The sequence below is a fragment of the Dendrobates tinctorius genome, unplaced genomic scaffold (genome assembly GCF_039654945.1).
Source record: "Dendrobates tinctorius isolate UK_male_01 unplaced genomic scaffold, ASM3965494v1 ptg000081l, whole genome shotgun sequence".
Lineage (NCBI taxonomy): Eukaryota > Metazoa > Chordata > Amphibia > Anura > Dendrobatidae > Dendrobates > Dendrobates tinctorius.
In genome coordinates, this window is record NW_027361749.1 from 17403763 (window position 1) to 17475851 (window position 72089).

The 72089-nt window shown below is 42.2% G+C and overlaps 1 protein-coding gene across 2 annotated transcripts; it reads right to left on the reverse strand.

Annotated features, from left to right (window-relative positions):
- Positions 1-7241: 7241 nt before the first annotated feature.
- On the reverse strand, positions 7242-50427 carry PCMTD1 (protein-L-isoaspartate (D-aspartate) O-methyltransferase domain containing 1). Of its 2 annotated transcripts, none has more exons than XM_073583790.1 (6): positions 50294-50427; positions 37397-37812; positions 29987-30089; positions 25432-25603; positions 14171-14294; positions 7242-11150 (listed from the first exon to the last, which is right to left on the reverse strand). In XM_073583790.1, exons 2-6 carry the CDS (start codon positions 37701-37703, stop codon positions 10783-10785), a joined length of 1074 nt encoding a protein of 357 aa, XP_073439891.1. In that variant the 5' UTR covers positions 37704-37812; positions 50294-50427; the 3' UTR covers positions 7242-10782. The 2 variants fall into 2 exon arrangements, with proteins under 2 accessions (XP_073439891.1, XP_073439890.1); XM_073583789.1 differs by lacking the exon at positions 50294-50427 and adding an exon at positions 49904-50093.
- Between the last annotated feature and the right edge of the window lie 21662 nt (positions 50428-72089).

Consider the following 72089-nt stretch of genomic DNA (forward strand, 5'->3'; position numbering starts at 1 on the left):
CCCATGGCCGGGGTCACCACCTAGCGCACGACACCGTGCGAGTGCCGTTGCCCTGGACAGGTGGGTAGGCCGACTCTTGGGCGCGGGCACTGGCACAGGGTCCCTCATAGTGCAATCAAGTGTCTCTGACTGGGGTGGTGCACACCCACCGTCAGACACACCGCTGCACTATGAGGGGCCCAGTGCCAGTACCGACGCCCACGAGTGGGTCCCCCTTGCTTGGGCAGGGCCCCAGCATTTGCAATCTTTACCTCTCCCTGCTCCTCCGCTGTGTAATCTGGGCCGTCAAATCCATACTGTGCCTGACACCGTCTGAGCCTGCCTCCTGATTTATAGACATATATTTTGAATGTGTACGCTATCCATACATGTTATCTGGGGATACGGTACCCTTTCTAACCTTTGTGCAATCACGTGCAATCCATACTGGGCCTAACACCGTCTGAGCCTGCCTCCTGAGACATTTTTTTTGAATGTGTACGCTATCCATACATGTTATCTGGGGATACGGTACCCTTTCTAACCTTTGTGCAATCACGTGCTATCCATACTGGGCCTAACACCGTCTGAGCCTGCCTCCTGATGTATAGACATATATTTTGAATGTGTACGCTATCCATACATGTTATCCGGGGATACGGTACCCTTTCTAACCTTTGTGCAATCACGTGCAATCCATACTGGGCCTAACACCGTCTGAGCCTGCCTCCTGAGACATATATTTTGAATGTGTACGCTATCCATACATGTTATCCGGGGATACGGTACCCTTTCTCACCTTTGTGCAATCACGTGTAATCCATACTGGGCGTGAGAACGGCTGGCGAGCTGTTAAGCAAGCTACATCACCTGTGGTTTGCACACGTAAGTTTTTCATTTTTTCAGGAATGACGGTTAGGCCTAATTCCGGAACTGCGGTTGACCTGCACTTACTGGGAAATCATTGTTCGCGGGTAATAATTGTAATCAGTGATCCCCATCACTAACGTTGTTCAGCGGGTTATCTGCACCTGTAAGCGACAAACGCTGGTCTTTTCAGTGTAGCGCACATGCAGCCACGGACATGTAAGGGCATGACACACCAGTTATTGGCCAATCTCATGTGCCAGAGCCTCACGTGTCCCTCTAGTGAGCCGGACTCGGACCGCGGGGCATGACGGAGTCTCGTTCGTTAACGGAATTAAGCTTGCAATGTGTGCATCTGTTCTGTAGCTGGCATGGTTGAGGTTTCCCAGGTGGAGTCGAATTTAACCGTAGGCTCCACTCCTGGTGGTGCCCTTCTGGACATTCCTTTAAGGTTCAGCTTTGCAACCATACTGCCCACGTAAAACAAACACTTTGCCTTCATGAACGCTGTTTGGAGGGTCATGACTCGTGGGAATAATGCCGCCCAATCAGTTAACCTGCTAGAGAGATCCTTCGTTGCTCCCAAGCATGACATCACACTCCCTAGGAAGAAGGTAATGCCACTGTGGCGACCGTACTCCTGGGGGCGACACAAGTGCACTGATGCCCAGCCACTGCTCGATGAATCTGTTGGTACATTGACCCAGACCACTACATTCCCCTCGCACGCTACCCGGCCTGAATCTGACCCTGATGAAACTCAGGTTACCCTTCCCATATACAGTTCCATCTTACACGGTGACAAAGAGGAAGCTGCAGATGAAAGTGCAGGTTCGGCCCACCCGCCATCAGACACACCACCGTACTATCAGGGGCCCTGTGCCAGTGCCGTCACCAACGAGTGGGCCGCCCTGCTTGCCCAGGATCACAGCACTTGCAAAGTTGAAATACTGTGCAGTGAGATGGAAGATGGGGACGACGAGGAGTCTAGACTAGTACAGGGATTCCCTAGCGAGGAGACTTATTTGATTGTTTTCAATGTTGGGACAGCAATTTTTGGGGAGCACTATACTCTGGAGAATGATAGATGGGGCCCACCATACACTGGAACATTCCAAAGGTGGACATCAGACACTGGAGCAGCATTTACAGGGCCCATTATACACTTGAGCATTAGAAATGGGGCCCATTATGTTTGGAGCATTATTTGGGCCCATAAGACAGTGGAGCTTCATCCATGGGGACCAACATATACTGTAGCATTATGTGGAGCTCATCATATACTGTTTCAAACATTATATGGGACCAATGATTCTGTATGGAGAAATAGATGGGCCTCGTCATGAGATGTAAAAAGTGAGGTATTTTTCATTGTACTATACCGCTATTTCTCTGCCGTATCGGAGCATGATGAGTTGTGGTATGTGTTAAAGGGGCGCTCTTTCGCCCAGGGCACATGAAAACCTGCAGCCAGCCCTCCCCCCCACAACTTTAGCCAAATAACCCCCATTTTTCAGTGCGTAACTTGTATTATGAAGTTAATTAAGGTTGACAAGCTTAAGTAAGAAGAATTGATGCTTTTGGCATTCAAATGGGCACTGTAGGTGTGTTTCCTGTCATCCTCTCACTGCCGACTTTTATTCCCCATTGACTTACATTGGGTTTCGTGTTTCGGGACGACCCCGACTTTTCCCTATAATCGGACTATCTTGCTCGACCCGACTTTTGGAAAAGTCGGGTTTCACGAAACGAAACGCGACCCTAAAAAACCAAAAGTCGCTCAACTCTACCTCTCACCAAGGCTCTTGTCTCCCACGATTGCTCAGTTTGGTCCCAAACGTCTTCCATTTAAGGATTATGGAGGCCACTGTGCTCTTAAGGGCCTGTCACACTAAGCGATATCGCTAGCAATATCGCTATAACGTCACTGGTTTTGTGACGTTATAGCGATATTGCTAGCGATATTGCTATGTCTGATACTTACCTCCGACTGGCTCCCCCGCTGGCCATTGCTGATCGCGCGAGAATGTTCTGGGTCGTTTCTCGTCATCAGCTTCCTGCTGGGCCGACGAGCAATACGTGGACGTGGGCGCGCGGACGTCAGTATCGCCTCGTCTGACAGGTAAGTAGCGACCCCCGACCCCTGCTATGTCGCTGGTGAGATCTGCCTGTGTGGCAGCTCACTAGCGACCACTTAGCGATGCACCAGCAATCCTGACCGCGTCATATCGCTGGTCGGGATCGCTGGTGCATCACTAAGGCCGGTTTCACATTAGCGCATTTTCAGCGCGCGCACGGCCGGGGGTAGCTCCGCCCCCGAGCCGGCTCTCTGCCCGGCGTGCCCGCCCCTTCCTTGTAGCGCCGCCTCCTAGCGGACAGCAGCGCCTGCGATCGGCGCACCCTATCTTTAGCATAGGGTGCGCCGATCGTGCGCAGGCCGTGCGCTGGTTGCGCTTTGACCTGCGCTGCGCACTTTTGACGGTGCGCCGTGCGCGCAAAAATCGAACTTTTCGGATTTTGGCGCGCACGGCGCACCGTCATAAGTGCGCAGCGCAGGTCAAAGCGCAACTAGCGCACGACCTGCGCACGATCGGCGCACCCTATGCTAAAGATAGGGTGCGCCGATCGCAGGCGCCGCCGTCCGCTAGGAGGCGGCGCTACAGGCAAGGGGCGGGCACGCCGGGCAGAGAGCCGGATCGGGGGCGGAGCTACCCCCGGCCGTGCGTGCGCATAAAATGCGCTAATGTGAAACCGGCCTAAGTGTGACAGTACCTTTAGGAACCTTGAGTACTGCAGGAATTCTTTTGTAACCTTGGCCAGATCTGTGCGTTGTCACAATTCTATCTCTGAGCTCCTTGGCTAGTTCCTTTGACCTCATGATTCTCATTGGTCTGACATGCACTGTGAGCTCTTATATAGACAGGTGTGTGCCTTTACAAATCAAGTTGTATCAGTTTAATTAAACACAGCTGGACTCCAATGAAGGAGTAGAACCATCTCAAGGAGGATCACAAGGTCATGGACAGCATGTGAGTTAAATATGAGTATCTGAGCAAAGGGTCTGAATATTTATGACCATGTGATATTTCCAATTTTTCTTTTTTAATAAATTTGCAAAAATGTCTACATTCCTGTTTTTTCAGTCAAGATGGGGTACAGGAGTGTACATTAATGAGAAAAAAAATGATCTTTTTGGAATTTACCAAATGGCTGCAATGAAACAAAGAGGGAAAAATTTAAAGAGGTCTGAATATTTTCCGTACCCACTGCATAAAATTAGGTGGATTTTTGTTTTTTATGCCTTTTTCAGAGAATATGAATGATAACACCAAAAAAACGTTTTCTCCACTCATGGCTAGTGGTTGGGTGAAGCCATTTATTGTTAAACTACTGTGTTTTCTTTTTAAATCATGACAACCCAAAACATCCAAATGGCCCTGATCAAAAATTTACATACCCCATTTCTTAATACCGTATATTGCCCCCTCTAACATCAATAACATCCTGAAGTCTTTTGTGGTAGTTGTGTATGAGGGTCTTTATTTTCTCAGATGGTAAAGCTGCCCACTCTTCTTGGCAAAAAGCCTCCAGTTACTGCAAATTCCTGGGCTGTCTAACATGAACTGCACACTTACGATCTCCCCAGATTGGCTAAATGATATTGAGGTCAGGAGACAGAGATGGCCACTCCAGAACCTTTACTTTGTTATGCTGTAGCCAGACAGGTCAACTTGGCTTTGTGTTTTGAATCGTTGTCATGTTGGAACATCCAAGTACATCCCATGGGCAGCTTATGGGCTGATTGAAAATTTGCCTCCAGTAGTTGCTGATAATGTGCTGCATTCATCTTTTCATCAACTTTGACCAAGTGTCCTGTGCCTTTGTAGCTCACACATCCCCAAAACATCAGCGATCCACCTCTGTGCTTTACAGTAGGAATGGTGTTCCTTTCATCATAGGCCTTGTTGACCTCTCTCCAAATGTAATGTTTATGGTTGTGTCAAAAAGATTAATTTTGGTCTCATCACTCCAAATGACCTTGTTCCAGAAGTTTTGAGGCTTGTCTCTGTGCTGTTTTGCCCATTGTAGGCAAGATACTTCATGGCATTTGAACAGTAATGGCTTTCTTCTGGCGACTCAACCATGCAGCCCATTTTTATTCCTTATTGTGCATCTTGAAACAGCCACACCGTTTCCCAAGGGTCCAGTAATTAAGCTGTTATTTGTGGGTTTTTCTTTGCATCCCGAACAATTTTCCTGGCAGTTGTGGACCACATTTTTACTGGTCTACCTGACCGGGGTTTTGTTTTTACAGAGCCCCTGATACTCCATTTATTAATCAGAGTTTGAACACTGCTGACTGGCATTATCAATTCCTTGGATCTTTTTGTATCCCTATTCTGTTTTATACAGTTCAGCTACCTTTTCCCATTCATCCATTGACAATTCTTTTGCTTTTCCCATGACTCACAATCCAGAAACGTCAGTGGCTGGATGAAAGATGCAAGTCTGTCTGGATCCCAGAAACTCACTCAGCTTTTATGCACATTGATTACAAGCAAACAGGTCACAGGTGAGGATGTTACCTTTACTAGCCATTCAAACCCACTTGTGTCAACTTCTGTGCATGTTATGTCGCTTTCCTGACTGATCTTTTACTTTCATTTCTTGGGTAAAGTCTGTATTTAATAAATACAGATTTTCCAATTACTGATATAGATGGCAATTGGTGCTTTTAAAATTCTATGGAAAAAGGAGGAGGAGCTAGAGGCCGACACCGACAGTCTTCTGCACGATCTTCTGAAATGACCGTTAGAATTTCATTAGCACCAACTGCCTTCTCCTCCCTCCGTAATGGGCTTATCCATATGCACTGAAAATAGATTTTTCCCGTCAATTAAGAATGAATGATCAGTCCAGAAGAAGAGAAGATTTCACGGATTTATCACAAAGTTTCTTATTTTTAGGTGTACTATTGATTTATGGGGAAAAAAAAAAAAAGTTAAACAGTAAGGCTATGTTCACACGTTGCATTTTTGATGCATTTTTTCCAGCAGGCAAAAGCTGCTCCCTTGGCAGTAAGGAACTTGCTGCAAAAAAGCAAGTTTTGCTCAGTTTTTTTTTTGCCACTTTTCTTTCCGTTTTTGTCATGGTACATTTGTTTCTTGTACATGCCGATAAAGTTTAGTGCATAAAAAAAAAAAAAAATTGCCTTTATCAGGGTTTGGCAGCAAAGACTAATATCTGCGTTTTTTGCATTGCTCATTACTTCTAGTGTGTGAAATATGCTGAAAGAAATGACATGCTCTGTTCTGCAATGCCCAAGGTTTTGCACAAAACACTGATAAAAAAAAAAGCTTTGTTCATGAGATTTCTGACATCTCAGACTTTGCTGATACTGTAAAAAAATGCAGCTGAAAATGTGTCTAAAAAAGAATTAAAAAAGCACTGAAAAAACGCAAAGTGTGAACATAGCCTTAAGCCCCCTTTACATTTAGCAATGCACCAGCGATCCCTACCACGATATGACCCGGTCAGGATCGCTGCTGCATTGCTAAATGGTCGCTAGTGAGCTGCCAAACAGGCAGACCTCACAGCGACATAGCAACGCAGCAGCGGTCGTCACTTACCTTTCAGACGCGGCGATGCTGACGTCCTCCCGCCCGCGTCCACACATCGCTCGTCGGCACCAGCAGGAAGCAGCCGACGAGAAGTGGATGATCTCGCGCGATCAGCGATAGCCAGCGGGGGAGCCGGTCGGAGGTAAGTATCACACATAGCGATATCGCTAGCAATATCGGTGACGCTTTAGCGATATCGCTATGTGTAAAGTCCCCTTAAGTCTTTAAAGAACCTCTCCCATCAAAGTTTTTATCCTCTTAATATATTGAAATCATATTATATAGCACTGTGTACTTACAATTACTCATTTTGCTTTTTTTAGTCCGTAAATTCTTCTCTTTTCCCTAGGTAGAAATAGGAACTCTCTTGTCCCTGCATTTATCATTCCCATCTTCAACGCCTGACCCTGCTGCTTCCTCCTCCTGCCAAGAACTATTGTAGTGACTTCTGACTCATGCAGGGAAGATTGACCTCCTGTTTCTACAAAGAGCTTAGCGTGATTCAGCTAGTCAGTTTTTATTCAAATGATGTCATAGACCTCATGGAAAAGAGAAGCATTATCTGGGTAGAAGGGCAAATAGAGCAATTGTAAGTACACAGTGCTGCAATATATTAAGATGACAATTTTGATGGGAGATGCATTCTGTGCGCAGTCCTTTCTTGATAAGTCTTTGGCAGTAATATGGCCGAATAATTAAACATTAGGTAGCAAGGGATAGATAGGTAGACCTGCTTTAGTTTAACTGTGGTCACGCGATAAAAAAAAGGCACCATTTGTTTTTACTTTACTTTTATTGCAATAATGTCCCAATCAACAGCATATGCAAAATGTTCAAATAACCACTTTTTTTTTACTTTTCTATTTTCAGTTAATGCATTTTTAAAGTGGGTGAAAAGGATGAGACAAGCATTTTTCATGAAAAATACATATATATTAACCAAACATTTAAAAATAGTCATGAAATTAGTGTGTATATATATATCTCTCACACATATATATACATATACACACCGCTTGCAAAGAATACAATCAAATGAAAGTGCAGTCAGTCTTTCTACAAAAGCATTTTACATATACAGTTTAAAAACTACCTCAGCTGTCCATTATCCCTGGAGAACCACGTTAGAGACATCACTATGGTTTGGAAAATGCTTAAGAAAAAAAAAAATTAGAAAATTAAAAAAAAAAAAAAAAAAGACAATTGTCTGGCATTACCTATCAATGTGACAAAATGTATAATGCAGAAATAAAACAACATGGGTTCGGGCAGCTATGTCGACCTCAGCAAGAATACACCACACACTAGAAAAGTCATTTTGAAATAAAGCTACGTTTCAATGTCCATTGTAAGAGGGACTTAAGCTATTTTATCAAAGCTTGAACAAGGTTATTGATCGCAAAGGGTATTTACATTTCTAATAACCTGAAAATACGCTAAATTAGTCTTGATATCATCTACAGTCTTCTCTTTCAAATTAAGGTGATTTTGAGATAATATTCTAAAAATATTCTCTATATTGATTCCGCGCATATATAGATCTATGAGCCAACTTTAGATAGAGAGTGACGTTATTTTAGAAGGAATGTTTTACATTGTGCCCCTCCCCAAAAACAATACACTTCCGGTCTTATGTACAGCCATCAATCCAATGAATGCATATTTATACAGTCCTTTTTTTCATGCTACTGTCAACATACAGTAGTTTGGAAATTATTAAGAAGAATCAGTCTGCCAGCGGATTTCGATATCCAGTCTTTTTATGACAAAACCAAAAAAATTGGCTAATAGCGCAAAGCTAAAGAATTCCGTCAGGCCTGTTCATGGTCAAAGTGCCTTTATATTAAAAAGAGGTCTACTTTTACATCCATTTCTCATTGTTTCGATGCACCTAAAATAAATACTTTACAATAAACTATTTTATTTTGAAAATAATTCTCACTTTTGGATCCACAGCTTCTGTGCACAACCATGTGTCTCCATAGTTATAGACTAACAACCCTTGTGTCGTCTAATCCTACAATCGTACGCCTTTCATTTTTCCTCCACTTACTGCTAACACACTGTATACTATTTATAGTAGATTAACAACAAATTGTGGTCTGATGGAAAAGACTATGGCCCAGATTCATCATTTCCAATTTTTGGGGATTTTGTTTTAATGCGTTCTTTTTTTGTCTTGTGGTATCAGTTGCCATTTTTGGCGTCAAATTTTTAAAAATTAATAGATGTGGAGAAGCGGATCTGCAGGCATCTCAACAGATAGAGATGTGAGAAAACACTTGAGAAAGCAGAATATATAATACAGTTTCATTGATAACCCATTTCGAAGTGCACACACTTCATCAGGAAAACCACAGGTACAGAGAATAACAAAAATGCTGCTTAAAAAGGCGTGTGTCTATATATGACGCACACACCTATGTAAACTGCATTTTTTTTTAATTCTTTGTACCTGTGGTTCTTCTGATGAAGGGAGTGCACTTCGAAACGCGTTAAGAAAACTTATCTATTTAACTATATCAAGTGGTTTCTAACATCTCTATCTGTTGAGACGCCAGAAGCAGCATATCCGTTTCTCCACATCATTCCTTTCGAAAGTTGGATATAACAACTTCTGGAGAAGCAGCATCCTTTATTTGTGAGCCCTTCCAAGTGTTGCGCTTTCTCACAACATCGCCAGGTGAGCAATTTCTGTATATTTAAAAATGCCTGTTGTCTGGATAATGCCCTATTTTGCCTTTCTTTGTCCTTCCAGTATTTATTCAAATCCATCAAAACGGTGCACGTGATTCATGGATTTGACGCAAAGTCTGCTTTTTTTTGATCTTGAACAGTTTGTGCCTCCAAAAGTGTCACACTTTGCAAAATGGTTGAAGAATTGTGTGAAAATACTGCCGTACTCAAAAATACACCAGAAGGCGTATGGGGACTGTAGTGAAGTTATACCAACTTTTGTGACATTTTTAAAAAGTTGCAATTGCTGAATTAGAGGAAAAAACATCTGGAATTGTTAAAACTTTGTCCACGTATCGGAAAACAAACAACAAAAAACAAAAACAGGTGAGCACATGTAAAATAGACTTTAAAAAAAAAAAAAAAAAAAAAGACACAAACAGAATAATGAATCGGATGCAAACTAAAAAAGGCACAATCAATAAAGAAGCGGGGCCCGGGATAAGACTACAGATGATAGGACTGTCATCTGTAACTATGGAGACACAGGTTTTTTTTTATTATTTATTAGTTCCACTAAAAAAAAAAAAAAGGTGTAACGGAAATTTTACTTACAAGATCGTATACTTTCATGATCCCCCACTGAAATACTTAATCTAGGTTTCATGGAGGGAAAAACCTCCTGAAAAATCAGTGAATAAGCCTTACTATATTACACAGAAATTGCAAATGAAGAGGACATTTAAAAGACATTGTATCACAGTGTGAATGTTCCTACATGACTGGTAATAGTAAGGAATCTTTTTCTAGAAGTAGACAACACGGCAGATTGGGGAGCTGGATGGAATAGTTAATAGACATGCTGCAGTACAATTCATTTCGCTCTCCCTAAACATGATCACAACAAAACTTCCATGGACACATTGAACATTGGCTTTTAGGAACCAATCCGTTGGGAATTTGTAATCAAGGTTTGGATGTAGATAGTCAACACAGGATACGCAAGACACATTAGGAATATAGAAAACATCGAGGTTTCATTACTTCTGAAAGAGATGGTAACAAACAATTGTTATTCTCAATGAAATATTATTTCCATATTGGACACTTCTAATTTTTTTTTCCTTAGAAAATCACAAAAAATTGTGGCGTTCACAATAAATTATCTTTCGCTAAACTATTGCACTTGTCACTTTTTTTTTTTTTTACTGGCGTATATAAAATGAAGGACTAATGATATGAAACCATCAGAATGGAATGTTCCATTGTGGCTTGTGAGGTTTATGTGATTGAAATGGCTTTTATGACTAATCAGACCCTTTTCTAATTTGCCTTGTTCTGTATATAGATAACGGCCTCTGAACGCTTTCACCCTAGAACAAGTGATACTACAAAGCAGTAACTTGTTACAGATAAAAATGTGTTTTCAGTTTTTCTTAAAATGTGGTAAAAAATATAAAGCCTGTAAAAACAAAGCTACGGTAACTCAATGAATGGAGATAAGACCGTGTCGGTGTCCACTGGATCTGTTGCTGAAAGACATAAGTGCCAAATTGTTTATTAACAAATGCTACATTTTCAAGAAAAAAAAAAAAATGAAATATCAGCAGGCAATAAAGTTTCATATTCAAGTGCGTCATCATTTCTCTCTGTAATAGGTCAAGTATGCCTTTAAAGATTCAGGGAGAGGCAAGCTCAGAATTCTCTCTCGAAGAAGGTTCTGTGGAGGATCCTCAACTTTCAAAGTTTCAATGTGATCCTTTTCTTCTTCTTTACTGTCCTCATCAATCTTTTCATCATCATCGCTATCTAAGGCTTGAGGAATTAGCTGATTTCCTACAAATACATAGGTGTTTATGCGACGTCTACGGCAACGCCGCCTTTTCCGTTTCGGAGGTGCTTTCGGAGGAATGCCTTTGGCCTGCATCTCATCGTTTATGCAGTTCCTAAGTGTACGACGAATATAGATACGAGCCAAGTCTTGTAGGCTTCTCACTGTACAGGCAGCTAGAAGAAAAAATATATGTATTTAACGGCAGACAATATTAGCTGTAAATACAAAATCTACATCACTAGCCACATAACAGTCATAGCAGTACTCAATATACATGTAGCATGCTCCTCAAGTTAGAGCTAGGAGATTTTGTGAAGATTTACTCTGTTTTTGTTTAGTGGTTTAGGTGATAACTTGTTGATTGGTTGGGGTTCGTCCATTAGGACAGACAGCAATTGGCAGAACGGGGCACTTCTAAATCACCATTAGGATGGATGGGCAGTGTGTATATTAGACCAGGGTTCCCCAACTCCAGTCCTCAAGGCCCACCAACAGATCATGTTTTCAGGATTTCCTTAGTATTGCTCAGGTGATAATTGCTTCACCTGTGCAATACAAAGGAAATCCTGAAAACATGATCTGTTGGTGGGCCTTGAGGACTGGAGTTGGGGAACCCTGTATTAGACCACTGTTCCATTCTCTGCCTACAAGGTTGCTGAGTGTAGCATTCAGCTTTTTGTGGTAGCTCCATAGATAATGAATGGAGCAGTCTGAACTTACGGTAGCTTACCTGGGGGGGGGGGGGGGGGGAGGCGGTGGTGGATCGGAGTCACATGAGGCAGGATTCCTACTGTAGGAAGCTGCCAGCGGTGGTGAAAGTGGAACGATGCTGTGGACTCTGGGAAGGAGGAGGGGGTGTCCTGGCCATGTGAGGCTGCAGATCCTGGGCTGTAAGGAGGAGTGTCAGTGGCGAGGCAGAATGGAGTGCATCGATTTCCCGGCAGTGGACTTCAGGGACATCACTGCTGGAGGCAGGCGCATGTGCAGATTAAGATCCAGAGGCCAAATCAATGCACAGAGCAGTGACTCCGTTCCTGTCTCATCATTGACACCCCTCCTTCCAGCCCAGGGCCCACAGAATTGATCCACTTCTACCACTACCAGCTTCCTGCAGCAGGGAAAGGGCCCTGCTTCACACCTGTAAGCTACATTCAGACTAAAACTTCTGTCATTGTTAAAATACTTCTGGACCCAACTGTGCACATACTCTGCATACAGTAGCATAGCCTACCAAAGAAAAATTCAATGAGGCAGTAATATGAAAAGATTAGGAAGGTCTTGTGGGAACTGCTCAGCTGAGCTTTGTATACCTAAAATTTGTACCGTAAAGAAGTTGTTCTAGAATGAAATTTAGCATTTCTCTGTCTAATCATTGCCATTACAGACTAATTATATTGTTCCCTGGTGTTCTTTGTATACCCCTTAATAATGTCACCCTAAATTGCAAAATACTGGTGACCACACATGCCCAGTAGCTATATTCTACTACGTGAATCTTCTTATACACGGACAGTAGAATATTTTCGACTTAGCGCTCAGCCAGTAAGAATCAGTTATAGAGGCGTCTTTTTTTTACTAGCATTCAATACATTATGGGATGTTCAGAAAGGGAATCAAAAGAACACCAAGAGGACACCAATTATTTATTTATTATGCTTGCTTATATAGCACCATCATATTCTGCAGCACTTTACATACATTATTATCATCATCATCATCATCGTCCACATTGGGGCTCACAATTTAAATTCTCTATCAGTATGTTTTTGGAGTGTGGGAGGAAACTGGAGTACTTGGTGGAATCCCACACGAAAAAGGTGAGGACATACAAACTCATTGCAGATGGGTGGGATCTGAACCCAGGACCCAAGGCTACAGGGCTAGCCACTGAGCCAACAAGTTGGTAACAGCAATATCTATAAAAAAAAGCATTCTTTTACTGTTTTCAATAGAAGACTTTGCGTGATCTAAATTGAGATTAATATTTCACTGTGGGGCCAGCCAGCTTGCTTTTGAGATTTTTCTTAACTTAAGGTACACTTAAAGGGAATCGGTCACCAGGTTTTCAAAATATAAAAGAAAGCCAGCACCTGTAAGCCACGTTTTACAGCATTTTAGTATTCTGTATGTATTTTCTGTATGTATATACAGCATTCTAATATTCTGTATGTATGTCCCTAATCCTGTATGCAAGAAGCAAAATAAAGCTTTTATTATACTCACAGACGGTGTGATCCGGACCAATGGGCATCAAGCGCGGGCGCCCTTCTCTCTGCCCTGCCGAGGGCAGAGCAAAGTACTGTTGTGCGCATGCGTCAGTTTTAACTTTGGATCATCAGAGTTCTTTGATATTTCCTGGTGCATGCTCACTACAGTACTTTGATCTGCCCTCTTCAAGGCACAGAAAAATGGTCCTGCACATGAGAGCGTTGAGGGTCACTGTGTGGTAAACGTAGGATGTGTCAATCATATGAAGCAGGGAAGGAGGAAGGCGGTTATAAGAAGAGAGGAGGCAGGGGATCAAGGCCATAGACACTCATTGGACCAGACTGCTCCATCTGGGAGTATAATAAAAGCCCTTTTTTGTGCCTTGCATAGGGAATTGAGGACAAACATATAGAGCACTAGAATGCTGTAATAGAGGGCTTAAAGGTGCTGGCAGTACTTTATAATGAGAAATCAGTGACTGGTTCCTTTTAAGGTGGATGTGTCATCAGAATATACTACCCTATGTAAAGGCAAGAAAGTACGAGGATAGTCCAACTCAAATATCTAGAAAAATTTTTTTCAAAAAAATGTATTGTGCCATTCGGCTAACAGAGGCAATCATAATATACACCGGACACAGTTTATGAGTCCAGTATATTCATGAGAACAGCCCGCCACCATCTCCCGAGCCACAGTCAGCTGTAATTAATGCTGGCCGCCATGTATCTGCATGCATAGGGCAACATAGAAGTGGCCCCACATCAAAGTGGATTTCCAGTAGTAGAAAAACTTGGATGGTTTCTTCTAATAAACACGTGCCAGTGTATTGTATGTGGCATTGCAGCTAAACGTCATTAAACTGAATACGTGAACTTGTCTGATGATGATCTGCAAAAACGCAGTTATTTTGGCAATCCCTTTAATAATACAAGATGCGTTATTTCTTCTGTCAAAATGAAGATATTATATACAGATGAAAACTTACGCAATTTCACAGTTTCAGATTTGTGATTGTCATTCTTACTCGGTTGCATCAAAGGAGCAAAAGAAACCGCTAAAATGTTCTTACTTTCCCATGTATTCTGTCCTGTTCTCTGGATCTGTGTGAGCTAAGGAATTGAAACCAAGCTTGTTAATATTGTCAGACAATCGTGTGCTACAATGGTGCATTGTGTGATTATTGCAAATAGGTTGTGGAGGAAATCCTGTGTGATCAGGAAGGCGGAGAAAAAGAACAAATGCAATGCGATTTATCCACTTAATATGTACAAATACATTCACAGGTTTAGCAGAATAATGAGGTTTTTAAAGTAGCAATGGTCACCAACCATGAGGGCTCTTTTCCCCCCCTAACAGCTATGCATAGTAAATAAGGGTGGTGTTGTGAATGGAAGGAATAGAAACGCGCCTTTAAAAGCAAATGGTTAAAATCCCACTGAAAGTCATGTTTTGGCAAGACTTCAAAAGGAGATAAGTATTTACTGTATGCAGAATGTCAAATTAACAGTGTTGTAATGCCTTGTAAAAGTGATCATGTGTAAAGGTTTTCTTTTATAAATATTAAAAAAAAAAATCAACTAAAGAAAAAAAAGTTGAAATCTTTTCCTTTTTCCATTCTGAAAAAAAATATAAATAAAACGTCTCAGTCTACAAAAAAGTGATCTCCGTTGTTTAATCCATTTGTTATATAAAGCAATTTTTTTGGTTCTCACCCAAGAAAAAAAAAATTATCCAAGTTATGGGTCTCAAAAAATATTGAGACAAAGCAAATTACAAATTTTTTTTAAACCATTAAATTATATCAAAAACACCTATATAAATTTTGCATTGCCATAAATCATACTGACCTGCGGAATAAAGTAACCAGGTTGTTTTTTTGCACAATAAATGCTGCAAAAACAAAACCCAAAATACAATAGAGGAATTGCTTTTTTCCACCATTTACGTTTCCCCTACTTTAATACTTTTCGATATATTGTATAATTCAAAACCATAAGGCTGTGTGCCCACGTTGTGCTTTTTATGCGTTTCCACAGCGGCAAGGCCGCCGCGGAAACGCTTAAAAAACACTAGTTAAAACGAACCCCATGCAATCCTATGGGATTCCGCATTTGCTGTGCCAATGCTGCGGATTTTTCCACTGCGGATTCGCATTGCTGAAAAATCCGCAGCATGTCCATTAATTTTGCGGAATAGCGGCAATTCCACCGCCACAGGATTGCATTGAAACGCTCACTTTACGCAAGTGACTATGCCCACCATGCGTAAAGTGAGTGCTTCATGTGTGGATGGTACCCAGGGTCTGGAGGAGAGGAGAATCTCCTCCATGCCCTGGGTACCATAATCCTGTAAAAAATAGAATTAAAATAAAAAAAATAGGGATATACTTACCCTCTGTCGGCCCTCGGAGTCCTCAGCGGTGCTTCCCAGGCATGCTTTGCGACAAAATGACATTTGCGACATTGCGTTCGTGACGTCACAAAGGTCATTCTCGCAAAGCACGCCTGGGCACATAACGAACCGGGAGCGCTGCTGAGGACTGGGAGCACCACTGAGGAGATCGGGGACCGACAGAAGGTGAGTATATCCATTTTTTTAAAATTATTTTTAACCTTCTATCTTTTACTATTGATGCTGCATAGGCAGCATCAATAGTAAAAAGTTGGTCACACTTGTCAAGCACTTTGTTTGACAAGTGTGACCAACCTGTCAAATCACTTTTCCAAGCGATGCTTCAAATCGCTTGGAAAAGCGCTTGCATTCCGTTAGCTATAAATGCTTGCATAAGGCTGGTTTCACATTTGTGTTTTTTTTCGCGGTAATTTAGCGCTAAATAGCGCATGCGTTTTTTTTTCCTATACTTTGCATGGGATGCGCTTATGTGCGCATACACATGCGTTTGTACGCGTTTTACCGCGCATGCGTTTTTTTGCGGTATGCGCTCGGGCGCACAAAATGCAACTTGTTGCATTTTTTGTGCGTCCGATTTGCCTCAAAAAAACGCATGCGCGCGCAATGCGTTTTTTTACAGCAAGACACCCATTATAAGTCTATGGTGAGCATATGTGCGCATTGGCATGCTTATGTATGCGTTTTTTTGCACATGCGTTTTTTTTTTTACCATTAGTTTAGACAATGGAATTTAGGGGTTTGGGTAAAGTTAGGGTTAGTTAAGGGGGTTTAGGGTTAGGGTTAGGGTTAAGTATGGTTTGGTTAAGGGTTAGGGTCAGGGTTAGGGTTAAGTATGGTTTGGTTAAGGGTTAGGGTCAGGGTTAGGGTCAGGGTTAGGGTTAAGGTTAGGTATGGTTTGGTTAAGGGTTAGGGTTAAGTATGGTTTGGTTAAGGGTTAGGGTCAGGGTTAGGGTCAGGGTTAGGGTCAGGGTTAGGGTCAGGGTTAAGTATGGTTTGGTTAAGGGTTAGGGTTAGGGTCAGGGTCAGGGTTAGGGTTAGTAAAGTCATGGTTTGGGTTAGTGTGAGTGGCCACCTAATGTTGGAAAAAAACGCAAACGCGGTAAAAACGCACTAAAAACGCATACAAACGCTTAAAAACGCTGCGTTTTTTTCATGCATGCTCATAAAAATGCTTGAAAAAAACGCAGCAGTTGTATGCTTTTGTATGCGTTTTTCAATGCGTTTTTTTGCGGGAAAAACGCGCTGCAAAAAAAAGCAAGTGTGAAACAGGCCTTACGCATGTATTTTGCGGGAAAATGCATGCAAATTCCGCATACGTTTTAACCGCGCCGGGGAATTTCTGCAATGTGGGAACATAGCCTTACTCATCCCGCAAAAAAGGGAAGCCTTCATATGGCTAGATTGACTGAAAAGTTTTTGTTCATATAAAAATGAAAAAAAAAAACCCCGCAAAAAATGGAAACTGAACGCGACAGCAAAGAGTTAAAAAAAAAAAAAAATTACCTGTTTACTACTATCCTGTATTATTTACACGGGACCTGCCATTAAAAAAAAAAAAAAAAAGTACCTGTTGTAAATGAAGCTGGTTTATTTTTTGCTATACATGTTAAATTTTTTTAGCGTGTACTGGAACACCACAAAAACAACCAGAGGAAAAAAAAAAAAAAAAAAAAAGAACATCAATTGGACATCATTTCACTCAAAACCCCCAAAATGAGCAGAACAAAATTGTTGTCACGTTTCCAAAATTGTGGGTAAACAACTTTGTTTCAGACCTGTGATGCTCGTTTAAACTCACCTGTGGCAAGTAACAAGTGTGGGCAATATGAAAATCACACCTAAAACCACACTAAAGCATGTAGAGCAGAAAACAGAAAATTGTCTGAGGACTTGAGAACCAAAATTGTTGAAAAATATCAACAATCTCAAGGTTATATGTCTATCGCCAGAGAGCTTGATGTTCCTTGGTTAACAGTGCGCAACATAAATCAAGAAGTTTACAACCCATGACACCGTAGTTATTCTCCCTGGGGGTGGACAGAAGAGAAAATTTGATCAAAAGATTTAAATGCAGAATAGTCCGGATGGTGGATAAGCAACCCCAATCAAGTTACAAAGAAATTCAAGCTGTCCTGCAGGCTCAGGGTGCATCAGCGTCAGGGTGAATTATCCGTCAACATTTGAATGAAATGAAATTGTTGTGAATTCCCTTGCTCGAAGTTCTGAGCCAAAGCTCCCTCTGCTCCCTCTGGTGGTTACTGAGAATAGTGGAGCTGGCCAAGTGGGTGGAAGTTCTCCACCTGACGACAATAATTGGGAACCTGAGATTACTGGCTGGGAGCATATAATTGAGCTGGCTGCTCTTGGAGGTTGCTGGTGATTTCCTCTGTGTGCATTTGAAGTTCTTTTGTCCCCTGCCTGATCTGCATGGTTCAGCTAAGTGATTCTTTTGCTAATCCTTTGCATCTAACCTGGTTGTGTCTTATTTTTGCTTTCTGTTTTGCTGCTAGGGTTCAGCATGCTCCCTGCTGGGGGCAGCGCTGGGCCCTGCTTCATATGTTGCAGCTTGTTCAGTCCCCTGTTATGTTAGTATCTTTTTGCTTTGCTGCCAGTTAATACCAGAGTGCTGATCTAGTGGGGGTGAGGTCGTGTGACCTCAGGCTTTTTGTATATCAGAAGTGTTGGACTTTTTCAGGGTTTTGTGCGTGATTGCAGACAGTATCTTTTCTGTCCTGTCTAGACAGCTTGGGCCCCACTGTTTGCTCAGTCTGCTCTCTGCCTGTGTTTGTGTCTCATCTTGTCTCACCGACAATATATGTTTGGGGGTTGTCTATTCCTTTGGGGATCTGCTCCGGGGCAGTTTAGATGTCATCTGTCTGTCTTTAGGCTTAGTTAGTCCTCCAGCTGTGACGAAGCATCTAGGGCATCGTAGGAATGCTCCACGGCTACTGCTAGTTTTGTGGATAGGATCAGGGGTCTGCAATCCGCTTAGGTACCAACCTCTGACAGATGAAAAAAAAAAAAAAATTAAACTGCAGTTCGCCAAAATGTACACAAGTCATCCTTATGGAAAAGCGTCTTGGGGATAGATGAGACCAAGACAGAGCTTTTTGGTAAATCACATCATTCTACTGTTTATCAAAAATGGAATGAGGCCTACAAAGAACAGAACAGGGCACCTACAGTCAAATATGGTGGAGGTTCAATGATGTTTTGGGGTTGTTTTACTGCCACTGGCATTGGATGCCTTGACTGTGTGCAAGCCATATTAAAATATGTAGATTACCAAAGGATTTTGGGTCACAATGAAGTGCCCAGTGTCAGAAAGCTGGGTTTGCATCTTAGGTCATGGGTCTTCCAGCAGGACAATGACCACAAACATACTTCAAGAAGCACTTAGAAATGGATAGAAACGAAGCGCTCAAGAGTTCTGAAGTGGTCAGCAATGAGTCCGCATCTAGATCACATTGAACACCTGTGGAGAGATCTTAAAATTGCTGTTGGGAGAAGGCACCCTTCAAATATGAGAGACCTGGAGCAGCTAGCAAAAGAAGAGTGGCCCAAAAATCCAGTTGAGAAGTGTAAGAAGCTTGTTGGTGAGTACAGGAAGCGACTGATTGCAGTTATTTATTCATAAGGGTGTGCAACCAAATATGAAGTTGAGAGTGCCAACAATTTTGTCAGGGCCATTTTGGGGGTTTAGTGTGATATGTCCAATTTGCATTTTTTTCTCTGGTTTTTTTTTTTTTTTTGGTGTTGTTCCAATACACCCAAAAGGAAATAAACATGTGTAACAAAACACACATAATTGCAATAGTTTTCTGGGAGAAATACTTCATTTTTCTGGAACAATTTCAAGATTGACAACACTTTCTCCCATGATTGTATTTATGTCTAAATGTGCAAGACCCTCACGTTTTGCAACTTTTTTTTCCCAGCTTTCATCTTTCTTCAGGAGCTCCCATAGGATGTTCATTGTGTAAAACACGCTGGGACACACGCAGAGAGCTGAACTGAACTTTCATATACTGTATGTCAGAGGCATCAAGCAGGGTTGGCCATGGCCATAGTCTCTTAGTCAGACTGGAATACACTGATTAGCATATGACTTTTTTTTTTTTTTTTTTTTAACAGGATGGCAAACTGGAGTATAGGGTGAAATTCACTGGATGCAACAACACAATACATGTCATGTTATTCTTGTGATGTCTGAAGGGTAAGTTCACCTCAGTGCAGGTCTGTTTCATAACACATGATACAATTGACTTCATTATCTGTGTGCATAGTCAGTTTCAAAATTATGGAGGAGTTTAAACTTAATAGATTTGCCAAAGGAACAATATCTTTCAAAAAACTTAAAGGGTATTTTTCCACCATGTCAATATTTTTTTTACAAAGCACAATATCTGCAAAAACTATTGCTCACATACAGTACAAGACGAAGTTTTGTTCTTGAAACTGTTTTTCTATCTTCTTCTGCCCCTTGGTGCATCTAGCTTTACATAGCTGAATGGGCAGTCCTAATCTTATCTGTTAAAATTATATTTCTCAGCAGCACATTGCTTCTCCTCAGTACTGCAGGACCCTCCCTCTGCTCTCCTCTGTGCTTCCAGATATAGTTAGATCTTAACCCCTTACTGACGGGTCAATTTTTTGAAATCGGACCATTGTCACTTTGTCGTAATAACCCTGGAATGCTTCAACATATTGCAGTGATTCGGAGATTGTTTTTGCACATGTGAGGCAGTGACCGAAGTCATATGTGAGGGTTGCTATGTGTCCCCCAGGATGCGCTCAGAAGCGTATTAGATCCGCTGGAGTGCCTTGTGGTCACAGAAGCGTGCCTGTGAGTCACAAGGCAGAATAGAAGTAAGTTTGAACCTGGTCAAGTTATTTTGACCAAGGAGCTTGTTCAGGAAAACCTGGTATGGGCTTTTATTTTTGAAACGGACTGCAGGAAGGTAGTGGGGTCCGGTCCGTTTCCTCCAGCCCAGACCTTATAAGTGGCCTATGGCTGCAGATTGGAGTGAAGGAAAAAAAAACCCTGCAGGAAGAGTTTGGATATCTAAGTTTTGGTCTTGCAAGCAGACAGAGCAGTTGGTCTGCAGAGAACTGCCTGTATGAGGCAACACAGGGCCTAGCGGAGCCAAAGGGTCTGGCATCCCTGTGTACACAGCAGTGCGGTCGCTCACGGCAATCAGTCCCGGACTGTCTTTTGTTTTGCCGGTGGCGATCCGGAGTATACAGCGTGTTGTGCACTGTGTGAGATTTTGGAAATTAAACACGTTTTGTTTTGAACTTGCTTGGGTCACTGCCTCATCACTGCACAGCGTGGACCCCGCTGCACTACACGCAACAAATCATATTTTATGATAAAAGTAAATTTACTTTGATATTTTTATAAATAAAACGCATCAGAAATTTTGCAAAAAAAAAAAAAATTTAAATTGCAATTTTCAAACTTTGAATGATTATCCCTTTAACCTCTTAACGACCAGGGGTATTTTTGGTTTTGCATTTTCATTTTTCCCTCCCCTTCTTTCCAGAGCCATAACTTTTTATTTTTCCGTCAATACGCCCATGTGAGGGCTTATTTTTGCGGGACGAGTTGTACTTTTGAACGACACCATTTGTTTTACCATGTTGTGTACTACAAAACGGGAAAAAAATTCCAAGTGCGGTGAAATTGCAAAAAAAAGAAGAAGTGCAAACCCACACTTGTTTTTGGCTTGTTTTTTTTTGCTAGGTTCACTAAATGCTAAAAGTGACCTGCCATTATGAGTCTCCAGGTCATTACGAGTTCATAGACACCAAAGGCTTTAATTTTTTTGCAGGCCGAGCTAACGCTTTTAAGGTTACCCCTTTTGTGTAGATACGTTCTTTTGATCGCCCATTGCCTTTTAATGCAATGTCACAGTAATTCTGGTGTTTTGATTTTTCTCGCTACGCCGTTTAGCGATCGGGTTAATCCTTTTTTTATTGATAGATCAGGTGATTCTGAACGTGGCGATACCAAGTATGTGTGATTTTTTTTTTTTTGTTTTATTTTGAATGGGGCGAAAGGGGGGGGCAATTTAAACTTTTAATTTTTTTTAAAAACTTTTTTTTTTAATTTTGCCATGCTTTAATAACCTCCATGGGAGGCTGGAAGCATCCCATACGATCGGCTCTGCTACATTTAGGCGATGAGCAGATCGCCTATATGTAGCTGAATTACTGCATTGCTATGAGCGCCGACTACCGGGTGGCGCTCATAGCAATACGGCATCAACAACCATAGAGGTCTCCAACGCATCGCTAACCCCCGATCACGTGACGGGGTCAGCGATGCGCACATTTTCCGGCGCTTGTTAAATGTCGCTGTCAGCTTTTGACAACGGCGTTTAACTAGTTAATAGGCGCAGGTGGATCGCGATTCGAGTTGAGCGAAACAGGTAGGTCAGATTTAAAAGTCGCCGACTTTCGTCAAAGTTGGGTTTCGCCGAGCGAAGCCCGACCATAGCGTGAGGTCCGCCATGTGGTCGTCGACCCGAGCGCCAAAGTCGGATTTCACAGAATGCTTGCAGTGCACGTGACTTTTTTTTCAGCCAATGGGCAAGGACGGAGAGAGAGGGAGAGAGGGAGAGAGGGAGAGAGGGAGAGAGGGAGAGAGGGAGAGAGGGAGAGAGGGAGAGAGGGAGAGAGGGAGAGAGGGAGAGAGGGAGAGAGGGAGAGAGGGAGAGAGGGAGAGAGGGAGAGAGGGAGAGAGGGAGAGAGGGAGAGAGGGAGAGAGGGAGAGAGGGAGAGAGGGAGAGAGGGAGAGAGGGAGAGAGGGAGAGAGGGAGAGAGGGAGAGAGGGAGAGAGGGAGAGAGGGAGAGAGGGAAGCGGTCCGGCACTCCCTGCCGACTTTGCTTCCCCATTAACTTGCATTGGGTTTCGTGTTTCTGTCGGACCTTCGCCTTTTCCCGATAGTTGGATGATTTCATTCGACTCGACTTTTGAGAAAGTCTGGTTTCATGAAACCCGACTCGACCGTAAAAAAGGCAAAGTCGCTCATCTCTAATCGCGATTCCACTTGCGCCTATTGCGGGCACATATCAGCTGACATGTCCCGGCTTTGATGCGAGCTCACGCCGGAGCAATCATCAAAGCAGGGGAGACGTCCAATGGCGTGCTATGCCAGTCACTGGACATTAAAGGGTTAATCCAGATAGTTATAGGAAAAAAACAATTAATAAATAACATTTTCCGCATATCTATTTTACATCAGAACCATTTGTAAAGTTTGGCTTTATTTTGTTAGCATTTTAGAAGGTTTAAAAATGAAGCAGTCATTTTTAATTTTTACAATGAAATTTACAAAACGTATTTTTTTCAGGGACCTATTCAGTTTTGAAGTGACTTTGGGGGTCCTATATATTGGAAACCCCCAAATGTGATACCATTCTAAACCCGGCCCCTTCAACGCATTCAAAATTGCTTTTAAGTAGTTCATTAACCCTTCAGGTGCTTTTCAGGAATTCATGCAAAGTGGCATGATCGGAATTAAAAAGTTTATTTTTACCATTTAAATTTTGTTAACTTTTGAACAGGTCACTATAGCTGGCAGACTTTAACGCCATTATTTAGCTATGAATTGCCATGGCAAACATCAGGACCACAAGATCAAGATCTCAGGGTGCCAATGGGGTTAAAGAAGCCACCACACTATGTTAACCATCTATATGCAGTAGTCACTATTTACAGCAGCATTTAAGGGGTAAGGCTAGTTTCACACTAGCCTTCGGCAGAGCTGCGTAGTTCCTCCATGAAGCTCCGCCCACTGCCGCACCTCCTCCGGTCAGCTCCACCAATGTCTTAATGCGGCCTGTGTACTTATCTTTAACATTGGGTACGCAGGCCGTGCGGATGTATGCGGATGCGTCCGCATGCGTTGTTTTGAGTATGTGGTGACCCGCGTCGAAAGCAACGTGCTGCAATTTGTTGCGGTCACCGCATCGTCAAAGCGACGCATGCGGACGCATCCGCACGGCCTGCGTATCCAATGTTAAAGATGGTACGCAGGCCGTATGCAAACGTAGGCAGAGCTGACCGTAAGAGGTGCGACAGTGGACGGAACTTCACGGAGTAACTATGCAGCCCTCCGCAGCTCTGCCGAACGCAAGTGTGAAACTAGCCTTAGACGACAATAGTAGATGCCAACACTGATCATAGCTGATGCAGCAAGTTTTCAGCTATAGTATACAGCTGACAGATATAGAATGGTCACCCATCGCGGGATGCTAGTCTCTTATATCTCAGGTCAGTAAAAAGATGTATTGGTTGTTACTAAGGGGTTAACATAACAAATTTTTATTTATGTAGATGAGATGGCCATTGATAGGTTTGAATGTAGCGATTCTGACCCACTATTTGGCCAATATACTATTTACAAACTTCTTAGTTCATTGGTGGTTCATGGGAATCTTTATAGCACGATTAAGCTCATCCGTACATGCAGAGCAAAGGTTAGCTGTGGTACAGCACAGCTGTCAGGGAAATTAGGAAGTTGTAAGCGTCTCAAGGACGTTTTACTTTACAGGGTCATTTGGTGCAAATGTAGCTGGCAGCAGTGAAACCTTCAGCATAGCATAGCTGAACTGTGCTACATCCAGGCTGTCCAATGTTTGATTAGACAGGGCCATTAGATGCATCTGAGCATGCTTGATTAACAGCATTAGAACTACTGGAGGAGGAATCCAATGGCAAAGGAGAATAAAGAAAGACCTGAGGGGGACACCACTAGGGGCAATAGCTGAAAATCAATGCAGATTTCAAAATAGGTTTTATTGGCACAGATTTGGAATGATTTTGGTAATAACCCATTACCAGAGTGTGTGAAAAGGAACGTATTTCCAATACATTTAATTACATTTTCATCTATAATAGTGCTGCAGGCTGTTTTTCTGGGGGCTAAAGTGTAGGCCTACTTTTAGTGTTTGATAGATATGGTCCAGCAGTGATATGACAGTGTAGAGGCAGACAGCATGTGCAATGAGTGGCGAAATGGCGCATGCGCAGTAGGTTTAACAAGTAGAGTGAGTGCATGAGTGAGTGAGAGAGAAGCGAGTCAGTGTAGGAAGACAGTAGATAGCAAGTTAACAGAAGCTGACTGTAATGCATTCCTTGGAAATTCTGTTGCTTTCTGGTCACATGGGACAAGATGGTGACCATAGAAAAAAAAAAAAGTCCATAATTGTAGAAGAACAAGAAAAAGATCAAAATTAAACAGAAAAGTTGCACTTTTTTGCATTGATATGGTTAAAATAATGTGCAATTATGCCAGTGACTTTGACATTAATGACTGTAGCAATCTGTACAATAACTCCTTTAAACTAAACAATCAATTATATCAGTTACTTAAAAAGCAAGGTTACACTAAGGAAACAGGAATGAAAACCTTGTGTAAAGTGGTAAACGTACATATATTACATCTTAATAAAATTGTATAGGAAACCATTCATCGTCTTCTCACGTCATAAAGGTAAAGTCAGGAGGTCGTATATACCGGTAAACGGGACCGAGACGAGAACGTAATGCATGGACTGACCATACGGACCATGTCACTCCTGACCAGAGTGTGACAGCTGCATAAAAATACATGAACTTGTCACACTCAGGTGGGGAGAGCTGTGGCCAGTCCCAACATTGGGTTCCGATCTCGGATGATTTATACAGCAGGCCAACTGCGCCGTACAAGGCGAGAAATGCACATACCATTATTCACACAAAACTAAGGGTGATTAGAATTGTAGAAGCAATAAAAGATAGTAGTACATATTTCTATATGTCAAGAAAAATAAAATAAACCATACCTGGTCTTCAATAGGCATAACTAAAATTCCGCCAAGTTTCAATAAAATTTTCATGTAGTTTTCGTGGTCTTTCTGGACACCAGCACCACAATAAATCCGATCATATTGTGGACTGTCTGATGCGATCTCCAAACAATTTCCAACAACGAAATTAGGCTCACAAAACTCAAATCTGAAAACACATAATGTGATAAATCATTAAGTACAGACTTTATATGGAAATAGTAAATTATCCTGTATGGCTATTACTAGCAAATGCTTAGAAATTTATTAGAAAAACTTGGACTAGAAATCAAGTGTTGTTGGATTAGTGACACAAATATGCAGCATTGTACAAAAAAATCTAATTTATTTAAATAGGATGCAACCTTCTCCTGTAACAAGTCTCAATCCAAGAAAGCTGCATTCTATTCATGCTTTTATAGGATTTTTTTTGTGAAAAGGGAGGCAAAGAATCCACAGCGTCTTACAGGTCTTGCAAGGTGGATATGAGTTTCACAAAGTTCACCCACACTCTATAAAAAAGCAAATACACACTTGGGGAAATAAAAAAAAAAAAAAAAAAAAAAAATTAGTGCAGATTTTGATGTAGATTCAACGCCATTGAATCCCGGCTTGAGCTCCAGATAATGAGCGCTCACTAATCCCATTGGTTACGGGTCAAATAAATACACCTCCCAACATCTTTTGGCACGCCCCCGGAAGAAGCAAGAGGGAGAAACGTGCATCGGGGCGCAGGGTTTCACCACCACGGTCTTACATTTCATTCCTCATTATCTAAGTAAATAACTTTGCTGTGATTTTTTCATATTGATTCTAATGGGGATTTGATATATTTTCCACTATCTGCTGGGCATTATAAGGTGGGAAATAGATTGGATTATGGTTTAGGGACATTATTTATGGGGATGTATGGAGCGTAATGGAGATGCTTTTGGGTACTAACTGAACTATAAAACGGATATTGTTCCCCACATTGAATCTTGGATTCCCTAAGGCTGGTTTCACATTTGCGTTAAAACAACGCTGCGCCCTGCGTCGTTAAGCCCCGCCCAGAGCCGGCTCCCTGCCCGCCCCATCCGGGATCACCGCCTACTTTCGCATTTGCACGCATGCGATCGGCGCACCCTATCTTTAGCATGGGGTGCGCAGATCATGCGCTGCCAGTGTGAAAGTAGCGTGCTGCGTACTTTTGACGGTGCGCCCCGAAATGCAGCATGTTGCATTTCGGCGCGCACGGCGCACCGTCAAAAGTGCGCAGCACGCTACTTTCACACTGGCAGCGCATGATCTGCGCACCCTATGCTAAAGATAGGGTGCGCCGATCGCATGCGTGCAAATGCGAAAGTAGGCGGTGATCCCGGATGGGGCGGGCAGGGAGCCGGCTCGGGGCGGGGCTTAACGACGCAGGGCGCAGCGTTGTTTTAACGCAAATGTGAAACCAGCCTTATTGCGATGATTTAATGATTTTTTCCTAATATATATTTATATGTGCAGCTATATTTTTTGTTCATTTATTAATTAGATTGTACCAGTGGTTGGTGTCCCCTTTATTTTGGGGTATATTTATTGTGATCATGCTGAAGTAGCATTTTATGAATTTTTTAACATTTGAATAAATAAAAATAATTTTTAATAGTATATGGGTCTCTTCTTCTTAGTGATGGTTTATATAGCTGTTCTATGGATGTATTTGTAATTTACTGTATAAGTCAGCGGAAAAAGTCACAAGTTGCCTGGACAGCTTTAGGAGAGTTTTAACAATTTTTGCTTAAAATAAAATGCAAGAGGTTTTTTCATTATTAAATGGAGTGACTAAAGCAATCGGAAAATGTCAGTTAAAAAAAAAGTCGGAAACACCATGGGAAATCCCTTTGAAAAATTACACTGGTAACACCAGGAAGGGGGGGGGGGGGGGGGGAGGTTAATAATTGGAAAAATGATCACAAAATTAGGGGAAAGAAAACACACACAAAAGAAGCTACAGAAAAAAATGCCAGTTTCCTCCAACATTGGTTTCCATTCAAAATGTAAAAGAAATCTCCAAAGCAAAATGAATAGGATCAACAGTCAAAGCTAAATCTGCTTCTTTCACCTGGAGGTGTAGGCATCATCTTTTGACTGTATTATGGTGGTAACTTATGAAACTGTGCCAACATGAAGTGTTGCTTTTCAAAAACCAGTGATCATCAGGAATTTCTTCAGCATAGCTAATCTAGCAATATATTGAGAGGCTAATTTAGATTTCTGATTTACTCATACAGTGAGTAAAATAAGTATTTCATACACCGCCGATTTTGCAAGTTTTCCCACCTACAAAGAATGGATAGGTCTGTAATTTTTATCGTAGGTACACTTCAACCTTCTTAAAATAAAATCCAGAAAATCACAATGCATGACTTTAACATAAATAATTAGCGTTTTATTGCATGACACAAGCATTTCATACAATAGAAAAATAGAACTTAATATTTGGTACAAAAACTTTTGTTTGTAATTACAAAAGTCAGACATTTCCTGTAGTTCTTTAACAAGTTTGCACACACTGCAGCAGGGATTTTGGCCCACTCCTCCATACAGATCTTCTCCAGAGCTTTCATGTATCGGGACTGTCGCTGGGCAACACTGAGATTCACCTTCCTCCAAAGATTTTCTATTGAGTTCTGGTCTGGAGACTGGCTAGGCAACTCTGATCTTTAAATGCTTCTTACGGACACACTCCTTTGATGCCCCTGGCTGTGTGTTTCGGGTCATTGTCATGCTGCAAGACTCAGTCACGACCCATCTTCAATGCTCTTACTAAGCGAAATAGATTGTTGGCCAAAATGTCACTACTTGATCCCATCCTTCCTCCTTTCAATACGGTGCAGTTTTCCTGTCCACTTTGTAGAAAAACACTCCCAAAGTATGATGTTTCACCCACCATGCTTCATAGTTGGGACAATGTTCTTGGGGTTTTCCTCATCCTTCTTTTTCCTCCAAAAACAGCGAGTGGAGTGGATACCAAAAAGTTCTATTTTGGTCTCATCTTACCACATGATCTTGCCCCATGCCTCCTCTGGATCATTCAGATGGTCACTGGTAAACTTCAAACGGGCCTGTACATGTGCTGGTGTAAGCAGGGCATGCTTGCATGCCCTGCAGGGTTTATCGATGATAGTGTAGTGTATTAATAATGATAATGTTTGAGACTGTGGTCCCAGCTCTGCTGCTCATTGACCAGGTCGTCCCATGTAGTTCTGGGTTGATTCCTAACCTTTTGCATAATCATCCTTAATTAATTGTGTCAACGGTTGTCTTCTCACCAAACTGCTTGCCTATTGTCCTGTAGCCCCTCCCAGCCTTTTGCAGGTCTAGAATTTTGTCCCTGGTGTCCTTAGTCACCTCTTTGGTCTTGGTCATTAGTGGACAGGTTGGAGTGTGAGTGATTGTGTGGACAGGTGTCTTTTATACAGGTAATGAGTTCAAACAGGTGTAAATAATACAGGTAATGGGTGCAGAGTAGGAGGGCTTCTTAAAGAAAAACTAACAGGTCTGTGAGAGCCAGAATTCTTGATGGTTGGTAGGTGATCAAATAATTAAATTGCAATTTATTGCATGAAATAAAAAAATATTTGGAAAACCACATTGTATTATTTTTACTTAAGATTCTGTCTCTCACAGTTGAAGTGTACCTACGATTAAAATTACAGACCTCTCTATTCTTTGCAGGTGGGAAAAAGTGCAAAATCGGAAGGTATCAAATACAGATTTTCCCCACTGTATATAGTCATTCTAAATTCCTAGGTGGGAATCTTCTTTAAATTAATGTAATTGTTAAAAGAGGTTGTTCAGTACTTTGGTAGTGATAACCTATCCTATCAGATTTGTGGGGTCCAACACTGCCTAAATAACAACATTGTATGCTCTTTGCTCGGGTTTCCCAGAGCATGCTCGGGTGTTCTCCGAGTATTTGGAAGTGCTCGGAGATTTAGTTTCTATTGCTGCAGCTGCATGAGTTTCGGCTGCTAAACAGCCTGAATACATGTGGGAATTCCCTAATAAACAGGCAATCCCCACATGTATTCAGACTGTAAAGTAACTGCAAATCATGCAGCTGCGGCGACAAATTAAATCTCCGAGCACATCCAAATACTCGGGAGACCACCCGAGCATGCCTGGGTGGTCTCCGAGTATTTTGTAGTGCTCGGAGATTTAATTTTCGTTGCCTCAGCTGCATGATTTGTGGCTGCTGGACAGCCTGAATACATGTGCGGAATGCCTGTTTGTTAGGCAAGCCCCTCATGTATTCAGCCTGTCTAGCAGCCGAAACTCATGCAGCTGCGATGACTAAAACTAAGTCTCCGAGCACGCCAAAATGCCCAGACACCACCAGAGCTTGCTGTGGGAAATACGAGTAGAGAGCATTCTCGCTCCTCACTAATTAGGACATTATCAGAAACACAATATGGTTTATACCCACAGCTTAGCATGCAGTTACATTCTCAATCATTCCAATTGTTACAACATCTCAGGGTAATTACATTTGTAAGGTCAATAAATATAATATACTCACTTGTCAAAACTGTCACTAAACTTAATGAAAGCCTCCAATTTTTCCTTGGCATATTCCACCACATCAGAATGAAGTTCAACTCCATGATTAATGCCAAATGGACCTATGGTATAAAGAAATGCAGGTCAGCACATGTAAAAAACAGAATACATTAAAGTAAAATAAGACTAAAAAATATATATAGAACAGTTAGGTTTCTTAAATGAGTTTTCAATTTTTTTTTTTCGTAGCTCATAGATTCCTACTACTTAAAAAAAATAAAGGGAGCTTTACTCACTCCTTCCTTGCTCCAATGCAGGCTCTTCACTGCTGTCTCCAGTCTTTGTTGACAGGCTGCAGTGGTGATGCTGAGAAAATTGGCGAGACACTCGAGTCCGGAGATTTGTTGTAGCAGACATGTACACTGTAATTGTGGCGTCACTGCTGCAGCTTGTCAACAAAAAAGATAAGAGGTCAATGATGAAGAATTGGCACTGGTGCAAGGGAAGGAGATAATTGCTCCATTTGTTAGTTTTAACCAGTGGGATATTGTAGGGCAAAAATAAACTGAATTTGTGGAAAACTTTTTTCATTGAAAAGTTTCACATTTCAGATAAATGAGTAAGAAAATACTGTACCTGAGGTTTCAGGTGACTTTTCAAAATAAACTGTTTTACATGAAGAATAACATCAATGCTGGACATCATATGACTTATCCTGCATATTTCACCAGTTTCCTCCTCTTGCAGGCTCAATCTCTAATTTTCAGTTCTCTCTGAGTTAGTGGGTGGAGAATCACTACTATAATGTCTACTCTTCACTGCACACACAGAGACATATACATTTCTTGCTCTCCTGTCTCTGTAGCACATGTTCAGAAGTACCAGGATTAGAAGACATTATGCAGAAGTACTGGTTGGTGTCAGTCATGCCAACTCTTCTGGAGTTCTCAGGAGTCACCTGGAAAACTTTCACCTGATCACTTGTGCTGTTCACCAGGTGACTGACGTATGTTAGGGCATCAGACTGTAAAGGGAGTTAGTGGACAATATTCCACGCTGCCGACAGAATTGAGACGTATTTCCCAGTATGGTAGAGTAAGGTGGTGGTTTATTTCAAAGCGTTTCGAAGTATACAACTTCTTCTTCATGAAAAACCACATGTATGTGTTTTGGGGCAGGTAAGCGGTAACAGCTTCAGTAACTAGTGCTGAAAGTGGATATGGGAGCAGAAGAGAAAGTGGTCAGGGATAAAAGAGCAGTGCTGAGCCAACTGCAAACAGCTGGAGGCTTCTGAGCTCCATGTCCTCCGCTCCCGGCTACACATGCTGGATACAGGAGGGAACGGCAGCTCCACCCAGAGCTATTGGGTGAATAAACCACATTTCATATATTATATATGTGCCACTCTGCTGCATGTGTCTCTGGGTGCACACACAGTGTGAGTGAATATAAGTGTAAGAACCTGTGTGTTTATTTATGCTAGGAGGTCATGAGTGGGAAATAGGAGCATGGGATTTATCTTGTGATAAACGTAGGAGTGGTTAATTATCTTGCGGGAACAAGTACAAACTAAAGGTTATGAATTGTAAATCATGTAGATTAATCATTTATGTAAAGATGTTGTAATGTTCCTGTTTTTAATGCAAAAATCTTGCCCAGAAATCCTGGCAGGACCTAATCTGTTGCCCACACACTCATCAGTGATGTGTGCACGTCTGTGGAGATGAGACATTTGGTGTCATTTGGGGAGACTGTCTGACCTCGCACGAGGTCTCCGGGGACGGTTAGTGTGAAGGGTTGACATGTTCTGACATAACCCAATATCAGAGCTGCAATATTGCTATAGTTGATGGGCTATATACTTCCTTACATACTGTATATACCTTACATATCATTAACCCTTAAAGCGGTTTTAAATTTTAAAGTTTTATGCCATTGGCTTGTGATATCGAAAGATTATAAAATCAAAGCTATTCACCCTCCTGAGGTCCACTGACTCTTCTGCACTGCTCTGTGCTTTTCTGATGGACTGCAGTGGTGATAAATAGTGATGAGCGAGTATACTCGTTAGTCGAGATTTCCCGAGCATGCTCGGTTGATCTCCGGATATTTGGATGTGCTTGGAGATTTAGTTTTTGTCGAGGCAGCAGCATGATTTGTGGCTGCTAGACAGCCTGAATACATGTGGGGATTTCCTAACAAACAGGCAATCCCCACATGTATTCAGGCTGGCTAGCAGCCGCAAATCATGCAGCTACGGCGTCAGAAACTAAATTTCCGAGCACGCCAAAATACTCGGAGATCACCCGAGCATGCTCAGGAAATCTCGAGTAACGAGTATACTCGCTCATCACTAGTGATAACATGACAACCATGCACGTGAATACTGCAGCCAAGAAATGGGCTCAGAGGGGGGGGGGGGATGTCAATGCCGGCCTACAGGCATAAATTTTTTTTTTTATTATTTTAAATTGGAAAATCCTTTTACCAAAATCTGTAATTTAGATGAATTGTTGGAAGTTGTATAGCAGATTTGCCACACACACACACCTTGAAGGGGTAAATAATATCTTTAATAAAACACGTTTCTTACAAAGAAAGCAGTAGAGATTTTTTTTTAGACGTATTATCCTTTCAAAACAAACAAAAACAAATAAAAATTAAAGCCCAACATGTCAGGAGACAGTTTTAGGGAAAGGATGAATGCATATATTTTTAAGAATGAACAGGGAACTTGGAGATGTTAAGGTTAGCCATTTCAAATAAATCATGTATTTCACCACATTCTTTTAATAAAATAAAAAGGTTACACAACTTTTGTTGAAAAATTGAATTTGCCAGCTTTGTCAAATTTTTCCCCAAAAGTTGATCTACAAATAAAAGATGCTGGGGACACAGCTTATCTGGCCAATACAACAATTTAGACTCCCTTTCAGAAGCCCAAATTGCAAACTACGCAGGTGCAAAGTGCAATATTTCTGAGCAGGTGTGAGATGTCGCACGGCACAAGAGGCGTTAAACATAAAGCAGGACGGCGAGCAACAGAGGATGGGAATGATGTAGAGGCCCAAAACCACGCCCATCAGACCGGACTGAGAAGATTACTATACAGTGCGGGAGACATTAAAAAGTTTTTTGTGAGTATACAAGGGGAATCAGGGGGTTCTATAACAATGTAGGGAATGCATAGCAGATGCTGAATAAAGGCAATATTTTTAGCTGCTAGATCACAAAACTGGTGACAGGTTCCCTTTAACACTTTTCTTTTGTCTACAACTTGTTGCCTAGGAGACAGACCACCACTGTTTTCTAGATGGTAAGCAAGGAGTTTAAACTGGCCAGGAATAGGAGCTAATGGCCTTGTCATTAGCTGCTGAGCACACATGAATTGGCTAATGTTATAAGTATCTTTGTTTTTTCCTATTTTGTAGAGCAGTAATTCAATTCCAATTTCAGGTTTGCATGCTATAGTGTTACAGAGTGCAAGTTCATTTGTTAAGTTATATATGGAAGTGGCTACTCTTACTATGCAATGGTTCACACCTGTTCCCTGTTTGGAAGTGATGGTCAGTCTTTGATATTTGTATTAGGAGCTAATGGCGAGCTCCAGTGATGATGGTCTGCTTCAAAACAGTGCTTACAATCTTAATTAAAAAAATAGCTTGTAAGTGTAAGGGGGTGTGGACTTTAAGATGTGGTTCATCAAGTTCCACAGCACTTGTGACCAAATAATGCCATCTACTGAGTTAGGTGGAACCAGAAGATGGAGGAAGCATTTTGGGCTGGCAGTTATCAAATATAAAAGGCCAGAATGACAAGGCGGGAAGTCAGTTGGCGCCAACAATAGAAAAAAGGAGGGTGAGCGGTGGGACAAAAAGTGAGGTTGGTGACAGACAGGCAGGACATCGTGGGTCAGGCATTGAAGTCCAAACTACGCCAGTTAAGACCTGGGAGCCATACTCAGTTGGTCAAGACCTGAGATTCAGTTCTCACCAGTTGAAACCAGATAGATGGATGCCATAGGTCAAGCATGGATCATCATAAGGGATCGGACGTCTGCCGTAGTGACAAGGATATGCGATCAGGCCGCTATTTTCCAACGTAGACGTACCGTACAGAGTATGGGCCAGGAGTGTGCAGCAGCAAGGATGGCCAGAGTGAAAAAACCTCATAGGGTACTAATTAACTTGCTACTAAGAACTTGAAAATTGCAGGAAATACAGGTGCCCCCATTAGTGCAAGTATAATAATCAAAAATGCTCAAAAAGACATATTTCAGTGACAGGCCTATCGTTGTGAGTGCCGCCAGTGAAAGTTATAGCACAAGGACATGAAAGATTGAGAGATAGTTTGATAGAACCACACAATCCGGTATGTATATTTGATGGTGTGACGGAGTAGTAGGAGTATAATAAGCAGCAGATGGTAAGAACACCAACCTAGCACAAGTATTACTCACAGATACCGCATAGCTAACAAAAAGAAGAGCACTAGGATAAAGAGGAGGTCAGCTACAGTATTGATCATATTGCTAGCCAGTTTACTTAGCACGCATGAGCAGGTGATGCAGTTTCATGGGGTGATGGAGAACATTATTTCCTAGTAGATTTATGCTGGGACACTTTCTTCTTGCAGTGTGCAGGCGCTGTAGAAGATCTGTTGGCCGTCAACGTGGAAAAGAATTCCCACGCTGGAGATGACCACATATGAGACTTGCCATCCCCACAGCTTTCAAGCGCTGTTGAGCCTCCTCCACCACTATCACTTATAGCACCAGCTGCTCCCGAGTTGACTGCCGAAGAAGCAGATCTGCTCCATTAAGATCTTTTGGTGGGACATCAGCTTCTCACTTTATGTAATGGACTGAAATGAAAGTCTGCAATTAAAAAAAAAAAAAAAAACAAAAAAAAAAAAACACAACAACAACAACTTATGGCAGCAGAGCATGAAAATGTTCAGAACACAAAGTGATGTTAGATTGCAGTAACATCACCTGGCTGTGACTGAGATGAGTGATGTGCCATAGAAGTCCATATTGTCCGCCATTGTCTCCCCACTAATATGCTTTGAAGAAGAAAAATTGTGACGTAGGTTTGGCAGTACTACTGCCTGGAAGACTGGTGCCAGTGGTGGCGTGCCTGCTTGTAGCTCCCACATTCTTATTGACAGATGAAAAAACAACCTATGCCATGTTATTTACATTACCACATCCGTTGCCACTTTTTCTTTTACCATAGATTTTTTTTTTTGCTACACTAGAATTAAACTTTTGTCACCACTTTGTAACCACAATTCCCCTCTTTCCTAAGAAGGCCCAAACGAGAAATGTAAGGTACACGACGTGCCCCAAACAAGCCACAGTTTGAAGGTGTTGTGTACCCGTCTCAGGTATGCCAAGTACCAAAACTTATGACACACAATTTGTGAAGAAGTCAAAGAGTTATATGGTTTGTTTTTTTCAGCAATATTGATGGCTAGCTTCTGCTTGAATGCCAAAATCACTGCCACCTCTCTTATCCCTCTCACCCCAGGTATTGAATCTCTGTATCATTCTTTTTCTCCACACACTAATCTTTTGCACTGCTGTACAATAACCAACACAGACACGATCTATCCAAGTTGTTCCAATCTTTTTGGCTTTCACCAGATATCTCTATGCTAACCTTTGATGTCTTTTCACTATCCAGTGACCACGTAATGACGGTTGCATTCCATGCATCTATACAGGCTTTGATAGTCTGTTCTTACTGGCTGTGCTATACCATATAATGCAATAGATGCAAAGCATTAGGGAAAGGCTGCCCGGCCGAGTTCAAGGCGAGTCTTTATTTGCTGATGCAATTTTCCTCAATAAGTTAAAATGGTGGCGACGATTTTAGGTGTGTCGCTCTTAGTGAATAGTAAATTGTTGAAATTTGATGGATTCAGTGAATTTCTAAAGAAAAACTGACACAAACTAGTTTTCGCATTAATCAATGCACTCATCCCGAACATTTACTCATTTATTAGATATATATTGTGATGGAAGAAGGAAAAAGAGGAAGTGTAAAAGTCTGACAAGGGCCAAAAAGTGATGGCTAGAAAACTGGGTTGGAGTGGCTTCTGGTCTTGTGGAGAGTTCCTCAAATGCCCTGATTAGTAACTACCAAAAGTTTTCCAAAGTTAGGACAACAAAGGTTTGGGGTGCCCTAGTCTCAGTCATTAGAAACAGCTAGGCACTCTGTTCTGATCCCACTGAAAACCTATTGGAGGAAAAATTGAATGCCTTCAATGGTAGGAAAGCAGATTACGTTGCTTGTATAGGAGCAAACTGTGAAAACAAGTACAAGCATCAAAACTGGATCATGGAGCAATGGAATAAGGTGGTCCTGTCTCAAGTATCATTATTACTTTTGCATCATGTGGACGGCCAGATGCCTGTATGTCACTTACATTGAGAAGAGATGGCACCAGAATGTCACTACATGAAGGCGGCAAGCCTAAAGCGGTGTGATGATCTGAGCAATGTTCTGATGGGAAATTTTAAATCCTAGTATTCACATGGAGGTTATTTTGACACATACCACACATTGCACTTATACATTGTTGAAGTCCTAGTACATGAGAGCATCACTGCCTAATATTACACTCAATCACATTTCAATAATTGCTCAGAAATTATTGAAATGATGATTGGACCTCCAAATTCCCCAAATCTTAATCCAACTGATTTTTGAATCCCCTCACAATACTCGCAGGACTTAAGGCATCTGTTACTAACCTTCTACAAATCACATAAGCTCCACAAGAATTCTGAAGGTGTCAAGTTTGCCATGCTCTAAGTATTCTGCTGGCTTGAGGAATACCTATACACACACACACACACACACACACACACACACACGCAAATGTACATTATGTATACTATGCAAACATGGTATGAATAAAGGATTAACGGGGTTGGCCATTTCTCGCTTATGCTGCTTTCCTTACACTTACAAGCACTCCTCTATATAATGGCTGCTGGTCTATCAGCAGTGACCAGACGTGTCCTCCAGCCTCCTCCAATAGAAAAGCAGCTTTCCCCTGTGAGGTGTCTTATAATTGGAGGAAGATGATGGTCTAGTCATATGTTCCTCCATCAGCAGCCATAGTTAAATTATATTTGTGGCTTGTAGTAGACACGTTACAGATGTATTTAGAAAGGGAAGACAAGCCATTGAAGCAACTTGTGCAGCCAAATGGGGACCCAAGAGATAAGGGGGCCAATTCAACCTCTAAGGCAGGTGGAATTGCACATTATGATGAGCCATTGAAAGGCAAAGGGCACTCTTGTGTCTGTGTCCGCTCCTGGTATATGGTATCCTGAAGACAACATAGCAATTATAACAGTATTCCTGTAATATATTTATAAAATCAGAAAAAAAAAAAAAAAAAAAAAATGATTTACCTAAAATTAAGCCCACCATTGTACTTAAGTATCCAGTTCCACTTCCAAGATTAAGAAAAGACAATCCTGGTTGTAGCTTTAATGCCTCCATAACTTCTGAGTAGATGCAAGGTGCAGACAAGTGGATGTTGCCGTGCTTCCAAGCCAAGTCCTTATAGGCATTGTCCCTGTATCCTTCCAAGTAATATTCCCCTCGGTCAATTGCTCTGAAGGCTTGTTCTACTTTTTCAGTGCGTATGTACTGTGCTTCCTTTAAGTTATCAATCAAATCATCATTGTCTTCCCCAGCACTTACAGCTCCTCCCATGTTCTATCAATTGCTTTTATATTATTTGGTAAGACATTCGCCAAGCACAGAAGGAAGTGTCAGAAGATCAGTTCTCGCAGGTCATCAGTGCACCTACTGTACAAGTTTCCTGGAGAAGAAACAAAATGCAGAGGGATTGGATTTCATAGTCAAAAATAGAACAGCAACAAATGACAGAACGGATATTCAGCGGAATACTAAAAATACATGTAACGAGTATTAAAAAGTCTATTATATGTGAGAACAATTCCATATAGATTTGTATACAAGATTGATGCTTTGTATCCATAAAGGACACATTGTATCCTAGAGAAAAGAAAAGTTTCATCTGTGTTCCCAAAGGATAGGCCTTCAATGTGATCAGTGAGTCAGTCCACAGCAGTATGAGGAGGAAATCCCTATCAGGCTATGTACCCACGTATGCAGAAATTCCTGACAAAAAAAAACGGACTCCTTCCCAGAAAACGTTTTTTTTTTCCGCGCGTTTTTGCCGTGATTTTTCTCCAGAGCATCCCCAGTCTCATAGAATATAGTTAGAAATGTGGATTTTTCAGCGAAATTAATGAGCATGCTGCGTTTTTTACAGCGATGCGTTTTTTTGGGGGAAGAAAAACGCATCAATATGCACAAAAAGTGCGGAATTCATTCAAATGAATGGGATGCTTCTTGTAAGCGTTTTTGCCGGCACATAGGGAGGCAGCCACCACCGTGTGGCAGCACATAGCGAGGCAACCAACACCGTGTAGCAGCACATAGCGAGGCAGCCACCACCATGTGGCAGCACATAGGGAGGCAACCAACACCGTGTGGCAGCCAACACCGTGTGGCAGCACATAGGGAGGAAACCAACACCGTGTGGCAGCACATAGCGAGGCAGCCACCACCGTGTGGCAGCACATAGGGAGCCCTGACTCCAATGTCTGCCACATAAGCCCTGCAGCCAATCAACAGCCACTTCACTCTCACTTCCTTTGGACAAAATAGACATCTGGAAAGAGCAGCAGCTGCTCGCTGACATCTTCCGAATATCAGTTATGTCCAAAGGAAGTGAGAGTGAAGGGGCCGCCAGTTGGTTGCAGGGCTTAGGTGGCATAACATCATCACATGAGCCCTGGTGCTGATATTGTTGGAACAGCGCTTGCAGCGGATAGTAGTAAAAGCAGGTTTTATTTTACCAGGAGGAACATAGCAATTGAGAAGGGTTTGTCTGAGTAATGCCCATGTTTTTTGTTGGACACCGCTGTATGACAGAAGGAGGGAGCTGCAGATATATCTTGGCCAAAAGAATTATGACTGTAATCATACAACAGATCATTTATTTCCTATTTGCTGGCATACAAACTTGGACCATGGGAATGGGAATAAGTGTAATGGATTCAAAGATATTAGGAAATAAATAATACAATGCTGCGTCGTGGTGGCCCTGTGAGGGGTGTGAGATAACAGACACAAGACCATTTTCTAACAACCAAAGAACCATGTTAAATTGAAAGTTTTCAAATTACACATAGGAACAGACATTTCCCAGAAGAGACTAAAGTTTAATCACAGGCTTAGCATTTGAAGAAAAAAAAAAAAAAACAACAAGCTATTCAGAACTCTAAACCAGCTTACACTCATAATGTAAAATGCCTTAGGCCCTGTGCACACGGATTTGCCGCTGCGGATCTGCAGCAGAACTGCAGGTGAGGTACAGTACCATTATAGCCTATGTAAAAAAAAAAAAAAAAAAACGCTGTGCACATGCTGCATTTTTTTCCGCGCGGTTTTTGTGTGGAAAAAAAAAAAAAAAAGCAGCATGTGACTTCTTTTGTGTCGTTTTGCTGCAGTTTTCCAGCTGCTCCATTCTACAAGGTGGAAAACCGCACAAAAACCGCCGTAAAACCGCAAAAAAAAGGAAGAAATACGCAGGAAAAATGCAGGTCATTTGTCCTGCGGATTTAGTAAAATCAGCGCGGAAAAATCCACAGGAGGATCCGCACTGTGTGCACATAGCCTTACAAAATTAAATAGCAGATACAATGGATTATAATAAAGAGACGGTACGTATCTAATGCTTAACACATTAAAACATTAATATCATGCTTGAAAAGCGGAATCAGATAACTGATCAATATGAGAGCTGCTTCAGATGTCCTAATGGCCCTGTCTAATTCATGAAAAGCAGATGCACCTACTGATTGTGGCTTATAAAGGAATAACAGACTTTAGCCACAACATAGGTCGGGCTGCCAAAGAACCATTATGTGCCACTGCTACAATGTGGCGTAATACAGGTGAATGAGGTACTGCGAAATAAGCAGTTCGCAAAACATCAGACCCAGTCACATTTTTTTGTGACTTGCTTGTCAAAATACCCTAGTGGTCACAATGCGACCCCCATTTACATATACATTACACTGTGGTGTAGCAGTGGCATATAACGGCCAATGTTGCAAGTCGTTGTATAGCCCAAGCCTAAACCAGCTCCCAAACACTCTGATTTCATTGTTATTGATCTGAAAATCACCTGTAGCGCAGCTGGGAAATACTATGCTCAGCATGATCATGTTCTGAAGATCCTCATGACCCAACAATGAAATCGGGACTTTGTAATTAGTCATGAATGTTGGCCAAACTGTGGCGCGGTCTTCCAGGGCATAGACCGCGCTGGAAAATACCGGCCCATGCGCAGTACCGCTATATATGCTTCGCCCACAGTTGGGCAAAGCATAATGCGCAGACGCCAGAGGCCTCTTTGAATGCGTAAGCGCAGCAAACAACGTTATCTGTGACATTCACAGATGAAGATTACGCTCAGCAAACCAAGGGGGGGGTTAAGAAGCCGACTAAGCCACACCCATTGGACCGGACAGCGACGATTTGCATACCTCTTCACCAACATAACAAAGGTATTTTTGCATCAAAGGTGCGGGGTCAGGGGGAATAAAAAATCCTAATAGAATCCTTATGGAACACACAATAGGGTGATATCTTTACATGATATCACTAAAAAGGGGTTCACTGATTCCCTTTAACAGAAGTAGCCATAAAAAAGAAAGCTGTCATTGCAGCACTGAAGCTGGTGGAGAGTAAGAGCTAAAAGTGCAATTCAGCACCTCCAGCCAGCGCCACTGCAGTGCTTACAAGTTCATTTGAACAATTGGAAAGAGCGTGTAAGTGCTGCACACTTGGCCACTGCAACAATGGCCACTTCCATAGCCAACAAGTCATACACAATAAAAAATAAAACAGATTATTATAGAATGGAGGGAAATTTCAAGTAAAAAAAAAAAAAAAAATAAAAAAATATACACATAGTAACAATAAATACCCATCGATGAAGATGGAAGTAACCCTTTAAAAAAGAGTAGCTAGAACTTGTTTGTCCAACAGCAAGAAAGGTAAAGAAGAAAAAAAAAAAAAAAACACCTTTTGATGCTATTAGACTAGTCCGACAATTGATACACGAACGAACACTCATTCTTGACCATCACATCATCTAAATAGGTTGGCAAATCGCTCAAAAACTAGCAAATCATTAATTTTCCCAGCTTAAAAAACATTATCACCAGTGCATAGCCCCGTATAAACAGGACAGGTGCCGCCAAGGGCAACGATGTTCTATGCGGACAGAACAATTACCTTTTCTTTTTTTTTTTTTTTTTAAACCCACACAATCCCTTTAAGTTCCTTTCTCATGCATCATACTGTAATTTAGCACCTTACAGCTGTGTGCACATGAATTGGCTGAGGTGGTGCGTAGTACGTATCCTCAGAGGAGAAGCGACCTGAAGCAATAGGGATCTTTCCTGAGTCTAAAGGTGCAGGCCCGCTCATCCCCTCTGCCGATGCTTCTCTCAGTGTGACCTGAGGATATTATTCTCCATGGCAAAAAAAAACTGAACAAACAGAAAACTGAAACAAAGAACATTGGAAATTCCCATTGTAATTTCTCAGTAGGGAGTTTTTCAGACCAGATCACTGCTTACTACTAATGGAAAATGAGTAAACCAGGAGACAATGCTGCGCCTGTGTATTAAAGGGGGTTGATATTTACTTATGCTTTCGTTATGCATGGTTAGTAGGATACTCTATTATATATTTGGCTAAATATTACATTATAAGAAATATTAGGCTGTCTTATTAGTAAAGTCTAATATATTCCTATTAGTGATGAGTGAGTATACTCGTTCCTCTGGTTTTCCCGAGCATGCTCGGGTGTCCTCCAAGCATTTTGGCATGCTCGGAGATTTAGTTTTCCTCGTCTCAGCTGCATGATTTGCGACTTGTAGACAGGCTGAATACATGTGGGAATTCCCTAACAAACAGGCATTCCACACATGTATTCAAGCTGTCTAGCAGTCGCAAATCATGCAGCTGAGACGACGAAAACTAAATCTCCGAGCACGCCAAAATACTCGGAGGACACCAGAGCATGCTCGGGAAAACCAGAGGAACGAGTATACTCGCTCATCACTAATTCCTATAGTATTATTTTAGGCATCACGCATCAGCTTCAAATATTCCAATTAATACATTTTGTCTATTTATTTGGAATAGTTTACAGACTTACAATCCTTATCTAGAAGTTTGCTTTTTGGTACATAGTTTTGTTGAAATCTATAGTCTGCAGTCATCCTTTGTGCTTACAGAATGCAGAATTGAGGGTCTGACGTATACACGGTTACAATTAGCAGGATAGACACGTTCAGCTTCTCTCAATAGCAAACAAAAAATTGACAGACGCAGGTTGAGACTAATTGGCACGTAACCACTAGTATTATCGGACACATGTTGTCACCACCCACGCACATGGAGAATACGGAGGAAATCAGGACAGTGTGCGCCTCACACACTACCACAATTCAGCAGTCTGCCGTGATAGTTACCGCAGACGTTCCATTTCGGCCAAGACAACCTAGTCAAATCCAGGGTTATATTCTGCCCTGAGATAAAGGGGTTTTGGCATAGTTATTATTACTAATAATGGGCCCAATTCATTGAAGCTTTTTACAAGAGCGCTCTGGGGTAAAACGCTTTGAAAATATGCAAATATTTATCGTAAGGCTAAGATAAGATTTTGCAACTTTTGGCGGTCTTATAACATTTTCATCCAGCTCCGACAAAATAGGTGGAGCAGGGTCAGGATGGGAGTATGGTAATCCGTTACGGTCATATTCATGACGAGCAGCAGTATTTCTTATACCACAAATCTTAATCCAGTCGTCACGTGGAATAACATTTGTGGCGAGGTGCGCCATACTTTTCATACTCGCCGGATTGATTAAGAGGTGTGCACCTCTTCATGAATCAGGAGTGTCAGACTACAGCACCCCTCCTCATCAAGACCAGCGTGAACAATGCCGGCCTTGATAAATCAGAGCCTATGTCTTTGAAATGCAAAAAATATGTTAAGACAAGTGCTTCTCCCATGAGCTTTCTGCAGATACTTGTGGAGCAGCTGTCCATGGCTACTAGAAAAAAGTTAACATCCATTTTTCAGAGCACATCTGACAAATACTGTGCTTCTCACTATATTTTTTTTTCTTAGTCTCTTCCATGAGTAACTTCCATCTTATAAAATGATGGCTTATCACTAGATTATGCCATCACTATCATTAGTGGGAGTCAGACCCCCCGTTAATCCAAAAAACAAAAAGGCACCACGGGGTTGGAGTAGTGCTGCATCCCTTCATTTCTCCATCCAGCTCATAATTTTATGTAAAAAGTTCCAACACGTGTAATGGAGCGTTATACAGGGCCAAAATGTCTTCTACATGATCTGCCCCAATCCCAGTGGTTTTTGAAAGATTACGGGGTTTTATTTCTAATTAAAATAATGCAGCAGACGTAATGGAAATCTAACAAAGGTGTGAACTAAGGCTGTCCCCAGTACATCTACAGTTCTCAGCACCTTTCAACCAAATGATTTATTTATAGAACTACATAGGTGGATATTAAAAGTGCGGCTCCATGACATATTAACATTGTGGATGGGAGCTGCCAAGGACATGCAGGGTTTTTTTTTTTCCAAAGTTCTCAATGGAAGCCAAGTTTAGTTTCTAGATATTTTCGGTCGATTATTTGGGACTTTGACACTAATTTTTCAACATTTTAGAGAATTTTATCAACAAAAGAAGTAAAAGCACTGCTGCAAAATCGTGCACACTAACCCAAGGAAAAGAATAATTATAAATAGACTATTAATACACAAAAGAAGGCATTAAAACATAAGTAAAGTCACATGGCCATAACATCCATGATTATCTGCAAAAATAACATAGTACATAGACATAGCAATTATCATATCAAAAGATGTATAAATATATACCCGGCAACATGTATAGATAAAGCCCCCACCTATCAATATGGCTCATGAGGACGTAATAGAACCTATAAAGAACTGATATAGAGTTGTAAAGTCATGAAACATACCATAATAAATAAAGCCATAGAGCCAAAATAAGGCTCCTAGCAACATTCAAATTCCTAAAGGTGAAGACCGCGACTAAGGATACAATAAACCCTGGTCAAAAGATGGCAAACACCAAGCCTATGCAATGTGCATGGCCTGGCACACAAGGAACCACGGTGGGCAATAATAAAGTGTTTACCGCTATAAGGTCATGTGCCGCAGATAAGGTGCAAGATCATGGGTGCAAGCCCTTAAGCGTGGCCCCACGTGTATCGCCGTACGGTTTAGCCGGTGGAAGTGCCTTTATAGCAATTAACAAGGCTTAACGTACCTTACAGAATGATCCTCAATAGTACTCCAGTGTGCAGGAAGCCGCCATTAGAGTTAGGAGATACCGGGCTTTATCTATACATGTTGCCGGGTATATATTTATACATCTTTTGATATGATAATTGCTATGTCTATGTATTATGTTATTTTTGCAGATAATCATGGATGTTATGGCCATGTGATTTTACTTCTGTTTTAATGCCTTCTTTTGTGTATTAATAAAGTCCATTTATAATTACTCTATTCCTTGCGTTAGTGTGCGCAATTTTGCAGCAGTGCTTTTACTTCTTTTGCTGATTCATGTGTGTCAGCTGCTGCACCTTCATATATATATTATATATATAATATTTTCCATTACACATTTTGGTGCGCCTGGTTTCTCCTCTTAGTTCATTTTAGAGAATTGTGCGACATTTTTGAACCATAAAGTCAGGAAGCAGGTTAAAGGCAAAGATAAAAGGACATTTATGCCATTTTGAAAAATTTTGAGCAAAAAAAGTCAAATAGAAAAAAAAAAAATTGCAAATGGAGAAGCAGCCTCCGCTCTTCAAATTCGTGGCCAGTGGTAGCGGTGTCTCTAAATGTGTCATGCGCTTTGCAATCCATCCCACCCCCTCATCAAGACTGGAGAAAAAAAAAGCTCTGCAAAAAAAAAAAAAGTCACATCAATGGCACAGCAAATAAAAAAACTTTCTAAATCAATGTATAATACAAACGGCTAAACTGGTCTGGTCCTGAAAGCTTAAAATACACTGACCGTAGTTGTGCTACACAGGTCAACCTCAAACTTCACAAAAAGAAAATCAGAACAGCTGAATTCGGAGTAAAAAGGCTGGTGCTAAGTGGCAACGTTGGCCACAATGCGAGAACATCAAGAACCTTAGGGTACCGCTCGCATTACGACCTCCAGGGTAACGTGACACGCAAGTCGTAAAAAATTGTACCCCGTTGGATTTTTTTTGTCATTTCATTCATCTGCATTGTGGGAAAATGATGGCGGTGAGGTCACAGGAGTTCATTCAGTCAGCGAGCACAGACTCAGTGACGTCACCGAGCTTGTGTGTGCCACTTCCCAATCATTCCCCAGTAGTTTACAGCCCGAGCGATTGCATTAGCACCGCTCCACCTGTAAACTTTTCAACCCCCAGAGATGGATTTACGCTGTGGGACTTGACTGAGCGCCGGACAGGTATATATTGCTAATTTTTTTTTTTTTACAGGTGATCAATGGCTTCCAGATGGGATTAGCAGTGTAATAAAGATGGGAAAAATGTGTGTTGTATTATTTCATTAAAAGACTTTACTCTTAATGTGTGTGTTTAACCCTTTACTTACTAAAGGATTAGTAATGGAGAGGTGTCTTATTGACACCTCTCCATTACTAAGGGCTTAATGTCACCTTACAATATCAAGGTGACATTAACCCCTTATGACCCCACTTGCCACCTCTACAGGACAAGTGGGAAGAACCTGTCATAGCTCCAGAAAAGGCGCATCTAATACTCTCGGCAGCTGCGGGCTGCTGTTTTTAGGCTGTGGGGGGGGGCCCCAAGATCAATGTCCCCTTACCAGTCTGAGAATAGCAGCCCGCACTGTTAGTTTTGCCGGGTTGGTTAAAAAAATAAGGGGGACACCACGTTGGTATGTTTTCATTCATTCTTCCCTGCTCAAGCTGTTGCCAGCAGAGCAAGGAAGAATGACAGCCGAGTTCAGCACCACATGCAGGGGATCAGTGGCTTACAGTAGCCACTTCTTCCCCGGAGGCAGTCAGTCCTCACGGAGGACAGTGTACACTGTTTCCCGTTTGCACATGTGCAGCACGTGTTGTGGGCCGTGTTAAAACGGACATGTCTCCGTGCTTTGCACACAGACACATGGTCCGTGAAAACGTGCTGACATCTGCATAAACCCATTCATTTGAATGGGTCTATGTATGTCAGTGTCTCCAGTACGTGGGAAAACTGTCACTACACGTACCGGAGCCACTGATGTGTGAAACAGCTCTAATATTAATACTTTGTGCATCAGTGAAGAGTATAATTGAACATGCAAATAGTAGAATTGCTATTTCGTTAATATCCTTCCTGATAAAGAGTTAATAAAGGTTTGTTAATAAGTTATATGTACCACAAAATGATTCTTCTGCCAAATACAACTCATTCCGAAAAAAAAAAAAAAAAAACAAACCCCATGGCTAAGTCGCTGACAAAATAACAGAGTTAAGTTTCCTGGAGGATGACAATAAAAAGGTGAAAAAAAAGGGTTTGTCAAAAGTGACTGACTAGAAGGGGTTAATATTCCAATATCACCAATACAGTAGTTTCATGGCCATGAATCCCCGGTATCCAGAGGCGCAGTCCTGACTCACTGTTGTGCTCATGAATACAGTGGACACATAAGTGCAGGTCTATTCTGAAAACTTGCCGCACAACAGGATCCGTGCGCTCCAGGAGGAGGTGAGCAGACACTAAACTTTTTTGTATATTTTCAGATCTATTGTTGTTCTTACATGGGAATATCACACGACAACCATGCTCTATATTGCGCCAATGAGCACACAGCGCTTCATATCAGACAAGGCCTTGAGATAGTTGGAAGAACGTGAAACGGACAATGACCTGTGATTTTGAGACTCCAGATCACTCTGCTATAAAGCACTGAAAATAATGAACTGCTGAAGTCTTTAGAGGCGTTTTCTGGGCTCTCGACACATTTCTGCAGTTATTCTAGGTCACTGCAGATCGCCAAATCCCGGCAGAATGCGATGAACACCATCACACCTTCTTTACTTTCCAGGGTGGGTTGTTGGTCTCAATACCACAATTATGTAATTCTCACAGTTGTTGTAACATGACGACTAGATTCTCATCCGATTTTTTCAATGTACTTTTGACAGAAGCACAGAGTAATCTAATCGGCACGTGATCGCAACTGTCAATATTGTGGTAATGTGAGCACCAACTTATGCTGGGAATAAAGGGAAACTATGACAGGGCACACACAGAGTGATTGCAGGAGTCTGTCCAGGGCCCAGAAAACAAACTATGAGTCTGTGGAATTTACCCCTCGCCCCACGACGAGCCCGGCCCCAGCGCCCCACGACAAGCCCGGCCCCAGCGCCCCTCATCACCTAGTGAAATTAAGTTATTTGTCTGGAGCTCAGAAACCACCTTATCATAGAAATCATAGAATCGTAGAGTTGGAAGGGACCTCCTGGGCCATCTGGTCCAACCCCCTGCTCAAAGCAGGATTCGCTAAATCATCCCAGTCAGATGTCTGTCCAGCCTCTGTTTGAAGACTTCCATTGAAGGAGAACTCACCACTTCTCGTGGCAGCCTGTTCCACTCATTGATCACTCTGTCAAAAAGTTTTTTCTAATATCTAATCTGTGTCTCCTCCCATTCAGTTTCATCCCATTGCTTCTAGTCTTTCCTTGTGCAAATGAGAATAAAGTTGATCCTTCTACAATGTGACAGCCTTTTAGATATTTGTAGACAGCTATTAAGTCTCCTCTCAGTCTTCTCTTTTGCAAACTAAACATTCCCAAATCCTGCAACCTTTCCTCATAAGACAGGGTTTGCAGACCGGTCACCATTCTGGTCGCTCTTTTCTGAACTTGCTCCAGTTTGTTGATGTCTTTTTTAAAATGTGGTGCCCAAAACTGGACACAATATTCCAGATGAGGTCTGACCAAAGAGGAGTAGAGGGAAATAATGACTTCACGTGATCTAGACTGTATGCTTCTGTTAATACATCCTAGAATTGCATTTGCCTTTTTTGCTGCTGCATCACACTGTTGACTCATATTCAGTCTGTGATCTATTAGTATACCCAAGTCTTTTTCACATGTGCTGTCACTTAGCCCTATTCCTCCCATTCTGTATATGCTTTTTTCATTTTTATTGCCCAGATGTAGTACTTTGCATTTCTCCCTGTTAAAAACCATTCTGTTAGTTGCTGCCCACTTCTCCAGTTTATTTAAATCTTTTTGAATCCTCTCTCTCTCTTCTCTAGTATTAGCTATCCCTCCTAGCTTTGTGTCATCAGCAAATTTAATCAGTTTACCCTCAATTCCTTCATCTAAATCGTTGATAAAGATGTTGAACAATACAGGGCCCAGGACAGAGCCCTGTGGTACCCCACTTGAGACCTTCTTCCAACTGGATGTGCAGCCATTTACGACCACTCTTTGGGTCCGATCACTAAGCCAGCTATGAATCCACCTAACAGTTGCCTTGTCCATTCCATACTTAGTCAATTTTTTCATTTTTTATATTACAAGTGTGGTGGAATTTCCTGGTGTCACCAGCCTTCATTTCGCAACAGCCCAACGTCACCATCCTTTGTCCCATGACAGCTCAGCGTCACTTTGTAAACTGAAAAAAACCTGACACAAACCTGCCTGTGGCACACATGGATTTTGTGGCCAAGTTGCTGCGGCCAAACCTGCTTTCTATACTTCGTTTATTCCACCCCACCAGAGGTTCAGATCAGCACAATGAGGTCCGTCTAGTTTTCGTCGTTCACAGAATCCAGCATTTGTGACCGGACTAGAATGTGACAGCTTTACTGCTTTCCTCGCTCACGGTCCACCTGTAATGCAGTGGTGCTATGTGTTGCCATTTAATACTTTATGGATCCTTGCTGATGTATTGGGGCCCACAGGCAGCATTTCTGTGCACTATGATGTCCGGCATTGTTACGCACTTTATAAATTGTCATTATTATAATAGCTACCAAGGGATGGATAACATTAGAAAAGCATGGCTGCTTTCTTCCAAAATTGTGCCACACCTGTACACAGCGTGTCACTGCCCCTCTACCCTATGCGCATCAGTAGTGCTGAGGTGCAATACCAGACAGGACCCATAGACAGGAGCGGCGCCCGCTCCCACGGACGGGACACGAGCGGCGCCCGCTCCCACGGACGGGACACGAGCGGCGCCCGCTCCCACGGACGGGACACGAGCGGAGCCCGCTCCCACGGACGGGACACGAGCGGAGCCCGCTCCCACGGACGGGACACGAGCGGAGCCCTCTTTGTAGGAGGCAGCCATGTTTTTCTAACCCCATTGCATGCCAACCAATCAACTCCCATCTTACATGTTGCAGTCGTTCAGAGCATGAGAGCAGGGAGCTGCTTGGCTGCCATGGCTGAGCCTGCACCTCCTCATCACCCATATCACAGTCACACACAAGTCATCCGCCACATTACGTCACACCAAATGAATGACGTCACCAGCTGCGCGTGCTCTGCGCACAAGGCCACTGCATAACAATAGGAGGAAAGTTTTCTTGCCGCCGCCATCAGCAGCCGCGGCTTCACCTGACAGCTGCGCGACAGGCCCGCGATCTATGTGCGCCAGCTGCCCGCACAATGCCGTCATACGGGGAGCCGAGGAGAAGCCGCTAACTGCGCCACAAGCTGCAGGAGGGAGGAGACACCGACATCTCCCCAACTCCAACAACTCACCATGAGCGGCAGGCCGGCGTGCTCGTACACAGCAGCGTGCAGGCTCCGTCTGCGGCCCGGGAGCTGTGGGCTGGTGGCTGTGGGGGGTGCGGGCGGCGGGCACGGCACTGCGGTGCACACACAGGCCCGAGTGCCCGGACTCGGTATTTGTTTTGATGTGCGCGGTGCACTCTGGGAAGATTTGGGGGGTGAACAGCTGAGAGGATGTAAACAGTGTAGCAACGTGACCGGCTACAGCGAGGGCCAATCACTGCGCGACTATTCCAGGCCGAGGTGGTGACGTCAGAGACAGGGGCGGGGCCTGCTTTTGTAATTAGCGACTTGGCAGCGCTGGTTAGTGTGTGAGGCGGCGGGCTGTGCGGGGCTTGTGCTGCCGGTGTGAGCTCTGACCTCCGCCCGCTGTTGTGCGACACGTCTCCCCTTTGTGTCTCCTTCCATCCGCGGCCATGTGACTGTGGAGCAGAGTCTGCAGAACGGGAAGCCGTTGTGTGCCATCACCCGTCATGGCTGTCGGGTGCACACATATAGGAGCCCGCGTGTAACACATGACTGAGCGTCCGTGTAATTACGTCACACAGGAGTCTTGTGTCCACGGCTCCTGGAAACTCCTGACCCGGGAGGTTTGGGGGAGTGTGCACCTTGGATTTCACACAGACCATTGGTTCGTGTGTCATAGCGTTTGTGACAATCACATTGACTTGTCTGGTCAGTGAGGCGTCCATAGTGGTTTTCAAAAGTGTTCACCCCTTGGCAGTGATCATGTTTTGCTTCCACGCAACCTGGCATTTTCTTCTTTGTTTTTTAGGCTTTGCATCAGTTCATGTACAGAACATGCCTACAACTGTGAACATCTGGTTTCTTTTTACTGTAAAGAAAACAGATAAGACAAAATAACTGAAAACTACATTGTGCATAACTATTCACCCCCCCATAAAGTTAGTACTCTCTAGAGCCTCCTTTTACGGCAATTACAACTGGAAGCCGCTTTGGATAAGTCTCTAAGAGCTTTCCATATTTGGTCACTGGGATGTTTGCCCACTCCTCAAGGTAAAACTGCTCCAGCTCCTTCACGGTGGATGATTCCTCTGATGAACAGCAATCTTCACCTCTGACCTTGGCTTCTCAATGGGATTAAGGTCTGGGATGTGACTAGACCACTCCCAAACATTTTCACGTAACTCCTTCCAGACGTGTCATATATAAACTGCTCTGCGAGAGCGGAGTTCCCGCAAAGACAAGTGTATATACGGGGCAGCTATTTACGGTCTCCGCGCTGCAGCTTAAATTTATAGCGAGTGCGTTAGGGGACCAAACTTTACAGTGTTACTGACATTCGTTTTTCTTTTGCAAAAACAGAATATCATCGGGTAAATTTATAGGTAGGGCATTAGTGTAGTGAACGTCACTCTTTTTTTCTATATGCAAACCTTTTTTTTACATCTGATTTTTCTTTTCATTTTTTCTTTTAAGTGTTTCCTTTTCCTTTTTTGCACTCTACTTTTCTATGATAAATAGTCCCCTTTACTCAAGCCCCACACAATACACATGTAAAAGCACCACTTACACACATCCCCAGTGTTTTGAAAAATAAAATTAAAATGACCCATTCATCAAGAAGACGCTGTTCACCAGAGGAGGCATGCAAGCGCCTTGCCTCCGACACAGATTCAGCCAGTGAGGCTTCTGTTCCTCATCTAGTGAGGAAGAACCCCCAGCTAGGAGCCCTAGGACCCAGGCAACCCCTACAGCAATCAATTCCACACGGACTGCACCCCCCTAAAATTATCAGCCTGTTATTCTGGATTCATCGGCAGCTCAGGAATCCAATTTGATGTACAGGTCTCACTGAAATTGACTTCTTCAAATTCTTTTTCAACAAGGAAATAATAAATGTTATGGTGGCCCAGTCAAACTTGTATGCCTATCAATTTTTCACTAAAATAGCACAAAAAGAGGACTTAAAAATCCTCCAATAATACAAGAAAACAGCAAAAAAGCAGAGAGGTTTACCCGTCCAGGCCTCCAGACAAAATTAATTATATGGGTCCACTGCATCCTTGATTGCCGCGGGCGCGCAGCCTAAGTCTGACCTGGTGATTCATACAGAGCCGGGTAGTTTCACCCCCACCTCCTCTGCTGAATTGAGTTACGCTCCGGCGGTTTCACGGACTGTGCCACATCACGTACATCATCCCGGGAACGCAGAGCTTCGTCTGGGAGAGCCAGGATACACCATATCCGTCGAGAGACAGTTCCTTAACTTCCTTCAGGATCACGCCAGAGACTTCACGCGTCCCTTGCGTGGGCGCCACCTTGGAATTTCAAGCCTTCACAGCCCGGAAACCAACAGACTGATAAGTATACCTGTTTGATGAACAATTGTTTTTACCTCGATATATTATTCAATTTTACTCTCTAGCAACCCATTCTTTCCCTGCGTGGAGTATTCCCTGTAATAAACCCTTTAACTCTTTTTCTGTCTCATGCTCGTCACTGCATCCTGTGTACCTGTTATCTCACTTACACACTGTACATGTTAGGCGTCTGGTTTCTGCGTCTGTGCTGCAGGAATCCAGAGCCTCAAATCCTGCGGTCTCCTGCTGTCTATCTACTGCAGAGAAGATTACTTTGCAGCAGACCGCTCCAGAGACTAAGTTCCTCTGTGCTCCTACTGGGCATGCTCACGAGGCGATCTCCCATTGGAGATCGGGAGTCATGTGCCCAGGTCCTGCTCCAGATCTCATTGGTCCATCTCGGAGATCTGGAAGGTCCCGCACGGCTATAAAAAGCGCGCATGACCGTTCGGCCATGCACTAGTATAGACTATACTTGCTTTGTGTGATTGGTGATGGATATATGATTGTGGTGACTGACTTATTAAGAAACCCCTTCCCTCTGATATTACGCATGTGGATAGGGAATTAGTTCAGCAGTCAGCGCCAGTCAGTGGCAAGCCTTAGGCCACTGTGCACAACGCACCTCTGCGCTATCGTACGACGTTGCTCCTGCTTTGTAGCTGTGTCATCCAGCGGCAGTGTCCTACGCCACACTGCAGTTGCAGCCCTTCTTGGCGCTCGCAGTAGCGACGCCGTACACACGGTAGGTCTAGACGGACGCAGCTCCTCTGTCTTAGGTCCTGCTCCTGTGACCTGACACCGTGTGTGCATTTATCTGAGGCCTGTGACACTAACAGGCTCAGCGTTTTTGTATGTTTTTGTTGCGGCGCCTCTGTGTGTGAACAGAGCCCGCTCTGCGCACTTCGGGTGAAGTTGAACCCGTGCGCATTATACCGCCATATTGCTCGTCTGTCATTACCTAGAAGCAGTGTAACACCTACTGCACGGTGGACTCCGAGCAGCGAACGCACTTTATTATTTATTTTTATTTAGTGCATTCCGCCGTTCCTAGCAGTACAGATGGCAATGTACAATGCTTTTGTGCTATTTCAATCTGTAGGCAATACGGTGACCTTCCTTCAGTTTGAGGAGGTAGTCATCAATGTCCTAATGTTTGGCACTCAGGAAGGTGAAGGTCCCAGTACTTCTGAAACTGATAGTGCCTGTGTTGTGAGGTTCCCCAAAAGGCGAAGAAAGGAAAATCACAAAAACATAAGGAGAAAAGCCAGCTCACCGATCTTGTAGAAGGTGCGCAGAACTACGTCCTGATAAGACATAGATAAGTATGAGAAAAACACGCTTGTTCCAGCTTCTTGGTTAAAATATTCCAAATTTATTCGAATTAGTAAAATATGACAAGCTCCTAGACCGCACTATAGTGCACACTGGGACAGAGAGCGTCGCGTTTCGATCGCAGCAGCGATCTTTATCAAAGCTACTACAAAGTGCAAAAAATCATACATGTATGATTTTTTGCATGTTGTATGATTTTTTGCACTCTGTCTGTTTTTCATAGTTACATTACATACCATGTGATATGTATTTGGATAATTGATTGGTTCTGAGTCATTTAAAATATTTATGCTTTTCAGGTGTAGTAGCTTTCAGAAAGATTGCTGCTGCGATCAAAACGCATCACTCTCTGTGCCAGTGTGCACCATAGTTTGGTCTAGTAGCTTGTTATGTTTTACTAATTCAAATAAGTTTTGAATATTTTAACCAAAGAGCTGGAACAACAAGCGTGTTTTTATCACGAAAACTTGCAGAGTATGCTACAAGAGGGTAATATGAAAAGTCACAATTTACCATTGAGAAACATGGCCTTTGCATTAAGGATTGCTTCAAAGCGTACCAAAAGTCCACAAATTAATAAAATTTGTTTTTACCCTGTTGACACAACACACTTTTATAATCTCATGTGCTCCTCACAACTTACACATACCACCACATTATAAATTCATACACCAGTAAAACCAAAAGCATTATTACTATAAAACTATGCTTCTAGATAAACTCCTTGAGGGGTGTACTTCCAAAATAGAGTCACTTAGGGTCATTTCCACTGCTTTGGCACGTCAAGGGCTCTCCAAATGCGACATGTGATCCAAATGTGATCATTCCATCAAAGTCTCCATTCCAAAACGTCACTCCTCCTTTCCTTCCAAGCCCTGCCTTGTGCCCAAATAGAAGTTTTCCTCCACATATGGGGTATCAGTGTACTCAGTAGAAATTGCACAGTGACTTTTGGGGTACATTTTCTCGTTACCCTTTTGAAAATAAAAACAAATGGGGCTTAAAGATTATTTTTGTGGAAACCATTTTTTTTTTTTAACTTATTTTCACAGCTTTACGTTTTAAACTTCTTTGAAACACCTTGGGGTTCAAAGTGCTAAGCATAATCTACATAACTTCCTTGAGGGGTCTAGTTTCCAAAATGGGGTCACTTGTGGGGGGTTTCTATGTTTAGGCATGTCTTGGGATCACCAAACGCAACATGATGCTGCAGTCCATTCCATCAAAGTCTGCACTCCTTACCTTCCGAGCCCTACCGTGTGCTCAAACAATAGTGTACTCAGGAGAAATTGCACAACTTTTGGGACCTATTTTCTCCTGATACCCTTTTAAAAATATAAAATTGAGGCTAAAAATCATTTTTGTGGAAAAAATTTAATTTTTTTTTTACTTTCACAACTATACGTTATTATTTTCTGTGAAGCACCTGGGTGTTCAAGGTGCTCACCACACATCTAAATTTCTTGGGAGGTCTAGTTGCCCTAATGGGGTCACTTCTGGGGGCTTCCATTGTTTAAGCACATCAAGGGCTCATCAAACATGACATGGTGTTCACTTTCAATAAAAACACAAGACAATAGGGACTTCCAATTACAGGGGGAGGTTAGCCAGCATTAATAAATACACATATATAATCATAGATGATTTGACTGCAATGTAGCCATAAATAAATATATAAGTAAATTAATTGCACAGTGAGGGTATGCTGCAGAAAGGGAAAAAGGGGTTGGATCTAAACGCCACAAATTTCTAAATTCCCTAAAAGAATGGTCAGTAGGTACACGCCCAGTAATACAAATATTTTGCTATTTAGTACTGGGTAGTGATGGAAGCACTAATAAATACCACATTAATAGCAGAAAGGGAAAAGAAAGGACACAGTCCAAGCAAATAAATGAAGGGGTTAACAGAGTATTACCTGCTGTAGAGCTGAGAAAGATGCAGGTGCATCAGGTCTGTGCACAGTATGTGGAATGCTGGTGGAGCCCCCCCCAGAACGCCCGGCGAGCGCCGATTCACAGTTGCTTCTTCCAAGGGGCAAGGACGACAAGCGCCATTTGGCAGTTGCTTCTTCCAAGGGGCGTGCACACCCAGCCCTCTGCTGCTGCAGGGGCATTTACAAGGAACCTGTGGCCTTAGGCCACTTGGAAAACCTGGCCGGAGAGGAAACGGACCACCCCCCCCCACCATCCTGTAGTCCGTTTCAAAAATAAAAGCCCATGGCAGATTTTACTAAATCTGCCTTGGACAAATAGCTTGCCCAAGACCAACACTTTTATTTTGCATTGCAATCACAGCTATGCCTGTGACTGAAATGCAGTCCCGCAGCCTCAATATGCTTCTGTGCACATCCTCGGGGACACATAGCGACCCTCGCATATGACACTGGTCACTGTTTCACATACCCCCTCTGCTCAAACTTGTGAGGTTGAACATCTGTCACCATACAGGAGGCCCATGACAGGGCATCCAGATTTCCCAGTGACTTCCTCACCCTATGTTCCACTGAGAAACTAAAGTTTCTGGGAATGCTTAGCTTGCAAAAACGAAGGCTAAGAGGAGACTTAATAGCTGTCTACAAACATCTGAAGGACTGCCACAGTGTTAAGGGATTTTCCTTATTCTCATTTGCACATGGAAACACGACAAGCAATAGAATGAAACTGAAAGGGAGAAGATACAAGATATTAGAAAAAAAATTTGACTGCGAGGGTGATCAAGAGTGGAACAGGCTGCCACGAGAGGTGGTGCGTTTCCTTCAATGGAAGTCTTCAAACAGAGATTGGACAGACATCTGTCTCGGATGGTTTAGTGAATCCTGCTTTGAGCAGGTGGTTGGACCCGATGACCCTTTAGGTCCTTTCCAACTCTAACATTCTATGATTCTATGATTCTTTGTGTATTGGTAAAATGTGCATTATCCAACATAACTAAGATTATATAGCTTAATAAGTGAAATTTTTATGTCCCTCTAAGTGCATAAATGAACTTTGAATGTATAGCTTGCCCCATGGACTGCTTATGAAGAAGTGAATACGCAATGCTTTCTGTCCTTCTCTTGTTCCATAGAGACCTGCATTGGTAGCTTCTAGGGTGGCTGATGACATAGTGATGTGCGGTATTCCTGAGATTGCTTTTATCTGTGGGACACGTGTTCCTCTGAACACAATGAACTTAATGTGGAAGGGTTGGATTTGGACTCGATTCGCATCACTGTATCCCATGATGGGGGTTGCAGTAGGCAGCTCCAGCGAGGTTATGGTCTGTGAAATCATGTGACTCAGACCATGTGGTGCATCATGTGACTGATCACGTGACGTGAGCTACAGGGAGTGGCATGTGTGCAGTCTCTATGTGAGCAGCGCCACATACGGCGGTGGTGGCACCACCCCTCTCCGAGCCTCTAGTGCCTACCCTGTTCACTAGACATGCGCAGAAACTAAACACACCGTAGCTGTCCATTAGCACATATCTTTCTCATCTGCTGTTCTTTAATGATTGGGAGATGATGGAGGGGTATTTAAATGGGATTAGGACATATGTCCTGAAATCTAAAACCAAGCCACAACTCATCATGTATGACACACATATTGGATGTTAATTTCTTTTTCCTGGAGCCTCTTCATGAAACAGATGATGGAAGGAAAACGTGTAGCGTTTTATCATGTACGGTGCAAACCTCTGCTGTCAAGTATCTGGCTCATTACAAGGATGGTAAAGGTTGAGATACTTACAAAATATGCACCCTTGATTGTTGTGAGTTCATTCTCTGGTTCCCCTTCTGAAGTCCCTCTGGTGGTGTCGGGAGGTGGTGCGGCTGGTTTGATCGGTGGAGATCTGCCACCTGAGGATGGGGATGATGATTGGATCTCGGGATTCTCAGATTGGATTTAAAACAGCCGATGCCCTATTCAGTTGCTGGTGATTCCTTCTGGCTTGTCAGCTCTTGGTTTTCAGCTCTGTTCCAGTCATCTAAAGCTAAGTTTTTCTGCTAATGTTCACACTTGATTTTGTTGGTCTATTCAGTTTTTTGTGTGGCCTGCCAGCCCCGACTGGGGGCTGAGCTGAATTTCCACTCTTATTTATCAGTATTTTGCCAATTGGCTTTTTGTCCCTTACTAGTTTGGTCTCTTTTTGCTCTGTCTCAGAAAATTCCAGAGTGCTGATATAATGGGAGAAGTCTAGTGACTTCAGGGTTATTTTTGCTATTAGAAGTGTTGGACATTATTTTTGTAGGGTTTTTTGCAGGTTGCAGACAGTGACTTGCCTTTCCTTTCCTGTCTAGCTAGTTTGGGCCCCATCATTTTCTCAGCCTATTTTCCTGCCTGTGTTTGTGCCTTCATCTTGTTTCACCATCAATACATGTGTGGGGGCTGTCTATTCCTTTGGGGTCTGCTCTGGGGCAGTTTTCCCTTTTCTTGCTTTAGGCTTATGTAGTCCTCCGGCCGTGACAAGGCATCTAGGAACATCGTAGGCACGCTCCACGGCTACTGCTAGTTGTGTGGTAAGATCAGGAATCTGCATAGTTACCAACTTCTCTGGTTTTCTGTGGCTTAGCTTGTTTTGGGTTTTTTTCTCCTCGGTGACCCAATCATAACACTTGATGTTCTCTGTTTCGAGGTTTTAATTTTGTCAATTGTTTTATGGATTATCAGGTATCTCTATTTTTAAGCTAATTTAAATGCACAATTTTTTAACATAAGAATAAAAGTTAATTTTTAGAGGGTATTTTTTCTTGCTAATCGAACTCCAATATACCCCTTCTTCAGTTTTACACTGTGCCTCAAAAGTAGTTTTCAACCACAGGTGGAGTATTGCCGAACTCAGGAGAAATTGCGTAACAAATTATACCCTTCATTTTCTCCTTTTCTCCTCATTTTCTCCTTTTATTCCTTTAGAAAGTTAATAACTTGGGGCCAAAGCAACATTTTAGTAGAAAACGTAGTAATTGTCCATTGACTCAGCAAAATTTTATACAATTCTGTGAATCACTTGAGGGTTAAAAATAAAAGTGTAGTTTCCAAAATGGGGTGACTTGTGGGGGTTTCTGCTGTTTTGTCATGTCAGGTACTTTTGAAATGTGACATGGCATTTGTAATCTATTCCAGCCAAAATTGCGCTCCAGAATTTAGTTGGTGCTCCTTCCGTTTCGAACCCTGACATGTTCCCAAACTGTAATTTTTCCGCACATATGTGGTATCGGCATACTCAGGAGAAATTGGAACTGACATGGCGTCCTCTAACGATTGTTTTCAAAAGTCAAATGGTGCTCCTTCCCTTCTCCATGCGCCCAAACAGTAGTTTTCCACCACACGTTGGATATCAACATGTGTAGGAGAAATTGAACATCAAATTTTGTGTTCCATTTTCTCCTATTACCTTGTGAAAATAATTTGGGCTAAAGCAATATTTTTGTCTGAAAAATTTAATTCTTTATTTTTCCCGTTCAACGTTATAGAATTCTATGAAGCACCTGTAGCTTCAAGGTGCTACCTACACCTCTAGATAAATTCCTTGAGGGGTGTAGTTTCCAAAATGAGATCAATTGTGGAGGGTTTTCATTGTTCGGGCACATCAGGAGTTCTGCAAACACTAGATGGCGTCCGCTATCTACTCAGCCTATTTTGCTTCTAAAAGTCAAATGGTGCAGCTTTCGTCCTGAGACCTGTCGTGCCCCCAAACAGTATTTTTCATGGACATATGGGGTATCATCAAATGCAGGAGAAATTGCACAACAAATTGTACTATCAATTTTTTCCTGTTACTCTTGTAAAAATGCTAAATTTGGGGCTAAAGCAACATTTTTGTGGGAAAAAGTAAAACTTTCAGTTTTTCTTCCACATTGCTTTAATTCCTGTAAAGCACCTGAAGGGTTAATACACTTTTTAAATGTAGTTTTGAGTACTTTGAAGGGTGCAGTTTTTAAAATATCATTTTTTGTTATTTTTTGTCATTTTTTGTTATATAGCTATCTGGTTTAAAAGCATAACAAATTTAAAGTTTGAAAATTGCAAAATTTTCAAAACTTTCTTCAAAATTCTGATATTTTAGCACATAAGTGCAAAATAAACTGATCTACATTTACCACTAACAATCTCAGATTTCATGGGATCCATTGAAGCGTCCCAGAGTTATTACCACATAAAGTGACTGCTCAGAACTGCAAAATTTGGCCTGGTCAGGAAGGTGAAAACAGGATTGGGAATGAAGGGTCTAAAAGGGTTATCCAGAACTATATTATTTTTTTCCTATGAGCCAAAAACTACCAGGCAGGTAGTTGCTTGGACTTTAATATTGGCTACCTGTCATTGACATAGGTCTCAGGGCTGAAATTTTGTTATAGCACTGAATGGTATTGCATCTCTTTTGCATTTATTTAAAGGGAACCTGTCACAACTTTTCTGTCCTACCAGCTAAAAATATCATTTTATTCAGTGTCAGCTATGCATTCCCTAAATACTTATGTAACCCCCTGACTCCCAATGTATCACCTATGAAAACCTGGCTTCTGTTCTCTCACTCCAGCCCTCTCCTCAGCTGTTGCACACAGTCCTTGAAGTGGATGACGCAGATTGCTGTGAGATATCGCACCCACACAGTCAAATAATTTCTCACGCGTGCACAGTATGCTTTGACCAATTGCGGACAAAACTAAAAAGCAGAAGTGAGCACGCGCCAGAAACCATTTGACTGCACAGTCACGATATCTCACAGCGATCTGCGTCATCCACGTCAAGGACTGTGTGCAGCAGCCGATGAGAGGGATGGAGTGACTGAACTGAAGCCACGCCCATCGGACCAGACGGACCCTATTAGCATACAACGGAGTGATGCACGGGGAGTCAGGGGGTTACATAAGGATTTAGGGAATGCATAGCTTACACTAAATTTAGCTGGTAGGAAAGAAAAGTGGTGACAGGTTCCCTTTAAATGGGAAAATACTAAAATACGTTACATCACCACCACTAAAAAAAAGCAGGAAACTGATAGCTATACATCAACCTGCAGATCATGGTTATCTCCCTCAGATGCCAGGAATCTGCTATAATGGACAAGATGGGAGATATCGGCAGGCACGAGTGCTAAACAAATCAAATGCCAATTTTGATTGGGTCATCAATGTGTATAGTAGGAGAGAAAGATCCCTATATTGCCCCCAACACCTTCCCCTCAAGAAATGCCATCAATTTTAAAAGACTGGGTAACTCCTTTAAGACTTTTGTAACAACCTCAACTTGGCCAAACACATCTGACTTTAATAAAGTTTTGGTTACTTGATCCTGTAAGAATCTATAGCATTTATGTGATCATTTGTTCTGAGCAAAGGAGGTTTCTCCCCAGCCTCCATCTGTTAGAGCCATTGTCTGATTGAGAACTTATGTCATCATATTGGCTTGTGTGCTTGTGTCATGTCTTGTCTACTGCTCATCTGGTAAAATCATTTTTAGAAGCCTACTGTTATATATAGCTGTTGATCCATAATGATCTGTCATTGTCTGTATTGTATCCTAATTTATTTTACCAGATCAACTGGCTTATAATGGATCTATCTGATTTCATTTTTACTAGGTACAATAGTGGAGTGTTATGAATGGGTCACCGAGGAGGAAAAAATAAACAACACTCTAAGTCTCAGAAAACCAGAGAAGTTGGTAACTATGCAGATTGCAGATCCCTGATCTTAACCGCACAACTAGCTGGAGTCGTGGAGCGTACCTACGTTGGTCCTAGACACCTCATCACAACCGGAGAGCTACATAAGCCTAAAGCAGGAAAAGAGGAAAACTAACTGCCCCAGAGCAGACCCCAAAGGAAAGACAGCCCCCCACATGTATTGACGGTGAAACAAGATGAAATTACAAACAAAGGCAGGAAAATAGGCTGAGCAAATGATGGGGCCCGGCTAACTAAAAAGGACAGGAAATGAAAGACACTGTCTGCAATTTGCCAAAAAAAAACTACAAAAATATTGTCCAACACTTCTGATAGCAAAATTAACCCTGAAGTCACTAGACTTCTAAACCTGTATCAGCACTCTGAAATATTCTGAGACAGAGCAAAAAAGAGGCTAATCTAATAAGGAACTAAAAGCAGATTGGCAAATACTGATTAATAGGAGTGGAAATTCAGCATAGCCCCAGCAGGGGCAAGCTGATTGCACAAAAAACTGAATTGACCAACAAGCGCAAGTGTGAACATTAGCAAAAAACAAACTTAACTTGAGAAGACTGTAAGAGAGCTGAAGTCCAGGACCTGAGAAGCAGACTGAATCACCAGCACCCGGATAGGGCGTCGGCTGTCTTATATCCAGTCTGATACTCCAGAGATCCAATCGTTATCTTCCTCATCAGGTGGCAGATCACTACCACTTAAACCAACAGCACTACCTCCTGTCACCACCAGAGGGAGAACGGAAGGGGAACTCTCAACTGGTGGAGCAGAAAATGAGTTCATGACAGTGGAGCTTCCATGAAGGACAGATAGTAAAAGTAGGGTCAGCCGAACCTTAATTTAACAATTCAAGAGAAATATTTGTATTAGATCTATTTCATTTATGTATAACTGCAACACGCAATAGTATAGCGAGAAATAAGCTAATTTGTGGTTTCACTATTGTAAATCATTTGATACAAGATTATTTTATAGAACAAAATGAATGAATAGCTGAAGTCATGCTGTACGCCACGGAGATAATTAATTCTACTGAGCAAAATGAAGGATCCTGAAATGAACTTTGGAATATGCAGTAACAGGTGCCTGAGAGCAGTAGTCTGGTGACAGATGGACAAGAGGCACAAACACACAACAAAGTGAAGTGAATAGGAAAGGAAGAGGATCATTAGCTACATAAGAGAGCAGAAATAGATGAATTATTGAATGAGCTGGGATAGCTGATTTCTCTTTGAGAATCACCATCTTCTGTTTAGCACAACAGGGAACAAGCTATTTAGTGCAGTGGCAGATGCATGTTTACATGACTTAATGTAGTTACAATTTCAGTTTTATTTAAGAACGTTAAGAAGAAATCTGCTTGTATTTTGTTTCACTAATTTTGCAAATCATATTTTTACATTTGGTTTAATTTGGAACTTTTATCCTTTAGTATACAGGACCTGTGTGTCTACGTCAGACTTATGCAGGGTCGTCCATTGTGTGCCATCTGTGCAGCTACATAGAGAAATGCACCTCCAGTATGACGGGAGTGCCACCTGCTGGCTACAATATTTGTTTTATTTTTACAGTATAATCTTCTAAGTTTGATAAAAGTTCTTTTCACTTAAAGTGTCACTAGGATTTTTTTTTTATTTTCCTAATGTATTTTCACAATTATTTATTATGCTTACTTATATAGCGCCATTAATTCCACATCGCTTTACAGACATTATCATCACTGTTCCCAATAGAGCTCACAATCTAAATTCCCTATTAGTATGTCTTTTGAATGTGGGAGGAAACCCACAGAAACACAAGTAGAACATATAAACTCCTTGCCATATATATACAGTTAGGTCCATATATATTTGGACAGAGACAACATTTTTCTAATTTTGGTTCTAGACATTATCACAATGAATTTTAAACAAAACAATTCAGATGCAGTTGAAGTTCAGACTTTCAGCTTTCATTTGAGGGTATCCACATTAAAATTGGATGATGAGTTTAGGAGTTTCAGCTCCTTAACACGTGCCACCCTGTTTTTAAAGGGACCAAAAGTAATTGGACAGATTAAATAAAATGTTCATTTCTAGTACTTGGTTGAAAACCCTTTGTTGGCAATGACTGCCTGAAGTCTTGAACTCATGGACATCACCAGACGCTGTGTTTTCTCCTTTTTGATGCTGTGCCAGGCCTTCACTGCGGTGGTTTTCAGTTGCTGTTTATGGGCCTTTCTGTCTGAAGTTTAGTCTTTAACAAGTGAAATGCATGCTCAATTGGGTTGGGATCAGGTGACTGACTTGGCCATTGAAGAATATTCCTCTTCTTTGCTTTAATAAACTCCTGGGTTGCTTTGGCTTTATGTTTTGGGTCATTGTCCATCTGTAGTATGAAACGACGACCAATCAGTTTGGCTGCATTTGGCTGGATCTGAGCACAGAGTATGGCTATGAATACCTCAGAATTCATTCGGCTGCTTCTGTCCTGTGTCACATCATCAATAAACACTAGTGACCCAGTGCCACTGGAAGCCATGCATGCCCAAGCCATCACACTGCCGCCTCTGTGTTTTATAACATAAAAGCAATGGTATATAACAGCATCCTGTGTATTGCAGTGAATACAGTAGATGCTGATGATCCTGGACAATTGAAGGATCAGTCGCTATAACACATAGAGCGGGGGTGTGGAAACTACAAAAATACGACCAATAGATCCAAAATAGCAAACAATAACTCTTTTATTAGGGAATATAAGCAGAGACAGGAAAAAGGGGGAACATGTGCAAAACGACAAGCAAGGTGCAGCAGTGCTAGAGGACACGTAACCTAACCCTGGCCAAAGATATATTGCAAAGTATTAATATTAAAGATCTAAATACCATCATTTACTAGAAATATACACATCCTGATAAACTCTCCGGTGCAATATAGGATGTACTCCTTCGTCAGAAGGCGTGGATTGTATTAAAACCGTGAGTTTAAATATCGCTGGACCGGAAGTGCCCGTGACGCGGACCGGAAGTGCCCGTGACGCGGACCGGAAGTGACGTGTGTGCAGACATGACAACCCGGGACGCAGGATGGGCACAGCGTCATGCGGTGGGAGGGACCCGGTGGAAAGCCAGGCACTCCCCCACACATAGAGACGCCAAGACCATTACGCATGCCGGGACATGGCACACACGCATACAGGGCTGCCGCCACATCAGTTCCATCACCCGTGCATCATGGAAAGAAGTCTCATACATTAGTAATACAACATTATTTATACCCATGTCTGCCAAAATACATGTAGAAAACAGAAGGGGATATACAAGAAGGAATAATAACAATAGTACCACTGCACCTCACTAAATCCACAAAATATAGACAATATATAGACAATGAATGTCGAACCTTTGTATCAAATATTACATATGAGTAACAGTAGACAAAATAGTATATATTCTTGATATCCAAGGAATCCATATATCCAGATAAAGACAACGGGCATATACAGTGCATACAACATATCACAAAAACATAAAAACAAAACATATATAGCACAAAGCATATCAATTAAGGACAGAGAATTCTTCCACCATGACAGCCACGGGAGGTGAACCAGGATCTTCCGGACCACATCAAGTCCAGAAAAGTGCAAAACATCAATCTAAAACAGAATGAAGCAAGTTAAAATCACAAAATAAAACTGCTACCCCAGTGCATATCAATGCACTGCTCCAAAACGCACAGGCGATCATAGAAACGTGACATATGACAAGTTCTCGTTTAATCCATCGGGATGCACCGTGTCTAACGTCCATATCCACCTTGTCTCTTTTTGGGCCAGACGTTGGGACACTCTCCCACCCCGAATCCCGACATCAATCATATCTATACCTTTTACTTTTAGGCCACTGCTATCACAATTATGACAGGTCTTAAAATGCCTTGGTAGTGTTTTGAGTGAATTTAGATCATCTTCATTTGCCGCGGCTTGTATGCCTAGAACATGTTCCCTGATCCTAACTTTTAGTTGTCGGGTGGTCAGCCCTACATAAATTAAGGAACAGGGACATGTGGCATAGTAGATGACATTACGGGACGTACAAGTAATAGATTTCCTGATCTTATACTGTTTGTGTCCAGAAGAATCTGTAAATGTGTCATCTTTGACCATATTAACACAAGCCACACAGCGGCCGCAGGCATTATTGCCTCCACTCTTATTACGGGCAGACATGGGCATAAATAATGTTGTCATGGTCACGCGCGGCTGGACACAGCGCCTCCAGCAGGGCGGATTTAGATGACACGCGTGACCCTGGATACACCGCCTCCAGTTGGGCGAATTTAAATAATAACACGTGCAGCTGGATACACCAGCTCCAACAGGCAAATTTCAGAGATACACGTAAGTCTGGAAACCACGCCTCCAGTAAGGCGAATTTAAACAATAAAAGGGAAAACATGGGTAACAATAAAAATGGTGGCCCTGCGATAGGGAACGGGGAAGTGGAGACCTCCTGCACTTCCCTGAGTCAGTGTCTCTACACTCCTAACGTTCCCTAGGCCAGTTCCGCACCGGGCGCCGCTCAGGATACCTTTAAACCCTAGCTCGCCCTCCACCTAAACCCTCACTAGTGAAGTGGACGGTGCGGAAACTAATCCCACCACTGCACTAAACACATAAGGAAAAGAGACAAAACGGGAACACCACTTAGCTTTGCTCTGTTGCTTACGCTCCCAGCAACAGAGCCCACCACCTGCGTGCATCTTTTCCTCAAACCGGGTCCATCACATTAGTGCAGCCTTGGAGCAAGCAGAGTCCACCACCTGCGTGCAACTGTCCAGAAAACAGAGTCCAGCATATGAGTCCAGCTTTCCTCAAAAGAGTCCAGCATCTTGAGTCCAGCTTTTCAGCAACCGAATCCAGCATCATGAGTGCAGCTCTAAACCATAACTGCCACTCCACCAAGCCATGCAAGAACTCCTTGCTGACACAATAGCTGCAACTCCACCAAGCCATGCCAGCCCTCCTCGCAGACACCATAGCTGCCACTCCAGGACTCTCACTGAGCTGCCCGGGACTCTCTTTCAGCTCCATCCTTCACCCAGGCTTGCTTGTAACTGAGGACTAATCACCAACAGTGATTATCACACCTGACACTCTCTTATAGAGCAATCACACCTGTTACATAATTGCGTGCACAAACTAAAGTAACCAAGTGCAATGACACTCACCACCACCGGGGGGCAAATTTAGAACAAAAGACACCACAGTGCAATAATCCTAATGGCCACCGGGGGCAAAAACCAAACCTTGGCACACAGCCAAAGGAAAAAAAGGTTACTTTGTGCATTTAATCTGTCAGATCCAACCTGGATCATGACAGTTGTATTATTAATGTATGAGACTTCTTTCCATGATACACGGGTGATGGAACTGCCGTGGCGGCGGCCCTGTATGCGTGTGTGCCATGTCCCGGCATGCGTGATGGTCTTGGCGTCTCTATGTGTGTAGGGAAGTGCCTAGTTTTCCACCGGGTCCCTCCCACCGCATGACGCTGCGCCCATCCTGCGTCCTGGGTTGTCATGACTGCACACGCGTCACTTCCTGTCCGCGTCACGGGCACTTCCGGTCCGGCGATATTTAAACTCACGTTTTTAATACAATCCACGCCCCCTGACAAAGGAGTACATCTCCGAAACGCGCATCGGGGTGATGCGCTGACTGTCTGGCAATCCGAATTTTCGTCTCCTGAGGTAACATTTCTCATCCGGTATCGTTCACTTCAATGTGAGTGGGCGCTCTTATATGCTTCCTCCTGGGGTGGTCATTTTGCCCTTTTACATGTGATGCCTTACTACCAGCTTTATTTTTTAAACTATGTCGGTGTTTATTAATTGGCCATATTTGCAGTTAACTGTAACCGGCACCTACATGTATCAATAGCATGTTGCTCTCTAATCCCCCTATATTGCACCGGAGAGTTTATCAGGATGTGTATATTTCTAGTAAATGATGGTATTTTGATCTTTAATATTAATACCTTGCAATATATCTTTGGCCAGGGTTAGGTTACGTGTCTTCTAGCACTGCTGCACCTTGCTTGTCTTTTTGCACATGTTCCCCATTTTTCCCGTCTCTGTTTATATTCCCTAATGAAAGAGTAATTTTTTGCTGTTTTTGATCTATTGGTTGTATTTTTGTGGTTTCCACACCCCCGCTCTCCACCGTGTTTTACAGATGATGTGGTATGATTTGGATCATGAGCTGTACCACGCCTTCGCCATACTTTTCTCTTTCCATCATTCTGGTAGAGGTTGATCTTGGTTTCATCTGTCCAAAGAATATTCTTCCAGAACTGTGCTGGCTTTTTTAGATGTTTTTTAGTAAAGTCCAGTCTAGCCTTTTTATTCTTGATGCTTATGAGTGGCTTGCACCGTGCAGTGAACCCTCTGTATTTACTTTCATGCAGTCTTCTCTTTATGGTAGATTTGGATATTGATACGCTTACCTCCTAGAGAGTGTTGTTCACTTGGTTGGCTGTTGTGAAGGGGTTTCTCTTCACCATGGAGATTATTCTGCGATCATCCACCACTAGTGTTGAGCATTCCGACACTGCAAATATTGAGTATCGGCCGATATTCACTGTATCGGAATTCCGATGCCGAGTACCAATATTTTTTCTATATCGGATACCGGAATCGGAAGTTCCCATAATGCAATGAGCCCGCTCGATTTGATTCAGCCAATCGGAATCCTCAGAAGTGTGGGCACATCCTGTTAGGCATGTAGGCATGTTAACTATTGGCATGGCTGTGATTGGCTGCTTAAATGATGTCATCATGATGCGCGGTCTGTGCGCATCATGATGCGTGGTCAGTGCGGGCCTGCCGATGGTCTGTACGGGCCTCTCGGGAGCCTGTGCCGGCTGTCGGTGGTCTGTGCTGGCTGCCGGTGGTCTGTACGGGCCTCTCGGGGGCCTGTGCGGGCTGTCGGTGGTCTGTGCCGGCTGCCAGGGGCCTGTGCCGGCTGCCGGTGGTGTGTGCGGGCGTGCCGGTGGTTGTGTGTGTGCAGGCATCGTCCGATGGGACTACAAGTCCCATCGGGCGATGCGTGCTACAATGACAGTGATTGACACATTAGCCAATGATGGGACAGTAGTAGTCCCATCATCCGGCTAATGTGTTGAATGTAAAAAAAATATATATATATATATACAGTGGGGAAAAAAAGTATTTAGTCAGTCAGCAATAGTGCAAGTTCCACCACTTAAAAAGATGAGAGGCGTCTGTAATTTACATCATAGGTAGACCTCAACTATGGGAGACAAACTGAGAAAAAAAAATCCAGAAAATCACATTGTCTGTTTTTTTTTTCATTTTATTTGCATATTATGGTGGAAAATAAGTATTTGGTCAGAAACAAGCAATCAAGATTTCTGGCTCTCACAGACCTGTAACTTCTTCTTTAAGAGTCTCCTCTTTCCTCCACTCATTACCTGTAGTAATGGCACCTGTTTAAACTTGTTATCAGTATAAAAAGACACCTGTGCACACTCTCAAACAGTCTGACTCCAAACTCCACTATGGTGAAGACCAAAGAGCTGTCAAAAGACACCAGAAACAAAATTGTAGCCCTGCACCAGGCTGGGAAGACTGAATCTGCAATAGCCAACCAGCTTGGAGTGAAGAAATCAACTGTGGGAGCAATAATTAGAAAATGGAAGACATACAAGACCACTGATAATCTCCCTCGATCTGGTGCTCCACGCAAAATCCCACCCCGTGGGGTCAGAATGATCACAAGAACGGTGAGCAAAAATCCCAGAACCACGCGGGGGGACCTAGTGAATGAACTGCAGAGAGCTGGGACCAATGTAACAAGGCCTACCATAAGTAACACACTACGCCACCATGGACTCAGATCCTGCAGTGCCAGACGTGTCCCACTGCTTAAGCCTGTACATGTCTGGGCCCGTCTGAAGTTTGCTAGAGAGCATTTGGATGATCCAGAGGAGTTTTGGGAGAATGTCCTATGGTCTGATGAAACCAAACTGGAACTGTTTGGTAGAAACACAACTTGTCGTGTTTGGAGGAAAAAGAATACTGAGTTGCATCCATCAAACACCATACCTACTGTAAAGCATGGTGGTGGAAACATCATGCTTTGGGGCTGTTTCTCTGCAAAGGGGCCAGGACGACTGATCCGGGTACATGAAAGAATGAATGGGGCCATGTATCGTGAGATTTTGAGTGCAAACCTCCTTCCATCAGCAAGGGCATTGAAGATGAAACGTGGCTGGGTCTTTCAACATGACAATGATCCAAAGCACACCGCCAGGGCAACGAAGGAGTGGCTTCGTAAGAAGCATTTCAAGGTCCTGGAGTGGCCTAGCCAGTCTCCAGATCTCAACCCTATAGAAAACCTTTGGAGGGAGTTGAAAGTCCGTGTTGCCAAGCGAAAAGCCAAAAACATCACTGCTCTAGAGGAGATCTGCATGGAGGAATGGGCCAACATACCAACATCAGTGTGTGGCAACCTTGTGAAGACTTACAGAAAACGTTTGACCTCTGTCATTGCCAACAAAGGATATATCACAAAGTATTGAGATGAAATTTTGTTTCTGACCAAATACTTATTTTCCACCATAATATGCAAATAAAATGAAAAAAAAAAACAGACAATGTGATTTTCTGGATTTTTTTTTCTCAGTTTGTCTCGCATAGTTGAGGTCTACCTATGATGTAAATTACAGACGCCTCTCATCTTTTTAAGTGGTGGAACTTGCACTATTGCTGACTGACTAAATACTTTTTTTCCCCACTGTACATACTACATACATACTTCATATATACTACATTCATACAACATACATACAACATACATACTGCATATATACTACATTCATACAACATACATACTACATATATACTACATACATGCTACATTCATACAACATACATATATACTACATACATACTACATATATACTACATTCATACAACATACATACAACATACATACTACATATATACTACATACATACTACATATATACTACATTCATACAACATACATATATACTACATGCAACATACATGCTACATACTACATATATACTACATTCATACACCATACATATATACTGCATACTACATACATTCTACATATACACTACATTCATACAACATACATACATACTACATACAACATACATGCTACATATATACTACATTCATACAACATACATACATACTACATACATACTACATATACTACATTCATACAACATACATACATACTACATACATACTACATTCATACGTACTACATACTACATACATACTACATATATACTACATTCATACAACATACATACATACATACTACATACATACTACATTCATACATACTACATTCATACATACTACATTCATACAACATACATACATACTACATACATACTACATATATACTACATTCATACAACATACATACATAATACATACTACATACATATATACTACATTCATACAACATACATACATACTACATATATACTACATTCATACAACATACATACATAATACATACTACATACATATATACTACATTCATACAACATACTACATACATACTACATATATACTACATTCATACAACATACATATATACTACATACTACATACATACTACATATATACTACATTCAAACAACATACATACTACATGCATATATACTACATTCATACAACATACATACATACATACATACTACATATATACTACATTCATACAACATACATACATACTACATACTACATACATATATACTACATTCATACAACATACATACATACTACATATATACTACATTCATGCAACATACATACATACTACATACATATATACTACATTCATACAACATACATACATACATACTACATACATACTAGATATATACTACATTCATACAACATACAACATTCATACAGCATACATACATACATACTACATACTACACACATATATACTACATTCATACAACATACATACATACTACATACAACATACATGCTACATGCTACATACATACTACATATATACTACATTCATACAACATACATACATACTACATACAACATACATGCTACATATATACTACATTCATACAACATACATACTACATACATGCTACATATATACTACATTCATACAACATACATACTACATACATGCTACATATATACTACATTCATACAACATACATACATGCTATATACTACATACATACTACATATATACCACACTCATACAACATACATACTACATACAATACATTCATACATTCATACAACATACATATATACTACATACATACTACATACAATACATTCAAACAATACATACATATAGACATACAGTACATATAACATAGAGTACATACTCACCATCACTTGTCCCTGAAGCCAGTGTCATCTATGAAAGAAATTAGAAAAAACCAAACCACCAAATACTCCCTGATCCGCAGATATCCACGAGTGAGTGTCCCACCCCGATTTCCCGTGGAGAACAGCAGCATCAGCTGATGCGACCACTCTCTAGGGGCTTAAATAATCCAATGACGGAAGGTAGGTATCTTTCCTCACTGTATTCCTCCGCCACTTTAAAAAAAATAGTCCCTAGTCTCACTTTATGGCAAAAGCTGCCTGGGAACTTTCTCACACAGCTTTTGCCATAAAGTGAGACTAGGGACTATTTTTTTTACAGTGGCGGAGGAATACAGTGCGGAAGGATACCTACCTTCCAACATTGGATTATTGAAGCCCCTAGAGAGCGGTCGCATCA

What these genes read in the sequence shown, in the direction of transcription:
- PCMTD1 (XM_073583790.1), bottom strand. Translation starts at nt 37,703, where the DNA reads ATGGGAGGAGCTGTAAGTGCTGGGGAAGACAATGATGATTTGATTGAT. An exon ending in AATGGTGGGCTTAATTTTAG is followed by an intron (nt 30,090 to 37,396) that starts GTAAATCATTTT and finishes TTTATACCATAG; the next exon opens with GTCCATTTGGCATTAATCAT. An exon ending in TTATGCCTATTGAAGACCAG is followed by an intron (nt 14,295 to 25,431) that starts GTATGGTTTATT and finishes TCAATTCCTTAG; the next exon opens with CTCACACAGATCCAGAGAAC.